Genomic DNA, 71,591 nt, shown 5'->3' on the forward strand with positions numbered 1-71,591 from the left:
CTTTCTGACCTAGGAAAAAAGAGGAAGAGGTAGCAAATCTGCATCTTACAAACATTATTTAAATATTTCATTTGAAAGGCCAAAAATAAAAATATATAATTCCTATTAGATTAGGTTCCTAATTGCATTTGAATATCTTTGTTGGGAATCTTCTGGGCTATAGCGTGGCCTTTATAGTTAATACGAAATTAATTAAAAAAATAAAATGCCTTCTTCAAGTTTTGAAGCGAAACAATGAGCAACCACTACGCCAATATTCAATTTTAACTTCAATTTATGATTCATCTTGTATTTTTATTATTTTGGATTTGTATTTTTAAAAAGAAAGAAAACATCAATTCGATGTTTTGTTGAAGTGAACTAACTATTAAATTTTGTTGTTTGATTTTCTGAGTTTGTTTTTTAAAATAACACATCAAACATATCATTCATTCGTATTCTTATCAGTAAAACAAAAACATATTTTGGAAAACGTTACCAAACAGACCTCTACTTTTCATTGCTTTTACGAGTGATTGAGATCTTTATCACGTCCAACATGTTAAGGCAAAACATAGTATGATAGAAAAGTCCATTTAAAATCTAATGCCCTTTTTTTCCTCTTTTCTTTTTGCAATTGCAAGCTAGTCAAACTTGTCTAGCCGCTCGTCTTTTTCCTCCACGACAAGCCAGCGCATACCATACCTCAATTTCGTGATTGGAAGAGAAATGGGTCAAAGGTTCATTGTAAACGAAACCAATATTATTAATAATTTGTTAATTACTACATGCACAATTCGTTAAGTGTAAAGTTCTATCATAAAAGATTTTAGTATTAGTTGGAGTATGGTTATGATATTTAAACTCTTATTTTCTCATAAATATGATCAATGTAGGATGTTTCAATAGCTACCATATTCATTTTCCCCATATTTCTGTGGATATTTTCTATTGTGTATTATTTTTTCTTTCGATCGTCTTATGTTGTGGCATTAATCTGCTAGATCACAAATTTGACTTTTATTCTAGATTTTGAATTTCTATCTTATATAGGGAAGTAGGAAAAAAAAATGTGTACGTTTATCATTCCTTCAATATCGTTGCAAGATTTCATCGTTTATCATTCCTTCAATATCGTTGGAAGATTTCATACTTTGTAAGATTGATCACCAAATTTTTTTTATCCACAGTCATGTTATATTATTAGATTACAAATAAAAAACGATACTATTAATTAAATCAAAATCATGTTATGTATGTATTTTTTTTATCAAACGATAGATTATGTTGGATTAGATTTTAGATTAACAAGCGACGGAATTTGAACTTACGCCGTTATGCAATGATTCAATACTTTTTACGACTGTTGTAAAGGATTACTTGCGTATATTTTTTTTTTCTTTCAATTTACACCAAATTTATCTAAACCACATAGAGAATTAGTTTAAATAGAGAGGTGGTGAGCTAAGAGAGAAAAGCTTTATCCACCAATTGTCATGTCATGTATGTATCAACAAGAGCAATGGATTCAATACTATTAATTATATCATATTTATTTGTTGGGTGACAACATTAGTGCACGTTGATCACACTCTAATTAATTATCCCATTTTACCTACACGCATGTATGAGAAATTTTATTTGAATCCATGTAATCCTTTTCTACACCCAATTTAAATTTAAATTGTTAATTGTCTATTTTACCCTATTGCTTAATTACTATTAAGTACAAAATGAAATTAATAATAAAACTCAAATTTAGCAATATACCTATTAAACCTTACCATCACTTCTTGTTTATCCTACGTTCATTCTAGCTAAAACCCTAATAAGTTTTGTAGAAAAAAAAAACAAGCTTTATTTATTGATGGATGGTGATTTTGAAGTTTTGAATCCTCCAACTAAGGTATGACTCAATTTATGAATATTTTGTTTGTTTGATTTCAAATTTTTTTAAGTTTAGAAGATGAGTATTTGGGTTTCAATTTTTTCATCAATCCCGAATGGTTTGTTAAACTTTCTGCAATTGGAAAATTCTAAGGAAAAACTTCTTACCAATTTTCCTAGATTATAAACTTCATTGGTTGTTGATAAATATAAGGGGATGAATTGTTTAATTTGTTGCTTATGTACATCAGTAGAAAAAAAAAAAAAAGTAGCCATAGAAATGCTAGTGGGAAGAGGGGGTGGGGAAAGAAGGCCTTTAAAAAAAAAAAAAAAAAAAAAATTCAATTACAGATGTTGACACACGCCGATCCTAAAATCAAGGCGTGCTGGCCGTCACGTGAGCGTGACGTAACCCCAAGTGCGATGCGGAAACAAAGATAAAAGAAATACGAAGGAATACAAAACCAACTACTAGCAATAATATCCAAGTAACATGCTAGAGTGAGTTGAAGTGTGAAATTCACATATTCAGAGCATAAATACTAGGTGCAGTCAAGTAGGAAAATAACTGAATTACAACACCCGAAGGTGAGTCCTACATTTATGTAGTCTGTTAGAATGCCGCGTAAATCCTCGTGAGTCACCACACCGCTAACGAGAACCTGGAGTGGCGCAAAACAAAATTGAGTGGGTCAGTAAAACAAAGCTTTTCGAAAACATTTCATTTAACAACATTTCTAGCCCCTCACTGTAAAACCTGTATACTTTCCCAGAAAATAACATAATATGCATATAATTCTTCAAATAACTCAAATCACCAATCTTTATCAAAAACCAGAAATTATGCCATGCAATAAGCGTCAATAACAGAACAAGGATGCAACATTATAACAGGTGAAATAATGAATCAACCGGAGACCCTGCAGTTGGTCCTGTACGGTTAATTCTAAAGCTCAATATCCAATCTAACCGGAGTCACCACAGTGACATGTACGACACGACTCTGCACATAAATCGGAACTACCTGAAGTAGTCTGTACGATAAGAAAGGTGTAAGAATACGCTCTAGTGCTTCTCTCATCAACAGCTGTATAATAATCTAAAATCACCTACAAGTCGAAACCACCTCTCATGGTCTGTACGACATGTCGAAACCCTCTATTGGTCTGTACGATATACACTTACTTGGATCCAAGGTGAGCGTGTGGTGCGGGGTGAATAATATAAGCACTAACACCAAGGGTGCATGTTTGAGCTTTCAATACAATTCACATCACAATAAATCACATGATTAACATAAAACTCACCTGATACTCACCTATGCGTCCACGGCACCAATTCACATATATATATGCATCAAATACTATTTCACATATTTCATGACATGCATGCATGGCATTTTAAAACACACTTTCATTTAAATTCAATTTATGGGAAAAATCAATAGTATATAGGTAAATACAAAAAATACTGCCCACTCACTGGTAAGTCGAAAGGTCGTAACCCCCGTGACGTCCTTGAATACGCTCGTCCTCGGGATAGGTATCACCTATATGCGAAACAACTATAAAAACGTTAATTAAAGCACATAACCAACAATACGTAATAACTTCTCATACAATGCTCAATTTGGGTATATGAATATACCACGGTGACCTACTCGACGTCACGGATGTCGAGGTATTTTTAAAATAATTTTTGGACTTGCCACGGTCCCCCACACGTCGGGATAGGCACGGGTCCATGCGCCCCCACGCGCGTCATCCCCTACCTCCAGTCGTCGGAAAAACTCACCGACACTGGAAACTGGGCAACCCTGCAATCGCCCTTTTCTCGCTCGATTCTCAACCATTTTCCATGAAATTTTCACCAAAACTTCACAAATTACGAGAGGAAGAAGGCTATACCTTTAAAAACTTCCAAATCCTTCGAAATCACGTCGGGAAATTTCACCCAAAATCGGCCACCTTCGAACCTTGTGATCCTGACGTCCAAAACCTTCAAACGAACGTCCCCGAGCTTCGTGAGAACCTCCTAAAGCTCACTATGAACTTGGATTGTCCTAAAAACCAGCCATTACAAAGTTCATGAACAGTACTCAAATCGGACCTCGGGTTTTCAAAGTGAAATCAAAAGATTTCTTACCTGAAATGGGTATGGGTGAGTTCGTAGGGTCCCTACGAGTACAATGGTACCCTTGAAACCTTCGATCCGTGCTTGGATGATCGTGGGTGAGTGTGTCCGTACGGTTTCGAGAGGAAGAGAGAGAGAAACTGAGAGGGAAAAGAGAGAGAGCACGAGATGAATGTTGTCCCGTGTGTGTGGTCCATCCAAACAATAACAATCCCAATTCTTAGGTCCCTAGCCACATAAATTGAATACCATTTTAACCTATTTAAATTTTCCAAGAATATAAGGAGAGTAAACATTTAACAATTGACATGTCACACGTACCTTAGCAACCGTTAAGGGCAATTCCATCATTTCATATCAACGAATATGAAATTCCAGAACGGGTTGTGACAGATGTTATTTTATAAAGGGAATGAGTGTAAAGATAACTTAACATTTTGAATTGGGTTTGAGATAATAGTTTAGGTAATAAATTTGGGTTTAAAGAGAGATTAATTCTTTAATAAAAAAAAACACTATGGGTTAAGAGAGTAAATTAGGTGTAGAAAGAGGTTACATGGTTCAAATAAAATTTCTCTGCATGTATTGTATTTGGGACAATACTTAGACATTGAGTATTCAGTACCATAAGTATACTAACTCTAACGTGGCCCACTAACAAACATACATGTATATGTTTGTAAAATATCTACTATTCTTGCAACCGAACATCTATCATCTCTCTGACTTCAACCATGGAGAAACAGAGACCCATTTTTACAGACCATTTTAAAGGCCTTCCTCCCAGAAGGCAAGTTTCGAACCTTCCTCTTTGTTGCCCTTATGCGCCATCTTCCTCTTACCAACCCCAGGGGCTTTAGATCTCTTTACTACTGATAGATTTTTCATTCATAATCAATAACACATAATTCCAGATCCGTGGGGATGGGTCCTATTTTCTCCATCTTTGGGGGTTGTTTTTCATTCACAATCAATAATACATAATTCCAGATCCATAGGGATGGGTATTCTTTTCTCCATCTTTGTGGGTTGGGAATGGGATTAACAGAGATCCGGAGGAGACTGAAGAAGGGATTACGGTTGGACGACGAAGGAAGGGGTAGGAGTGGGATCGACGGGAAGGAGATGCGATTGGGATGGACAGAGGAGAGGTTGGGGGAGGGGAGGAGGTGTGGGGATGAGATTGACGGAAAGCGGTTGGGGGTGCCGCGTCTGGGAAAGAAGGAAGAAGATGGGTGTTTGGATGTGGGTTGAAGATAAAGTTCAGGTGTTTGGTTAACAAGATAACAAGTGTTTGGGAAGAGTTTTAAATGACAGGTGTTTTAATCTTACTGGACCATGTCATTAGGTTAGTATTTTGGGTACTGAACAGTTTATACCTTAGTATTGTCCTTGTATTTGTGTGTTCCTTTGTTGTTTTTATTTTATTTTTTATTAAAATGATCAACTTGTGGCAAAGTTCACTCTTTTGGGAGCTTAGAAGACTTATATAGGCATTTCAACTTCCTTTGACCACCAAAGTGCGATTCACCAGCGCTATGAATCGAATTCAAGGCGTGCCCTACGAAATACGAACTTGAAATTCATTCCCAACTACTAAACCACTCTATGGTGGTTTAAATTCATTTGTCGTTCACTGCATTGTAATTTGCATATCTATATTATCTATTTTATATTATTAAGAGAACCCTCCTTGTCAACTTTTTTTCCCTTTTTTCCCTATTTTGCCTTCACTTTTGATACACACTATTGACAAAAAGGAGGGTAAAGTAGTAATTTTGTACCTTTTGACAAAATATTATTAAGAGAACCCTCCTTGTCAACTTTTCCCCCTGTTTTTCCTATTTTGCCCTTACTTTTGATACACACTATTGACAAAAAAGGAGGGCAACATAGTAATTTTGTACAATTTGACAAAATGACAATCATATCCCTATTTTTCCTATTTTACCCTTGTTTTTTTTTTTTTTGAGAAAATGACAATCATGTACTTATTTTTGTAATTTTACTCTCACTTTTGATACACAATATTTACATAAGGAGGAAAAAATAGGAAAAAAAGGGGAAAAAAGTTGATAATGAGGCTTCTCTTAATAACACTTTTGATACATAATATTTACATAAGGAGGACAAATAGGGAAAAAAAAAAGGAAAAAGTTGACAAGAAGACTTCTCTTAATAATAATATAGAAAAAAATATGGACTTATTAAGGGGGAAAAAAGTTGACGAGGATGCTTCTTTTAATGACACTTTTGATGCACAATATTTACATAAAGATGACAAAATAGGAAAAAAAAATAAAAAAAAGGGAAAAAAGTTGATAAGGAGGCTTCTCTTAATAATAGTATAGAAAAAAAATGCAATTATTAAGAAAAATTGTTCACACACACACAAAGTGTGTGCTCTCTGCTAGTAATAAATAATTACAGATGTAAAACCAATGGCTCAAATGAATTGGTGGATGCTCTTTTTCCAGCTATCAACTGTAAAAGCAATATTAATAAAAAGTATTTTTGGTGAGGAAAAACAACCAACGTTTTAACTTTGATATTTGTTTTTTATTGCAAAATGGGTAGAAAGTAGAAACAAAAGCAAGATCGTTGGGACAAATTACAAGATCATATTCCACAAGGCACATTCTGGATTCGGTTCTTTGTATTAGTGAATAGTACGATGGTGCCCAAAGAAAGCTAGAATGTATCTGTGAGTCTTTCCGGCAACTAAGAGAGTGGACTGACGTGGTGAAATCATATGTTGATCCCTTTTTAAAAAAAAGAAACAAAAGCAAGTCCAAATGGAAAAATGGAAAAATGTTGAATCCGCATGGTAATCTCTGGCGGGTCTTTTGAAGACTTGGGACTGCACTGCGTCCTCTCTCTCCCTCTCCCTCTCCCTCTCCCTCTCTCTCTCTCTCTCATATTACTATAAACTCACCAAGTGATGAAACAATAATAAGGCTAAAGCAACGCCTTCAAAATCCTTCTCAAATTTCTGATCAATTTATTCTCCACCCATCACTCAACACTCCCGCCGCTGAAGCTCTCCGGTAAATCTCTCTTTCGGCTTTTGGCGTTTGCCTTTCATTTTTTCCCACATTATTTTCTGTACAATTTGCAAAAACCATATAAATATGCAAATGTGTGGTGGCTTTTATTTTTTATTTTTTTATTTTTCTGGGTTCCTTTCGTTCCATTGCAATGATCTTGTTCGTAATATATGGTGCTTGTTTGCTTCTTCTGCTAGAGTTTTTGAGTATTCGAGGGTAATGAAATCGTGGGGTTTCGAGGATTCTTGGGTTGGATTCATGAATGTGACAATAAGGAAAGGATTGTCTCGTTCATGCTCTGTTTGGTTGCCAGGAAAATGCATGCAGGCGACGAGAAAAAAGCAGGAAATTTTTGGAACGTCAGTCAATGTCCAGAAAACTATCTTGTTCTAGCTGCAGGCCAAAGAAAAACTGTCATCAAATTTTTCTTTGGCCATCAGTTTTTCTTTGGCCATGAGAAATACCAGAACAATAGAAAAAATAGGCCTTTTCTGTCTCCATCTTTGCCAAATCCATTATTTTCTTGCTTACCAAACACAGATTCTGGCAGCTGAGTTTATGTTTTTCCCTTCAACCCAAGTAATGTTTCAACACAAAAGTCTCTTCAAACTTTGTTTTTAGAATAAAAATATTGGGATTTCAGCAGAAATGGAGAGCTTCAAGTCCCCATTCAGGGGTATTGCAAATGATGTCCGAGGAAGAGCAGCATGCTATAAACACGATTGGGTTGGAGGTTTTCAGGCAGGAATCGGGTAAGTAATTTCCCATTTCTTTTACTCGAAACAATTGGAATCAAATGTTTTGGATTTGTTTCACTCTCCCTTATCTTTGGTCCTTGAAATTTTAATTTGGTCTGCCTTTTGTTGTGCTAGGATTCTCGCCCCAACAACCTACATCTTCTTCGCTTCAGCTCTTCCTGTTATAGCATTTGGAGAGCAACTGAGCACAGATACAGGTTTGTTGATATTTTTCATCAATTATGGAGTATAATTCATTGGATGCTCCTATTCTTCATCAATTATTCGCGTGATGTGACGACAATGTCAACATAAATAATACAAACATATACACGTTTGTTGAGTTTGAACTCACTTGGATTTTTCGTTGTCTAGATGGAATTTTGAGCACGGTAGAAACCTTGGCCTCTACTGCTATTTGTGGTATAATACACTCGATTTTTGGTGGACAACCTCTCTTGATTTTAGGAGTCGCCGAACCCACTGTTATTATGTACAATTACATGTACGACTTTGCCAAAGGAAGGAAAGAATTGGGGCCGGAGCTGTTTTTGGCTTGGGTTGCATGGTAACGAGAATCAAACTTTTAGAGTTTCAAAACTTTATATCCTCGTTGACAATGCAAGGTAATATAAATTTTCACCTTATTCACTTGAATTTTACAGGGTTTGGGTCTGGACAGCTCTTTTCCTCATTCTTCTTGCACTATTCAATGCTTGTGATATCATCAACAGATTTACGAGGATTGCAGGCGAACTTTTTGGCATGTTGATTTCTGTTTTATTCATTCAAGAGGCTATCAAGGTAAGATTCATATAGAAAAGAAAGTTATGTTGGTAGATGATGGAAAGTAAAGTGACAAAAGGTTGGCATTTCAATGGAAGGGTATAGTGAGTGAATTCAAAATTCCCAAAGGCGAAGATCCAAAGTTGGAGACGTATCAATTTCAGTGGCTTTACACAAATGGACTGTTAGGGGTCATATTTACTTTTGGACTACTGTATACTGCTTTGAAGAGCAGAAAGGCAAGGTCCTGGTGGTATGCAACAGGTTTGTCAAGCACAATTGAGTCACTTGGTTGTCATTACTAGGATGTGTGCAACTTGAGGATATTTAGCCCCAGTTTGGGGTTGAGGTGATTTTAAAAAAAGCTCCTATGAAAAAAAGCTGGGAGTGTTTTTGGTGTTTGGTAAACTTAAAAAAAAAGGCTTATTTTGGAAGCTGCTGTGAGAATAAGCTGAAATCAAAGGAAAAAGCTGAAGCTGCAATTTGTAGCTTTGGAAAACTGGCTTTTTTTCAAAGCATACAGAACTACAGTGCTCCTTTAATGAAAAGATCCACTATCAGACTGCTTTTTTTTTCAAAAGCACTTTTACAAAAAAGTTTACCAAACACTCTGCTGATTTATTTCACAGCCGCTTATTCTCACGACACAGCCGCTTATTCTCATAGTAGTTTTTTTTCAAAGCACAGCAATACCAAACCAGCCCTTACTATGTTTGCAGGATGGTTCAGAAGTTTCATTGCAGATTATGGAGTTCCTTTAATGGTGTTGGTATGGACTGCATTATCATTTAGTGTCCCACACAATGTCCCTCCAAGAGTTCCCAGAAGGCTCTATATCCCTGTAGCTTGGGATTCTGCGTCTTTACACCATTGGACTGTCATCAAGGTAAACTAATGGTAAAGGAAATTTTGTTGTTTAAGCTCTTTGTTTAACTGAGATTCAACCTAAGATTTGATATCGTAAAATTAGATTAATGTCCTATGAAAGACGCTTATACCTTTGTGTTTTGAAAACGCTTGCAGTTTAAAAGTATTTTCTTTTTTCATTCGTTTTTTGTAGGATATGGGGAAGGTTTCTCCTGGATACGTCTTTGCTGCCATTATACCTGCTGTGATGGTGGCTGGACTTTATTTTTTTGACCATAGTGTCGCTTCACAGATGGCACAACAACATGAGTTCAATCTAAAGAAGCCGCCTGCGTATCATTATGATATCTTGTTGTTGGGATTCATGGTAATTGTAACACAGTAAGATGAAACTATTTCTGTTACACTGAAGCAATAACTAATACAGTTTTCTCTTTCACGAAAAATCGGTCTCAGACTCTGCTTTGCGGATTGCTTGGGCTTCCTCCTTCTAACGGGGTTCTGCCACAGTCACCGATGCACACTAAGAGCCTTGCTGTTCTTAAGAAGCAGGTTTGTATAGGGAATGTCTAGTCAACTATCTTGTTAGTCATTCAGCTAAATTAGATACTTAAATCATCTACTCCATATGCAGTCGATACGAAGGAAAATGGTGAAGAGTGCTAAGGAATCAATAAAACAGAAAGCTAACAACTCTGAAATCTATGGGAAAATGCAAGCTGTGTTCATAGAGATGGACAACTTGACTACAGTAAATTTCTCAATTTGAACATCTTTGCATTGAAATTCTTCAACAAGTTAGCATTTTGTTTGCAATTGATCTCCGTCTATATATGCATATATATGAATAAATATACTCTTCGTGTTTGCAGTATTTTTTATGAAAATAAAAGAGGAAAGACCTCGTGCAAGTAGTTCTTGAGTCCTAATTAAGTGTTTTCCATTGCAGCCTACTTCGGAAGTTAAAGAGCTAAATGATTTGAAGGAGGCAGTTATGAAGAGTGAAAATAAAGGGGAGGATACAACGGATGCATTTGATCCTGAGAAGCACATTGATGCATACTTGCCAGTCAGAGTTACTGAGCAAAGATTGAGCAATTTGTTGCAGTCGCTTCTTGTGGCAGCATCAGTTTTTGCCATGCCTGCCATCAAGAAGATACCGACATCAGTTTTGTGGGGATATTTTGCTTACATGGCCATTGACAGCCTTCCAGGAAACCAATTCTGGGAAAGGATGCTACTACTCTTCATCTCCCCTAGCCGACAGTACAAGTAAGTAACCTTCTTCTTAAGCAAGTAGCATGATGATCGATTAACGTTGTTTCTTAAAACTTGCGGAGTTTACATTGGAGTTGCCCACTACGCACCAGGTTGAACAAAATGAAGTGTTTTCAAATTTCCCAATCCCCTTTATAAAAGTTACTAATAGTTTGCTTGTGTCAAGGTATCGACGAGTGTTACTTTCCCAATCATAATACTAACTCGGTTGTGATCATGTTTGCAGGGTCTTGGAAGGGGGCCATGCTTCCTTTGTGGAGTCAGTGCCATTCAAATTCATAGCCATATTTACACTCTTCCAGATTGTTTACTTGCTGGTCTGTTTTGGTATTACATGGATCCCCATGGCTGGAATTTTGTTCCCCTTGCCTTTCTTCCTTCTCATATGGATAAGACAGCATCTCCTCCCCAAATTCTTCCAATCACATCACTTGCAAGAGCTGGACTCAGCTGAATGGGAGGAAGTTGTGGGCGCCCCAGTACGCTCTCTCAGCCTCAGTTCTGGGGTATGCAATATTCATTTATTCGAATTTTCACTTCCACTTGCTTTTACTACTGAATCTCAATAATGTGTTTCTCTTTATTAGAAATCGGAAACTTCCAACGAAGGTGGAGTGGAGATGTGTGATGCTGAGATATTAGACAAGCTAACAACCAGCAGAGGGGAGCTGAAGATCAGAGCGAGCTTCAGCGAAGACAAACGAACCAGCTTCAGTGAAGATAGACGCGGCCAGGTAGATTACCGATAACTATTCTCATCCTGCTTCCATTAGGTATGTATTAACATATGTGTTGCCTATTGTGTTTTGCAGGTTCACCCTCAGAATTTAGGCCAAACAGAGTGAAATATGAGGCAAAAAGGATGAGATATGAAGTTATCGTTGACATGAGATTTGATTTCAGTAGTAGTTACATGTAACAGAAGAAGGTTAGTGTAAAAGTGAATGTTATGAAGAAGAAATTCTGCATGTTAATTAGTGTTATGGTTGAGGTTTGAATTGGTAGTTATCATATTATATAAATATGAACCAGTTCCAGATGCATGATGCATTTTGATGAAAAACAGTTCAGATCAGGCACCTTAATAACACTTTTCACTATTTCTCAAGTTTAATTTTCAAAAACCATCATTCTTTTTTTTCTTTTCTTTTAACCAGTAGTTTAGAAATTTCCAGGGTTCATGTGGGTTCATTCGGGCTCGAGTTATAACTTGGTTCGAACTTACTCCAATTGGGTTCAGGTTTGCCCAACTTCATTGAGTTCAATCTCGTAATACCTTATTTCACAAGATTTTCAAATTTTGAAAATTGAACCAACAATGTCAATACTAGTTAAAATTCATTTTCACACATCACCAAACAAAAGTTAAAACAAATAATGTGGAGATCATTTTTACGTTTACAACCACGCAAAGTTAAAATTGAATTACAAGATAATATCAAAGCTTCAACCAAATGAAATGGAAAAGCAACACATTATTCATTATATATCCAAATGAAAACCTACAACAAACTTCAAGTGTGGTTATACCTAGCTTATATAATATGAAGTGGGATGGTCATATGTACGTGATTGAATTCAGGCTAGAAATCGGGTAGGATTTGGGTTGACATGGGCGGCAAGACCTTAACCCAACACAACCTAATAAATAATCTGGTTGAAATTGGGTTGGGTTTGGAAAATTTTGACTTCATTCTAATTGGCCGATCGGGTTTGAAACAAGGTTAGATATGGGTGGATTCGGGTTGACCCAACCCAAGTTGCACCCCTAGCACAAGTGACAAAAATGAACTAAAATTGGGGAATAAAACACATAAAATATTGGGGTATAAATATTTAGTGTGAAGAAGAGAGAGAATTGGCAAAGAGGAAAGTGAGAGAAAATAGACTTGAGGAATTCTGTGATCAATATTCCTATCTTGTGCCTTTATTTTTACTAGTAAGAGAGATAAATAGTTGCTCTCCAAGTAATACAAACACTAACAGGAAATATCTTTTAGATTTCATACGATTCCTACATACTTTATTTAGGATTTACACAATCACACATGTGTTATAATTCTAACTACTCTTGAGTGAGTAAATAGTCAAGTAGTCAGCGCATTAGAACTTTAGGCAAATGTAGAAGCAGTTAATGAAGTCATCTCGTCTAGTCGGCACAAGTAGCAAACGAGCACATATAGGGATTGCATGTAGGAGTAAGTCTCACCAAAACCTAGGTAGGGTAAAACCCAACGAGATAAAACTCATAGTCTAAGGAGAAAAATGTGAGTAAATGCAACAAGTCGATACTTAACATCTTTAGGATGTAAGTAGTAAGAAAACGAACACAAAGGTATGACCATCCCGATGGGGTGCCTCGTCAGGTTAGCAAAAACCTAGCAGGAAAAATGCTCATGATCTAAGGGAAAAATTGTACATTAAGGTTGAGTAAGTATACTTCAAGATACTCCTATTGAGCTCGACAAAACTCCCCTCAGAACTACAAGTGTTGCAGATAGTTACGCATACTAATTTCTTAAACAAGGTTCTAGAAGGTTGACTTCAGCAAAGACGTCGTGAAGAGGGCAGTAAGGTTGTCTTGGGATCAAATCTGTTTGAATTTGATGCTTTGCTAATGTGAGGTAGACACTAGGATAGGTTTGGTTCTATTTGGTCTGGTTCATTTTTTTTTTCAATTTTGTTCAGTTTGGGTTTATTTTGGTTTTCGATTTTTTCTGTTCGATTTCAGCTTGGTTCGATTTTTTACTAAAAATTGTTTTTGTATAAAAGCAGAGTATCCATATTCCATTTCTATACCAGAAATTTAAACAGAATAAAAATAAAAGTTAAATCCATCCATGGAAATATTCATAGAGCCAACTGCAGGAACTAAAATATATATACATACAACTAAAACCTGAAATGAAATTCAAGAATACAACTAAAACTTGTCACAACAACACTACATCAAGCTTCTGGTAATTTAAATAAAAATTGAATTTTTGAAATAAAATTAAAAAAATCTGATAGAAAAGAGAAATCGAAAGAAAAGGTTGTTTGGCCGTGTTTGGGACCAAGAGGCTCCCAGGCGGCCCACAAAAGGTGCAGAAGTAGGTTTAGATCGTGGATTTGAGCTCTCTGGTGGGTGCTAATACTGACGTGTACGCCGAATTGTAGTTCTCGGTGTTGTCGAAGTCGATCTCCCTCTTGTTTAGGAGGAAGCAGGTGCAGAAGGTAGAAGAAAAACAAAATAACATAAAACGAAGAGAGAAGGAAGAGGAAAGATAGAAAAGGAGAAAATGAAAACATAAAGAATAAGAAGGGAAGGAAGAAGAGAGAAAAGAAAATAGACAAAGAATTGGGGTTTAGTTTAGTTGTGATGGGCCATTGGGCCATTTTTCGGCTTGGATTGAGTTAACAATTGGGCTTAAAATAAATGAACATAATTGAATTTCATAACTAAATTTTTAACATAAATAAATATTTAATTCGGTTTGATCGGTTTGGTTTGGTTTTTTTTTTCTTCGATTTCAATTCGAATCTTTTTTTTCGGTTTTTGGTTTTTTGAACCCACCCCTAGTAGACACAATAAACTTGGTATTGACATTGTTAATATATTATGAAGTCTGGAACTTTGTGTTTGATGATTTATGTCTAAGACTAGGAATCACAAGATGTATAAGTTGTACAGATCCATCCACCATGAATCTAAGCAAGCTAGTGCGAGCTATAGGCATCTCGTGGGAAATTCGTCAAACAACTTGGTTTCTCATAAAGATGTAAATAAATCTTCTGTTACTAGGTTTACAAATGATTAGTAGGAGTTGATCATATTCCTAAATTTGCATGTATATATTAATTTTAGAAATGAACATGAATTCTTCTCGATAGAGTTATGACTTTATTCATTATGTAATGATAGGATGTATAATGTTCTATGTACTTGGGATAGAAATCTATAAATGATGGATTTCTAGATACAATTGGATTTCCTAATCCCTATTAATAGGCAACAGATGCTTGGAAGTTTCTCAAATGATAAACTTTAAAATAGAAGGACAATTCCAGTGAGACTAAGAAGTTGCTCTTCTTAAAGGGAATGTGTCCTTTGACTCCCAAAGAAACATGGTGTGTAAATAAAATATTTTAGGGTAAATTACACAAAACTACTTCAACTATAGATCGAACCACAATCTCATACCTCATGTTTTAAAAATTACACTATCATACCTCATCTTACAAATTTGTTGCAATGTCAGACTTCCGTCAGTTTTTCTATGAATTTCTCTATTAAATGCGGGGCCTACTTGACACACCCCGACCGAGATCAAGGCATGCTGGCCGTCACGTGAGAGTGACGTAGCCATGTGCACAGTGTGGAAGCAATAAAGATAAGAAATATACGAATAATTAAAAACCAAATTACTAGAGTGCACTACTAAACAGAAAGTGATATGAGTTAGTTACAACAGTGAACACTCCTAATCACAGCATAAAGTCTAGGTGCAATCTAGTAGGACAAGTACTAGTTATACAGTACCAGGAATGTCCTACTAATATTTAGATAAGTCAAAACTGCCGACGTCCTCAAGCCACCAACAGAAAGCTTACTTAAAACCTGGAGGGGCGCAAAACAGAAAACGTGAGTGGGCAAAAACAAATGTTTTACAAAACCATTTCATTTATCAACATACTAACCCCCTCGCTATAAAACATATAAAATTTTCCCATAATTAAGTTATACATATATATATATATATATATATTTGAAATCATAGCAATTCAATTCATGCTTCACATAATCATATTCATATGTATGTCATGCCAAAATATAACAAAGTAAACAATCCAGGTAAGAATGATTTCATAGAAATATGATATGTTAGCCGAAACCCTTGAGGTGGTCTGTACGGCTGAATTCATAGCTCAAAAGTCAATCTAGCCGGAGTCACTACAATGACCTATACGGCAATATACTGTACATAAGTCGGAACCATTAAAAAAGGTCTGTACGACAAGATTGGGTGAAATATAATTATGCTCAATTCTATTCTCTTATAATAGCCGGGCGATAAATTGCTAGTCACCTACGAGTCAGAACCATGAATAAGGTCTGTACGACAAGATTGTGCACATAAGTTGGATCCAATATAAGCATATAGTGCGGGAGGTGGCGTAAATAAACAGGCCTGTACTTTATATCTCTGGCTAAAACTCAATCACCCTAGGTGCAGTTTTATGAGCTAACATCATTTCACATATCACATCATCGATGAGTCACATAACCAAACATAATTTACCTAAACTTAGTTGTGCCTCCATAGCACCACATTTATATATATACAACCATGAAATGCATATTCAGAATATCAAAGCATTTGGCATATTATTTCAAAGCATACTTTCCTTAAAAAAATGCATTTCTAGGAAATATATCAAGTATATAAATATATACTGCAAACAAAAGCCCACTCACTGGTATGTCGAAAGGTCATAGCCTCCGAGTCGTGCGTGGATACGCTCGTCCTCGAGTCGCCCATGGATACGCTCATCCTCGGGATAAGTCTCACCTATATGCGGATTAACTATAAAAACTTTATTTTAAAGCACATAGGCAAAACTAGCTAATAACTTCTCGTACATTGCTCAAATTGGGTATATAAATATACCATAGTGATCTACACAACCTCAGGATCATCCCAAAATTTTTTTTTTGAGCTCCCACACACCGCCACGCACCGGCAAGGGCACGGCAAAACGCACCCCCACGCGCTGCCAAACCTGACGAATTCCTTAACCACCGTTAGGGAATATTCCGTTAAAATTGATTGACAGCGTCAGCACATTCCATCCAAACTCACGAAATGTGCCGTCATCTTCTCCGGCGAGTCACCGATCGCCTGAAAACTGGGTAAAACTTTAAACCCACTATTCTCACTCATTTGTCAACCATTTTTCATGAAATTGGTACCAAAATGAAGCTAATAACATGTAGAATCACGTTATACAAGTTTCAAGGTTTAAATTCTACTAGATTTTTCTTGAGAAAGGTCGATAGCTCGGCTTACCTAAAACCACGTTGATCTTAGTGCTCCGACGTCTAAATCTTTCCAACGAAGTACCCCTAGACTCATGAGGACCTCCTTAAGCTGCCTATGTCCTTAGAATTCCCTGAAACACAAGGTACATGTGCATGAACAATGCAAAAAATTGGAGTTACTATTTTCTCGGGTTTTCAAAGCATTCACGTCCAAACAAAAGTATCAATGTACTCAGGAGGTTACAATGAGCAAGAAACTTACCTTTAAAGCTTCGATCCGTGAAGTTTCAAGGGCTTTGGATGTTTGTCCATACGAGTTCGAAGGAGAAAGAGAGTGAGAGTTCGAAAGAGATGAGAGGGTACGGGAGAGAGAAGAGAGAGTGTGTGTGTGTGTGGCTTAGGATTGGTCAACCACAAAAAAAATACCATAACTTAATCCTAATTGGTTCCAAACAATTAGGATTTAAGAATATTAACCCAAAGCTACACTTAAACCACATTACACAACTAACGTCCAAGGGTATTTTCGTCAATTCACGCCGTCGATAAATATATATTTGGGACGGGCTGTGACAATCTCCCCACCTTATAAAATTTCGTCCTCGAAATTATACATAACAAATACATCCACTAATAATCATAAAACAATCGTGGATACATCTCTCTCATCCGATCCTCTGTCTCCCAAGTAGCTTATTCCACTGAATGATTTCTCCATAACACTTTTACCAAACGAACTGTCTTGTTCTTCAGTTCTTTTTCCTTCCAATCCAACAGAGTCGGTGGTTCCTCATCATAAGTCAAGTCCAAATTGATTTCCAAAGGCTGAAGAGGAATCACATGTGAAGGATCTGAAACATAATGCCAAAGCATGGAAACATGAAATACATCGTGCACCTTGGATAACTCTGGAGGCAACTCAAGTCTGTAAGCAACCTCACCGACTTGCTTGGTGATCATATATGGTCCAATGTACCTAGGACTCAACTTTCCTTTCTTTCCAAATCGTACAACACCTCTCCAAGTTAATAGCTTTAAGAATACCCAATCACCTACATCATACTTCCGATCAGTGGCATGTTTGTCTGCTAAGCTCTTTTGTCGATCTTGGGCTGCTTTCAGGTTAGACTTAATTACCTGAACATTTTGAGTAGTCACATCCACAATCTCAGGTCCCACTAAAACTCTTTCACCAACCTCTAACCAACATAGAGGCGTACGACAAGATTTCCCATAAAGTGCCTCAAATGGTGCCATACCAATGCTCGAATGATAACTGTTGTTGTAGGCGAACTCCATCAAATCTAAACAATCATGCCAACTATCTCCAAACTGCAGCACTGAAGATCTCAACATATCCTCTAATGTCTGATTGGTCCTCTCAGATTGTCCATCTGTCTGAGGATGATATGCCGTACTATAAAGTAATCTCGTACCAAGAGCTTCCTGGAATACTATCCAGAACTTGGAAGTAAATCTAGGATAATCCGAGATAATATTAACTGGCACACCATGATACTTCACAATCTGTGATATAAATAACTTAGCTAATCGGCTTAGCGAATACTTCTCCCTCACTGGAATAAAATGTGCTGACTTTATAAGCCGATCAACTACCACACAAATGCCGTCATATCCATTCTGTGTACGAGGAAGCTTGTACACAAAATCCATAGTAATATTTTCCCATTTCCACTATGGAACGGGAAGTGACTGCATCAACCCAAACGGCTTCTTTCTTTCAGTTTTAACCTGTTGGCAAATGGCACACCTACTCACATATTCGGCAATTTCTCTTTTCATACCCGGCTAATAATAAAATGGTCTAATGGTATGATACATCTTAGTGCCTCCTAGATGCTTCGCATATGTTGAAATATGTGCTTCATCCAAAATTTCTTTCTTTAACTCTGCATTATTCGACATATACATCCTGTTTTCCTGCATAAGCATGCCATCAATTTCTCGAATCTCGAAATCTTTCTTTTTGCCTTGGTTCCTTGCTTGAATTATTTCCTGGGTCTCCTCATCAATCATCTGAGCCTCAAGCACACGATCAATTAAAGCTGGCCTAACCTGAAAATTAGCAAGCAAGGCTTCTTCTCGATCTTCCATTCCTAGCTCCACTCCAATGGACCTCAAATCTGCTAGGAGAGGAACATGACAATCATAAATGGCATTAAGTCTGGCTAGAGTCTTTCTACTAAGTGCATCAGCCACTGCATTTGCACGACCAGGATGATACTCAATCGTGCAATCATAGTCACTAAGTAATTCTATCCACCTCCGTTGACAAAGATTAAGATCTCTCTGAGTAAACAGATACTGGAGACTCTTATGATCTATGAAGATCTTACATTTCTCACCATAAAGATAATGTCTCCAAATCTTCAAAGCAAAGATGATAGCTGCTATCTCCAAATCATGTGTAGGGTAATTCTTCTCATGAGGTTTCAACTATCTCGAAGCATAAGCAATTACTCTACCATGTTGCATCAATACGCAACCCAACCCATTCAAAGAAGCATCACTATAAACCTCATAATTACCGATATCATCAGGAAGTGCTAGAACAGGTGCATGAGTGAGGTAGTATTTCAGCTGTTGGAAACTTTCCCCACATTTATTATCCCACTCAAACTTAACATCCTTTCGAGTCAACCTCGTCAATGGCAGAGCAATCATTGAAAAATCCTTAACGAACGTCTATAGTAGCCTGCTAGGCCAAGAAAACTTCGTACCTCAGTGATGGTTCGAGGTTACTCTCAATTCTCCACAGCTGCCACTTTCTGAGAATCCACTTGAATGCCTTGAGCAGAAATGACATGTCCCAAAAATGCCACTTGATTCAACCAAAATTCACATTTGTTAAACTTAGCATATAGTTGGTGTTCCCTCAAATTGCTCAGCACCAACTTCAAATGTCTAGCATGCTCAGCCTTAGACTTAGAGTATACCAGAATATCGTCAATGAAGACAATAACAAACCTGTCCAAATATGGCTAGAATACTCGATTCATCAAGTCCATAAAAGTTGCTGGTGCATTAGTTAACCCAAATGGCATCACAAGAAACTCATAATGACCATATCGAGTCCTGGATGCTATTTTAGGGACATCTTCATTTTTAATCTTCAACTGATAGTATCCCGACCTCAAGTCAATCTTAGAAAATATGTAGGCACCTCTGAGTTGATCAAATAAATCATCTATACGAGGCAATGGATAACGGTTCTTAATGGTTACCCGATTCAATTGTCTGTAATCAATGCACAGCCTCAAAGTTCCATCTTTCTTTCTCACAAATAAAACTGGAGCTCCCCAAGGTGAAGTACTCGGTTGAATAAAACCTTTATCCACTAACTCTTGTAACTACACTTTCAATTCCCTTAATTCAGCAGGAGCCATTTTATAAGGAGTTAAGGATATGAGATTCGTACCTGGAAGCAGATCAATAACAAACTCCACCTCTCTATCTAGCGGCAATCCAGGCAAATCCTCAGGGAATACATCCGAAAAATATCTAACCGCACGAACATCCTCCACACTACTAGGAGCAACATCATTCAACACCACATGGGCCAAATATCCCTGACAACCTTTCGACAACAATCTATTTGCTTTCATGGCTGAAATAATACCTGCCTCACCCCACTAGGCTCTCCTACAAATGTAACTTCAGGTAATCCAGGACAATGAAATGTGACTGTCTTCCCATAACAATCTATCTTGGTACGATTATAGTGCAAACAATCAGTGCCCAAAATCACATCAAAATCCATAATATCCAACAACATACGATTAGCTGGCATAATAATATCCTCTACTATCACTGGACATCCTGGATATACCCCATCCACAAAACAATTATCCCTTCTAGGCATAGAAAATTCTAAATTATATCCTAGAAGTATAGGATAAGGTTGTCACTTGAGCAAATGTATGAGAAATAACAGAAGGTGTAGCACCATAATCAATCAACACTTTAGCAAAATGACCAAGAATATTTAACGTACCCATGATTAAATCTGGATTATTCTGGGCATCTTGCAGTGACATGTTGTGGATACGTCCCTGATTCTGTTGTCGTCCATCGCGACCTCTGTTGGCATGAATACCACGTCCCTGTCTTTGCTGACCCGACTTCCTTGAAGATCATGCACTACTAGCAGCAATCTCTCCCTGTTGGGGTTGTCCCCATTGGTACCACTGAGATCCACCGGCTGAATATGGCTGATAAGACATAGATTCTCCTTGATACTGAGGGTACCCACTCTGATACTGAGGATCCTGAGAATATTGTTGCTGTCCTGAGGTGTAGAGAGGGGCGTCGCCCTGATAGTGGTAGGCACCTCTTCGTCCAGTCTAAGTGTAACCACCAGATTTTGAAGCTTGCTGGGTCGGTGCAAGTGGTGGAAATGAAGGCTGCTGGGGTCTCTGCTGACTCTGAGGGCATTGAGCAGCCCTATGACCCATCTATCCACAAGAAAAACATCCATTGTTGCCTTTCCTACACTCCCCAAAATGCCGATTATTACACTTGCAGCATAAGGGAGCACCAGATCCACCTGGACCACCAAAATCTCTCTGTCTCTGGAACCTCGGACCTCCAGTGAATCTACCACCTCTCCTCTGCATATTAGTACTATATCCTTCGCTAGAAGAGCTGAAACTGCCACCACTCCTCTTAAAGTTCTGGGTCTTGCGGGTGAAATGTTTGCCCTTTTCCTTTGTCATCTCGTCTCTAGCCCCCATTCTTTCCTTCCTCATCTTCACTTTCACTAGGCATGTTATTTGAGGACTCAATCCTCAGTAGAATCTCATAGAACTCCTGGTAAGAGGCACAGTAAGTCGATGTCGCTATGGAACGCCATTTCTTCTTAGTACCCAAACTGAAATGGCGAAGCATCTCTACTAGATTAGCAGCAACCTCCGGATCATATCTCGACAGATCAGTAAACATCCTGTAATACTCATTAACAGACATCTTTCCTTACCTCAAATGAGTAAACTCTTGTTTCTTAAGATCGATATATGCAGGAGGAATGAACCTTTTCTAAAACCGTTCCTTAAACACTTCCCAGTCTACAATCTCTTCTAGGGTCATCTAGTAAGACTCCTGTCTCCACCAGGATGCAGGTTGTTCTCCCAAAAACTAGGTAGTCGTCTCGACCCACCTGCCAGAAGAAAGATTCCCCTGACTCTACATCACCTGAAAGGTCTTTTCCACATGATTCAGCCATTTTTCTACCCCTTCATGACCTTCATTACCCATGAAGTGAGTCAACTTCAAATTATGAATTGTCTCAAGAAGTGTCCTCTAGGGAGTACGGAATGCTATCTAAATGGCAGAAATTATAGCTTCCCCTAATTGAGCAATATCAAGTAAACTAGATTCAGCTAGTTGACGAGGCTCTTTACGAGGTGACATAGTTCTGACATAAGACATCATAAGGATTAGAACATTCAAGAATTATACAGAATTGCTAAACCTAGGCTCTGATACCAAACTAACACACCCCGACCGAGATCAAGGCATGCTAGCCGTCACGTGAGAGTGATGTAGCCATGTGCACAGTGCAGAAGCAATAAAGATAAGAAATATACGAATAATTAAAAACCAAATTACTAGAGTGCACTACTAAACAGAAAGTGATAGGAGTTAGTTACAACAGTGAACACTCCTAATCACAACATAAAGTCTAGGTGCAGTCCAGTAGGACAAGTACTAGTTATATGGTACCAGGAATGTCCTACTATTATTTAGATAAGTTAGAACTGCCGACGTCCTCAAGCCACCAACAACAAGCTTACTTAAAACCTGGAGGGGCGCAAAACAAAAAACGTAAGTGGGCAAAAACAAATGTTTTACAAAACCATTTCATTTATCAACATACTAACCCCTCGCTGTAAAACATATAAAATTTTCCCATAATTAAGATATAAGCATATACATACATATATATATATATATATATATATATCTGAAATCATAACAATTCAATTCATGCTTCACATAATCATATTCATATGTATGTCATGCCAAAATATAACAAAGTAAACAATCCAGGTAAGAATGATTTCATAGAAATACGATATGTTAGCCGGAACCCCTAAGGTGCCCTGTACGGCTGAATTCATAGCTCAAAAATCAATCTAGCTGGAGTCACTACAATGACCTATACGGCAATATATTGCATGGTCTGTACAACAAGATTGGGTGAAATATAATTATGCTCAATTCTATTCCCTCATAATAGCCGAGCGATAAATTGCTAGTCACCTATGAGTCGGAACCATGAATAAGGTCTGTACGACAAGATGGTGCACATAAGTTGGATCCAATATGAGCAAATAGTGCGGGAGGTGACGTAAATAAACAGGCTTGTACTTCATATCTCTGACTAAATCTCAATCACCCTAGGTGTAGTTTTATGAGCTAAACATCATTTCACATATCACATCATCGATGAGTCACATAACCAAACATAACTTACTTGAACTTACCTGTGCATCCACAACACCGCATTTATATATATACACAACCATGAAATGCATATTCAGAATATAAAAGCATTTGGCATATTATTTCAAAGCATAATTTCCTTAAAAAAATGCATTTATGGGAAATATATCAAGTATATAAACATATACTGAAAACAAAAGTCCACTCACTGGTATGTCGAAGGGTTGTAGCCCCCGAGTCGCCCATGGATACGCTCGTCCTCGGGATAAGTCTCACCTATATGCGAATTAACTATAAAAACGTTATTTTAAAGAACATAGGCAAAACTAGCTAATAACTTCTCATACATTTCTTAAATTGGGTATATGAATATACCACAGTGATCTACAGAACCTCAGGATCATCCCCAAATTTTTAGATAATTTTTTCGAGCTCCTATGCGCCACCACGTGCGGCCAAACCTGACAGATTCCCTAACCACCGTTAGGGAATATTCCGTTAAACCTAACAGATTCCGTTAAAATTGACTGACAGCGTCAGCATATTCCATCCAAACTCACGAAATGTGCCGTCATCTTCTCCGGCGAGTCGTCGGTCGCCGAAAAATCGGGTAAAACTTTAAAACCACTATTCTCACTCATTGTTTAACCATTTTTCATGAAATTGGTACCAAAATGAAGCTAATAACATGTAGAATCATGTTATACAAGTTTCAAGGCTTTAATTATAATAGATTTTTCTTGAGAAAGGTCGATAGCTCGGCTTACCTAAAAACACGTCGATCTCAGTCCTTTGACGTCCAAATCCTTCAAACGAAGTACCCCTAGACTCGTGAGGACCTCCTTAAGCTGCCTATGTCCTTAGAATTCCCTGAAACACAAGGTTTTACGTGTGCATGAACAATGCACAAAATTGGGGTTAGGGTTTTCTCGGGTTTTCGAAGCATTCACGTCCAAACAAGGGTATCAATGTACTCAGGAGGTTACAATGAGCAAGAACCTTACCTTTAAAGCTTCAATCCGTGAAGTTTCAAGGGCTTTGGATGTTTGTCCGTACGAGTTCGAAGGAGAGAGAGAGTGAGAGTCCGAGAGAGATAAGAATGTATGGGAGAGAGAAGAGAGAGAGTGCGTGTGTGTGTGGCCTAGGATTGGTCAACCACCAAAAAAATACCATAACTTAATCCTAATTGGTTCCAAACAATTAGGATTTAAGAATATTAACCCAAAGCTACACTTAAACCACATTACACAACTAACGTCCAAGGGTATTTTCGTCAATTCACACCGTCGATAAATATATTTGGGACGGGCTGTGACACTACTTTCTAGCCCAATTGGATTAAAAAATAATAAAATATTTTTTAATAATTAAATATTAAAAAATAAGTGTTTAAATATTTTTATATAAGATTATGGGATCCACCCTTATAAACCCTTCCCCACCGATCTCCCCAACCTTCTTCCACCACCCTTTCTTTCTCATCTCTCTCTGGGTAATGTAAAATGATAGAACAAGAAGCTAACCCATCTGGATATTTCTCCTTCTTACCACAATTTCTTCCCTCATTGGATATTTCTCCTCCTAACCACAATTTCTTCCCCCATCACCCTTTCTCTTTAAAATCCCTTCTGCCATGTCTTCCCAGAATCCTACTTTTCCATTGAGAATAACCAATACGATTACCTACCCGACTCCCTCATCCTCTTCATCTTCAACAAGATCAGCAACGTCAAGGCCCTTTCATCAATGACCCTGATTCCTTCGCCACCGACAGCAACAGCCTCGACCAATCTAAAGTCACCCACCCACCACTTGCCAGATCGAGCTTCCTAGCGGCGAACTTGGCATCGACGATGGAATTTTGCTCAGATGGAGGGTCGATTTTGGCTCCACCTTAGACAATTGTGTTATCCTCGGCGCCTCCCCGTCATTCACCAGGGACCTACCAAAGCATCACTCTTTCCAGAAACCAAGTCCGATGGGTTGTGCGCCACTAACAACGCCACCATTGTGGAGCCAAAAATAATCACAAGGCGACACGAGGATTTTTGGTAAAAGGACAAAGTTACCCCTGAGACACACCAGTTGTCCTACGCGCGAGCAGTGAACAATCATTCTTTAATCAAGCCAAGAGTGTCCAAAAAAGGTAACCAATTCCAAATTATCTCATCCATCCTCATCTTAGGCAATTACTTCATAACCTACAAATTATTCCATATAAATGGAGATTAATTGGCTAATTAATGGATTAATTCCTAATTAATCCATTAATCCATTAATCACCAATTAAGTCACCCATTTTCACACAAAAAACCTCTAAGGGCCAGTCACCTCCATTCCCTATATATATGACCCAATTTTTTCTAAAAAAGGGGTCCACACTCTTGCAAAACTCCCAAAAAACTCTTCAAATACTTTTCTCTCTAAATTCTAACTTTGGCATCGGAGGTTCTTCGGCCAAAGCCCCCTCATTCATTGTGGGCGCGTGAGGCTCTTGGCCTTGACCTAAGGTGTAAACTGTTTTGTGGGTGCAATTTTGTCTAAGAAGAAGAAGGCGGAAATTAGCATCCACAACCATGGCGGACGACGCTGCACATGAACATGGACTAGCTTGGTTCTGATAGATGCAGACGGGTAAGGTGTTGTACATGAACATGGACCAACTCGAGAAGCTGCAGGTGAAACCATTGTCGGCCTCCTTGGCATTGAAGAGGGTGATTGGCAGGTGAGGGCAGTGGAAGGGAAATGGGTTCTGGTTTTGGTGGTGAAAGAAGTTTGGGGAGACTGGTTTTGGTAGTGAAGGAAGGTTAGGGGAGATAGATTAGGGGATACAGGTGGGGAAGAAGGGTTAAATATTTTAATGATTTTATTTTTATTTTTTTGATATTTAATTATTTTTAATTCAGTTGGGGTAGGGAGTGGGCCTCACATCAAGCCACATCAGCATTTAATAGAGAAATTAATTGAAAAACTGACAGAGTTTTGACATTGTAACAAATTCGTAAGATGAGGTATGGATTGTGGTTTGAGCCATAGTTTAGGTAGTCTTGTGTAATTTGCATACGCAGTAAGGTGATTTGTGTACTTCATATTGTATGAAAACGTTAGGTTGGTACAAGACAAAATCAATGCAAGTCCAAGATCAGAACCATAGAAACTGTTAAACGAGTCCTTAAGTATTTAAGAAATGCTACACGATAGGTTCCTTAAGAATGAGGAAGATTAAGAGTAACAAATAGAAGCGTAAACGTATTAGATTATGAATCTCATTATAAATCTCATATCGTATACATCATTGGATATATCTTTATTATGACTAGAGATAATTGGATGTAAACACTAAAAGTAATGATTGTATTGTGTTCCATCATGAATGCAATATATAAAGCCATATAGAAGCTTACAACAAATTTGTTTGCATGGGAAAGTTCATTATCAACTTTCCATTTGATTCCAACCAAAAAGTGTCACTAGTGCACCCCGCTATGACACTAATGGGGCAATATCTCAAGCTAGGGAATCAAGGTCTTATCAAGATCCAAACACTATTGGGAGACCGAACCACATGATTGAGAATCATGTATAATGGTGACTTCATTAATCTTAACGTTGCTTCTATGGATAACATATGTGTGTGTGTGTATATATATATATTCGCGATCTAGGCCTATTACTCAACTATATTTGAAATGGCTTCGGAAGATGTATCATTAGTGAAACACACTGCTAGTAGGCTTTAGTGCAAGTAGGAGATTGTTGGGAATGTGCCATAAACAAGGTTCTAAAAGACACTAGGCGTTAGTTGGGAGGCGGGTTGGGGCCTAGTGCCTAAGCGGCTAGGCAGGGTCTAGGCTGGCACCTAGGCGGACTAGACGGATTTAAGTAAATCCATTATATTTCGGGAAAATAAGTGTATGTTTATACTTAATATATAAAATTTCATCATAAATTACAAAATAGAATGACATATGTATTATGAAATATTGGAACATAATGAAAACATAGGGAACAAGCATATAGTGTGTGCTCATTTAAGTATTCAACAAGTCTCTTACAATTTATTGAAAAAAATTATATGCAAATTGAAAGTTATTTATTTTGTCTAAGTGAGTTGCAACCTAGGCAGGTGCCTAGGCGGTCTAGGCGAGCGACTCAGTTGGTCTAGGTGCCCTTTCTTAATTTCAAACGCCTAGGCATCAATCGGGGATGTGGCCAACCGCCTAGCGCCTAGGCGGCGCCAGGTAGGGATTTTTAGAACAGTGGCCATAAATCCAATCATAAGATGATACTTTACGAACATTTTACATATTAAACTAATCTAGTTTAAGATAAGGGCAAAACTTATTATTTAAAGTCGTCTCGTTAAATGTTATACGCTTAAACGATAAGTCCAAAGTAATATTTAATTAGTAGAATGTGATCTAAAGAAGTTAGATTCATGATCTTTCTCTTTCAAACACATATCCTAAACATTCTTGATCATAGTGTTGCCAATTGGGTATTGACGATCCAGATAAATCAGTAAATACTATCTCTTCTCTCCAAGGAGAGTGACTGTTCTCGAGTCATTGGTGTGAATGGCACCAAGACAAGTATATGTAAGACCCCATACTTTTTATTTTTAATTTTTAATTTATTTGTAGATATTATTTTTAGGGTTAATCTCAGTTTACTACCATAAAATTTCGTGATTTTCAACATTTGGTACATGAAGTTTTTTTCATCCCAGAGTTATACCTCAAGTCTTAATTTTGGGACAGTTTCATACATCCGTTAAGTTGGTTGTTAAGTCAACCATTAAATAATTACATGGCACTCGCGTGGATAATGATTGGGTGCCATGTGTCAATATAAGCCCACGTGGATATTAAAAAAAATTAAAAACTTAAAAAAAAATTAAAATTTAAAATTAAAAAAAAACCTAAAAAAACTGAACCTAAATCTAAACCTTTCCCCATCGCCCAAACCCATTCTTCCTCCTTTGTGCTCGCCGACTCGGTCTCCCTCCTCCGTCCCTCTCCCCATTCGTACTCTTCATTCTCCCAACCCGACCCATCCCTCCCCTAGTCCCTCCATACCTAACCCGACACATCCTTCCCTTAATCCTTCCATACCCAACTTGACTCGGTCTCCTTATGTTTGAAATCGAGAAGGCCCTGACCTCGCTGAGGAAGATCACGCAGACCAGAGACAATGCCCGAGCCCGACTCTGCACCTTCCAGTGTGTGGTCCTTGGATTTGGTCTGCTATTCCAATGGCAGAGAGCTTCATTGGTGCGATGTGTTGTTGTGATGTGCTGGGCTAAAGGTGATGCTCAACAGAGAACATGAGGGAGGACTTTGAGATCCCTTTTTTATAGTTGCAGATCTCCTTTTTTTGTAGTTGCAAATCTCTAGAGGCCTACTCTAGTTTGGAATCTCTGCGATGAATGCCCCGTTGTTATTGTCGACGAAGAAGAAAGAGAGAGAACCCAGGGCGTGGTGGTGTTAATTTTTAGATCAGCTTTGGTGGCTATCGAAGAGAAGAAGAAAAAAGGTTGGTGTGGGTGGAGGAAAGGGAAGGTCTGCATCCCTAGGTCATTTTTCATTTGTTTAGTTTTATAATTTTGAATTTTTTAAAATTTAAAATTTTTTTTGAAATCTTTTGGTTTTTTTTCTTCTGAAATTTTGGTTTTTTTTTTTTTAATTTTTAATTTTCACGTGGACCCTGTAATGACACGTGGTGCCCAGCCGTTGTTCACATAAGTGCCACATCATCAGTTAACGGGAGACTTAACAGGTAGATTAATGGATGTATGAGACTATCCCAAAATTAACAATTTAAGTATGACTCTAGGACGAAAAAAACTTCATATATTAAATGTTAAAAACCACAAAACTTGAGGGTAGTAAATTGAGATTTACCCTTATTTTTAATTAGGGTGAACCTTAGATACTTACCTAGCTGGTACCGTGCCCTATATTACTATGCAGTTGACACCTCATTACAAAAAAGAAGAACCGGTCCTATTAAATTTTATCCATCTATATTATATTTAATGCATTTATGTAGTTACTAAGTCTTGGAACCGACTTATATTTGCAGCTCGTGTGTGTGTGTGTATATGTGTCTCTATATTTTGACATGATAAATATGTACGCATACCTGTATACGTACTTACATGTATCTATATATTTATATATGATATATATGTATGTGTGTGTGTGTGTAGTGAGATTAGAGAATAAAAGAGTGGAAGAAATACATGGTATTTGGAGTGGTCAAAAAGCTTCTTCAAGTATATGGAGCTTAGCTATTCCGGTAATGATGTGGATCTTCGTTTTAGTTTTGGAATCGAGGTAGGAGAAATAAGGCAGACCTTTACGGAAATTGATTTATTAAATTTTGTGAAGTGTTATAATATTCTTGATCTTTTTGGTTGATTAATGTGGTTTGATAATAATTGGTTAACTGTTTCAGTTAAGTGTTTACTTGTTATTGGTTATGGAATTATTGCTAGGATACTATTCGTTGAGAATATACTGTGATATATGTGAAAGAGGAAATGACATTATTTGTGCATCACTCATGTTGTGAGATGTGGTTGGAACTTCAGTGTTGAGATTGGAATTCGGGAAATGTGGGTAGTTGGAAAATGATCCTTTGTGCAGTTGAATCTATTTATTGTGAAACCAGTTCTAGGCGAGCCCGATATGCACATTAGAATAGGATATCAGTGGAATCAATTGTTGATGCGGGTGATTTGGGCTGAAGATCAATGAATTAGATAAGATGACTAGTAAAAAGGGGTTTATGAACTTGAGATATCGTATGGGGATTAATTTCTATAATAGAACATTCGAACCACCACTGCAATGGTAAAATGAATGGTATGGGACATGCAAGTTTGTGCGTTTTATTATATAAATTAACAAGGGTAGCCGAAGAGGTTACACTGCATTCCTGCATTGTTATCAATAATGATTTGATATTGTTGACACACCCCGATCCGGAATGTCCACTAGGACCCCGAATCGAGCTGTGCTGGCCGCCACCTGGAAGGTGATGAAGCCATAAAGTGGTGATAAGGAAAAATGCGAATAATTTTAAACCTAAAGGTGCCTAATAACAGAGTGCACTGTGCGTGGGTATGAACCCAAATCACACGTGATGTCAGAGCATAGTCAAGTACAGTAATATAGGTAGAAATCGTACCCACAAAAGTAGCCACTTTAACAGGGACATGCCACGAATCTTCGTCGATAAGGAACTTTGCTACTAGAACCTGGAGGGGCGCAAAACAGAAAACGTGAGTGGGCAAAAATAAAGCTTTTCAAAACATCTCATTTATTCAACATTTATAACCCCTCTCTGAAAAACTTGTATACTTTCCCAGAAAATAATATATAATCGTATATAAACATATATATATCATCAAAAGCTCAAATCACAATCCTTCAACGCTTTTCAGAAAGAATTTGCCATGCCATGCCATATGCCAAAATATAATATGAATGCATCAATATAAATCAAGTGAAATAATAAATCAACCGGAGACCCTGTAATGGTCCTGTACGGCTGATTCTATAGCTCAATATCCCATCCAGCTGGAGTCACCAACTGTGACTTGTACGGCCCTGCCGGAGTCACCAAATGTGACCTGTACGGCACTACACTGCACATAAGTCGAAACTACCTATAGTAGTCTGTACGACTAAGATGGTGAAATAATAAGCTCTAGTGCTTCTCTCATCAATCATCTGTGCACACAATCTAAAGTCACCTACCAGTCGGAACCCCTCTAATGGTCTGTACGATTGGCATGTCAGAACCACCTCTAGTGGTCTGTACGACTAGCATTTACTTGGATCCAAGGTGAGCGTGTGATGCAGGGTGAATAACATAAGCACTAACACCGAGGGTGCAGGTTATGAGCTCTCAACACAATTCACATCATCAATAAATCACTTGAACAACATAAACCTCACCTGAGACTCACCTGTGCGTCCACAACACCATTTCACATATATGCATCATATACCAAATCATATCATTCATATAATTTCTATGCATGGCATTTCAAAACTCATTTCATAACGCATTTCATTTAACTCGATTTCTGGGAAAATCAATAGTATATAGATATATATAGAAAACAAATGCCCACTCACCTGGGGTCCGCGCTACAACTCCCTAACATCAAAACCAAGGCATCCCGAACGCTCGGCTCCTAAAACAGTTATCAAACCACGTCTCAGAACTCTTATCCATAGAATATGAAATTCACATAACACATAGCCAAAAGGGCATTCAAGAATAATGCGAGACCCTTTGATCAAAGGTCAACCGTCGACTAAGTTCGACGGTAGGGTCATAACCCCACATAACTCAATCCGAAAGATCCACAACTCAGATTTCCAATCCGTCACTCCCCAACATACACATTAAGCCTCTAGAACAATATACTAAAATTTCGTTACAATCCGACGGTTAGATATCCGCCAATTTCCAAGACTAAGTGGCGGTTAACCTTTTATTTTATGAACTTACAAATCCAATTCGGGAAGATCCGTCCATCGAATTCCCGATCCGTAAGTTCCCACATTCTTCAAATATTATGTACTACTACATATCAAAGTTTGGTGAAGATCCGATGGTTGGATCTTCGATTCACCTTTTGGCCTAACCATGAATCGTATCGATTTTAAGTCCAAATGATCAACCAACGACAAACCACTATCAAAACTGAATTCAGGATATCAAACATAGCCTAAAAATAACATTAACGGTCCACTGGCCATGCGCCGCCGTGGGTGGCGGTCGGTCGCCCTGGCTCGCCGGAAAATTCAACTATTTTCAAAAATTACCAAAATTTATAGAAATGAAGATCTCAATGAGTAGAGCAACTTTCATACCTGTGGCCAAGGCCAATTCGGTCGGCAAGGCCTCCAATTTCAACAAAACCCGTCAGAAACCCTAGGTTTTTGGGTGTGCTCAATCCGTCCTCAAATCAACCCCGTCGTCCCAACCATTGCTTGGGCTTTGTTCTAGGCCTCAAGAGGATTCCATGGGTGGTGGCAATTGAAAGAAATCATTTCAAAATTGAGAGAATCGAAGGCTAGGGTTCATCGCACCCACCGGTGTGATTTTACTAATTTGGAGGCCAATTATCACCAAATTTGGGGTGGGAAGGATAGAGGATAGGTCCTAGAGTGTTTCCCGAGTGGTTAGGCGGTTCAATTCGACGGAAAAATAGGTGGAAACGCACCGGAAACAGCAAGAGATCCCGACTGGGTCGGGTTGCACACCCACGGGTCAGGGATCCCCCGCACCTCCTTTCCCTCATTTCTCTGAATTCTGATTGGTCCTTCCTTTCTCTCACTATTCCAATTGGTCCATCTCCTCCTTCCTTGGTTAGGCAGCCAATCCTCCTTCTTCTTTCTTTTGTTTCTGATTGGGCAGTCCATATTTCCCTTCTCTAACTGGGCAGCGCCCAAACCTTTAATTTCCCTCTCCAAAACTGAAATTCTACCACAATTAATAAAATTACCAAAATGTCCCAAACTTTAAACGTTAATATCCTCTTCGATATAACTCCAAATCACGAACCGCTTGCGCACACGCGTCCGTAGCGACGAGTACTACAAGAATATGCCAAGAAATCAAGTCTTACGTGTCATTACAAGCGATTAACACAAATCAAGACATATGTCTCAAAGGGCCTTTTCGAAATTCCACGTAATACAATTATAAAAATCATAATTTTTCGGGACGCGCTGTCACAATCTTCCCCCCTTAAAAAATTTCGTCCCCGAAATTTAAAATAATTTGCTAAAGGTAAAATGCTCGAAAGTAAGAAGAGTACCTCTATAAAAATACTTACACAAGGAATAAATTAAGTTAGAGTGGTTGCATAAAAGAGTGCCATTCCGTCGTGATCGGATTGCGATTATTCCTCTTCCATGCCTCCAACTCATACCTTTTTCCTTCCTCGTCAGTATAATAATATAGCATCCGCAAAATCCGTAAAGTAAGAATGCCACTTACCACGTAATGGCTTAGGAAAAGTTTACGGATATATAAAACAACTATCAATATAGAAACTTTCAGTTCAAACACTTGCTCCAAACTTAAAACCAAGAGTAGAAATAACTTACTCAACAATTGCAAAATCAGAAATACTCAATAAATAAAATAGCCTCATAAAAATGATGGCACGAAAAATCAAAATTCAAAGTGAAAATGGTCCTTGCCAAACATTGTCATGACACGAACTTCGAGAATAAGTCCGAATTATATCTAACTAGCAACTACTACTAAAGATGAGCCGTCTTGCCTACTAGCTTAGAGTGCCCAATAAATAAGCCAACGATATTACTGTTTGTAGCCTGTAATGTCGATAGTTCGTCGTCGTCTCAATAAGTTAGTAAGAATCATCTTGCTCCTCGAATGCAATTATGTCCAAATCATCCAATTCGTGCCTTGATCACAACACCATAAAATCTTCAAGCGCATCAATCTAACTGTTAGGAGTGCTTGATATCCATGTGCTCCCCAAATTATCAAGTCCTAGAATGACGTCCTGAAAAGATGCGTGTAGAAGAACATATATCATCAAATATTTTCTTCGCGATTATTCACTAACATCACTCACCAAATCAAGAATATAACCTCTGAAATCCAATATTTGAGAATCCCAATCTTTATCGACAACATTCAAGCGACAATTGTAATCTCAATCTTACATGGAGAGTGTCGTCAATATTACTAGGCTTCACACCTTCACCAATACTCAGCTGAAATCCATTTGATTCTCAATACCACATGAATTTTCTTTTTGGGTAAGTCCAATAAACTCATGAGGAGATTGTACTTCAATGTTTCTTGTACACATCGATATAAAACTGGCGTACGCCTCCGCCGAGTCAATGTATCATGAATTACTCATTGATTGGGCGAGAACCTATGTCAATGAGACTAGAGCACACTTGAGAATCCGAGAACCAAAACAAGGTCATCAACTTCAAAGTTCAAGATATCCAACTGATTGGTTATCATTACCCAACCAAAAACAACTTCCAGAATACTCAATCACCAACGGTAATGATCTAATCTACAGAGTAATCGACAAGTGATTGAGGAATTAACGATTCCAACTAGATTTCAATATCCAAGCAATTCTTCCCGAAAGACTATCTGTCCTTGAAAATAGTGTGAACTGCAATAGGGTAGGCATGTACCAAAGTTGACCAAATACATTCTTAGCACAAGGAATGAATATGAAGTCATGACCAGAAATGATGTTGACCAAAATGTCAACTAACCGATAAATTCAAGAATAGGTAATTTATAACAAGTGGTCCAATTGTAGCTCCCTCAGGATTAATGAAAGAATGGATTGATTACCAAGTCAATCCACAAACATCAAGATATCAATACAACTCCATATGTACCAAGATACCTCTTCATTCATTCCTTGACGAATCAAAGTAACGTCAATTATACCCAAATAGGCCAACTATACAAGGATGAGGGAGACTAAGATATTCAGGGTAAAAACCATCTATACAACAATGCTCAATAATTATGATTATACAATCGGGATAATACATGATAATGCAATCATAGGCGTTGATTTAATTCCTCCAATGCTGCTGCCAGCAACTTACCCTGTTTAAAAGTAAGTGTAATTAAAAAGCTCCAAAGTTAATGAAGATTTTGGACACACTTCTCCACAAATAAGTACCAAACCATTTTCAAATGAAAAATGACCATTGTTACCTCCAAACACACATAAAATAATTCATCTTTATTGGTTCCACTGCTAGGAAGCATAAGTGTTACCCCATCTCGATGCATTTACTTAACCAACATCCGAGAAAATACGTCACCTTAAATTCCAAAATTTCTCACTGCTACCAAAGGATGTAAAAATCATATGAAGAAAAGGGCAACACTTAAACTGTCATAACTCTTTATTCACAACTCACATCACACACTAAACCAACTTCTTCGATCAAAAGTGATGCAGAACACTATAGCTGTAAGTTCGTTCATCAATAGTCAATAACCTCAACAAGACCAGGAATATCTTAAATCTCACAATACTTTACGAGGATTTCGACCTTCATCCTCAAACTCTTTTTGGAATGAGAGAAGAATACCGTCTGTGAAGATCACACCTTGCAAGATAAGTACCAATCCAAATAAAACTGTGTCTGAGGAAGATAGCTCCAACCGTCACTTAAGAAATGACTAAATCTAGGTAAAATCCCAAAGTTCGAAGTTCCCTAAATAGGAGACTTGGCTGAATAAATTCCTTAGTCAATAAACGTTAGAACGTAACGTCTGAACAAAGCCTTGCTCGTGCTCACGTACTACCTTTCCAAACATCATGTCAATAATCATAAAATTTCTATGACACAATCTTGATCATCCAAATACCTGATTACAATGCTCCTCCACAATTCACGTACTATCCAGTACTCATAACCTCAGGAAAGACTTTCCAATTCTTGAAGTAAAACATGTAATACGACGATTTACAATTATATCCAAATAATAATCTAGTTCGTTTTCTAATTGCCCGAACTAGTATAAGAGTCCAAAGTAGCTCTCTCATAATGCCATCATCCTTTGGAAACAACAGTAAGAAACTGTGGTTGCCCAGGAAGTTGAACTGTATATCCTCAAACACTCTTCTGCTCTAACCAAAGGCAGGCTCGCCTAAACTGAGAATTTCCTTCAATCACATTAGGTGGAGCCTCGACTTTTAATTCCTTTTATATCTCCACACCTGATTGGATCGTGAACACAGATTTTTATATCACAAGGTGAGAGAAAATCAATAACAACTCACCTTTCTATCTCAGTTGATCCACCGATGCTGGTCGTCGAAATTCTAGCGCCCTGTTAAAGGAAAGAAAACATCGCCAATAGTTTAAGCTTTAGGGCTAGAAGAATACAGCTTCCCACTTAAGTAAAGCTACCATCCACTAAAACACCACATAAGCATAGCATAGGTCCAACACCATGACTATTGATTCTCACATCATTTACACATACAAGATACTTCGTACTAAGAGTGTACAATATCACTTTCCAAGTCCAATCATACACCCAAGGTGATATTTCCAAAGTGTTTTTCCATTAAATGCTATTACATTAGCACCATCATCACACAAGACTATCTTTGAGTCTTAACAAGGTAGACTTCACAAGAATTCCAATAGGTACTGTTAAGGAATCAAACTATTTCGGAGTTCCAATCTCAACAGTTTAATGCTGATGGCTAGAGGATAAGTATCAAATTAATTGGCAAAGCATCTGATAACACCCAATGATGCGCTAACCCTAATTTAGGCCATCCTCTTTCCTCTGATTCGCTCCTTGATAGAGAATTTCTTCACTTTAATTATGAGAACATTCGCCGGAGTGCTCTTCTAAAACATCAAGAAGTCGACCCAACTACCAAAACTTAGAGAAGCTACTGCATTTTCTCGTAATCGACGAGGTGGCAAGATCCAAATAGTAGACATGAAAACCAAGAATGCTCACATCACGCGTGTGATGAACGCAATACTGCCCAACTTATGCTCTGATACCAAACTGACACACCCCGATCCAGAATGTCCACTAGGACCCCGAATCGAGCTGTGCTGGCCGCCACCTGGAAGGTGACGAAGCCATAAAGTGATGATAAGGAAAAATGCGAATAATTTTAAACCTAAAGGTGCCTAATAACAGAGTGCACTGTGCGTGGGTATGAACCCAAATCACACGTGATGTCAGAGCATAGTCAAGTACAACAATATATGTAGAAATCGTACCCACAAAAGTAGCCACTTTAACAGGGACATGCCACGAATCCTCGTCGATAAGGAACTTTGCTACTAGAACCTGGAGGGGTGCAAAACAGAAAACGTGAGTGGGCAAAAATAAAGCTTTTCAAAACATCTCATTTATTCAACATTTATAACCCCTCTCTGAAAAACCTGTATACTTTCCCAGAAAATAATATATAATCGTATATAAACTTATATATATCATCAAAAGCTCAAATCACAATCCTTCAACGCTTTTCAGAAAGAATTTGCCATGCCATGCCATATGCCAAAATATAATATGAATGCATCAATATAAATCAGGTGAAAGAATAAATCAACCGGAGACCCTGTAGTGGTCCTGTACGGCTGATTCTATAGCTCAATATCCCATCCAGCCGGAGTCACCAACTGTGACCTGTACGGCCCTGCCGGAGTCACCAAATGTGACCTGTACGGTACTACACTGCACATAAGTCGAAACTACCTATAGTAGTCTGTACGAATAAGATGGTGAAATAATACGCTCTAGTGCTTCTCTCATCAATCATCTGTGCACATAATCTAAAGTCACCTACCAGTCGGAACCCCTCTAATGGTCTGTACGACTGGCATGTCGGAACCACCTCTAGTGGTCTGTACGACTAGCATTTACTTGGATCCATGGTGAGCGTGTGATGCAGGGTGAATAACATAAGCACTAACACCGAGGGTGCAGGTTATGAGCTCTCAACACAATTCACATCATCAATAAATCACTTGAACAACATAAACCTCACCTGAGACTCACCTGTGCGTCCACAGCACCATTTCACATATATGCATCATATACCAAATCATATCATTCATATAATTTCTATGCATGGCATTTCAAAACTCATTTCATAACGCATTTCATTTAACTCGATTTCTGGGAAAATCAATAGTATATAGATATATATAGAAAACAAATGCCCACTCACCTGGGGTCCGCTACGACTCCCTAACATCAAAACCAAGGCATCCCGAACGCTCGGCTCCTAAAACAGTTATCAAACCACGTCTCAGAACTCTTATCCATAGAATATGAAATTCACATAACACATAGCCACAAGGGCATTCAAGAATAATGCGAGACCCTTTGATCAAAGGTCAACCGTCGACTAAGTTCGACAGTAGGGTCATAAACCCACATAACTCAATCCGAAAGATCCACAACTCAGATTTCCGATCCGTCACTCCCCAACATACACATTAAGCCTCTAGAACAATATACTAAAATTTTGTTACAATCTGACGGTTGGATATCCGCCAATTTCCAAGACTAAGTGGCGGTTAACCTTTTATTTTATGAACTTACAAATCCAATTCGGGAAGATCCGTCCATCGAATTCCCGATCCGTAAGTTCCCACATTCTTCAAATATTATGTACTACTACATATCAAAGTTTGGTGAAGATCCGACGGTTGGATCTTCGATTCACCTTTTGGCCTAACCATGAATCGTATCGAATTTAAGTCCAAATGATCAACCAACGACAAAACACTATCAAAACTGAATTTAGGATATCAAACATAGCCTAAAAATAACATTGACGGTCCACTGGCCATGCGCCGCCGCACGCGCCGCCGTGGGTGGCGGTCGGCCGCCCCGGCTCGCCGGAAAATTCAACTATTTTAAAAAATTACCAAAATTTATAGAAATGAAGATCTCAATTAGTAGAGAAACTTTCATACCTGTGGCCAAGGCCAATTCGGTCGTCAAGGCCTCCAATTTCAACAAAATCCGTCAGAAACCCTAGGTTTTTAGGTGTGCTCAATCCGTCCTCAAATCAACCCCGTCGTCCCAACCATTGCTTGGGCTTTGTTCTAGGCCTCAATATGATGCCATGGGTGGTGGCAATTGAAAGAAATCATTTCAGAATTGAGAGAATCGAAGGCTAGGGTTCATCGCACCCACCGGTGTGATTTTGCTAATTTGGAGGCCAATTATCACCAAATTTGGGGTGGGAAGGATAAAGGATAGGTCCTAGAGTGTTTCCCGAGTGGTTAGGCGGTTCAATTCGACTGAAAAATGGGTGGAAACGCACCAGAAACAGCAAGAGATCCCGACCGGGTCGGGTTGCACACCCACGGGTCAGGGATCCCCCGCACCTCCTTTCCCTCCTTTCTCTGAATTCTGATTGGTCCTTCCCTTTTCTCACTGTTCCGATTGGTCCATTTCCTCCCTCCTTGGTTGGGCAGACAATCCTCCTTCTTTCTTTTGTTTCTGATTAGGCAGTCCATATTTCCCTTCTCTAACTGGGCAGCGCCCAAACCTTTAATTTCCCTCTCCAAAACTGAAATTATACCACAATTAATTAAATTACCAAAATGTCCCAAACTTTCAACGTTAATATCCTCTTCGATATAACTCCAAATCACGAACCGCTTGCGTACACGCGTCCGTAACGACGAGTACTACAAGAATATGCCAAGAAATCAAGTCTTACGTGTCATGACAAGCGATTAACACAAATCAAGACATATGTCTCAAAGGGCCTTTTCGAAATTCCACGTAATACAATTATAAAAATCATAATTTTTCGGGACAGGCCGTCACAATTGTGCTATATGATTCATGGCACTTAATTTAGTATTGTCAATTTACTGTGGTAAAGTTTTGTCCATACAGAGCTGTTGAAGCTCATTCCTCTATTGTTATGCAGGTTTACGAACTAGACATTCAAGAGGGTAGGCAAGATGAGATCAAATTAGATTGTAGTAGAGAAAGTGTATTCATCTATTTATTGTAGGTTGTAAAGAATTCTTGATTTGTTTAAGAATCATGAATTATTTTTATAAGAGGAACTTATTTTCCGACCTGTTTCAATTTCCTTTTAATTATTTAGTTTTTAACTCACGTTTCGAATTCGGGTTTGAGTTTTTATTACCGACTCCGGGTTCGGGGCGTGACAATATAAGTACTCAATAGAGTGCGAGTACACTGAATGTGATCAACAATGAGTTCTCATACTCATGTCACATGAGAACTCATGGTTGACAAAGAGGATTATATAGACGCATTGGTCACACTAACTTCCATGATCAGTGGCTTCTTAAAAGTCCCTTCTAGATTCTTGATCATTAATATGTTGTTTAGATATTAAGAAGAAAAACTCAGTAGGAAAGAAAAAAAAAAGGCTAAAATGAACAGAAATATAATTTTGATTAAAATTAAATATTGATGACATAAGGATCATATCTCCACGTCATACTAAAAAATTGATCATTTCAGCTATTAAAATTTGTAAAATTATTATTTTGGCCAATTTTCTTAGGCATCTAAAGCAAGTTGCGTTGATATGTTTTGTTCGTAGCAATAATATCGACATATTATTGATGACATACCAACAACTTATCGTTTGATAATAACATACATTAGTTCCATAGCTGAATTAGAAACATATAAAGCAACCCAAACCAATACTCTCTTGATTATATTAAGATAAATGCCAAGGAGGTCGCTCAAAAATGAGACTTTTAATGACCTCTGGCACCTCATAATTTAATATTAAATCTCGTGCAAATTTTATAAAATATTGTGCAAAAGAAATGAGGTACCAGATATTACAGTTTTACTTTGAGTGAGAATCCCATTAGCTGTAAGTACAAAAATTGATGCGCATAGGTAAATTTTGATCATATTATTATGATCAATTCGGTGTGAGACTTGATACTCTCTAGCATTCTTTAATGTAAATAATATCGTTTGCTAAAAAGGAAAAAAAAACAATCACATGAATAGTTCATTAATTTCATCGACCCACGACCCTTGAAAGAGAAAATAATGAAACAATTAAGCCGGGCGAACGACAATAAAATAAAGGAAACGACACCAATTTTGTTTTACCCGGGAATTGCGTTTCCAACAAAGGTACTATACTTATCCTCGCCATACCCTCTCTCCCTCCCCCTCCCCCTCCCCCTCCCCCTCTAGCTGGTTCCTCCATCTGTGTCTCCCACCTCTTAATGCCACAGTAAAAGGGGTAAGTAAAGTCTCTATCTTTCAAAGGTATTTCTATTTAAATTTCAATTCTTTGCTTAATTTTCAGTCCTAAAATAGTTAAATTCATCACCACAGACACCATGTTCAATTCTGATATCTGGGTTTTTGTGTAAATTGTTTGTGGGTTTGGTGCTTCAAGGGGTTTATCTAAATTTAGTCCATGTGGGTTTGGCAAGGAATGTTCTACGACGTTTAATGCTCTATAGAAAAACTTATCACCATTCAGTTCATACACTTTGAAGTTAATTTATCTGGTTACTGCCAAGCGAATGTTGCCTGCTAGCTAAGAATTTGTCTGCGTGGTGTTGATTATATCACTTAGATTTGCAGCAATTTACTGCAAATTGTATAGCATTGCTTTCAAATTTCGATGATGACTGCGTTGAACCCAAAAGTTTACAGGTAGTGAAATTCCTTTGTTAATTTGAATTCAGGGATTAGGCGAAGCCAACAGATTGTTGTTTGGGGTTGTCAAGTAAAATCGAATTAGGGGATAAGGTAAGGGTCGTTCATTAACTAATTCCATTGGGTGCTTGGGTGGTTTTTATCGAAGCGCTGAGGAAGATATAAAGCTCAGTGCTTTGTCATCCCATTTATTGAAAACAAATTTTGAAGGGTCAGTTAGTCCTATCTACTATTCTGTATTAAGCTGTGCTTCAAAATACTTGATTTCTGACACCTCAGATACTTGAGGCCCATTTGTTTTCAGATTGGTTTTATTTTGGCCAGAGATATAAGGGAAATGTGTGGGAGTAACGATGGTTGAATAAGGGTGGTGGTAGGAATGAAGGAGAATATATGAAACAAAAACTTGAAAAAGGAAACTACTTTGTATGAAAACTAAAAACCAAAAACAAAACTGTTATCAAATGGGCCCTTCATTACCCAAAAAGAAAACATTACTATTGTATTTAGTTTTATTTCCATGTTTTGTTTTCAGTGCTAGAACGGAGATTGAGCCATGGCATCCCAGATGATTAGAGAATGGGCTGGAATAAATAGCTTCGCACCCGCCACTCAGACTAAGTTGCTTGAATTGCTGGGAAAACTCAAGCAAGAGGTTCAATTTCTTTGCTATTTTAGTTTAGTACTCAAATTCATCTTCTTTCTATTTGTGTAATTAAATTTTAACTTTCTTTTACTTTTGTGTGGTGCATGTATAGAATGTGAACAGTTTGACTGTTCTAGTGATGGGGAAAGGCGGGGTTGGAAAATCATCCACTGTCAATTCGCTCCTTGGTGAAAGGGCTGTTCCCATCAGTCCTTTTCAGGTTTTTTTTGTCTTGCTTTTGTTTTAGTCTGGATTCAGTGGATTCTTTTGTTTGCCTTTGTAAATACTCTTTGGATTTTTGTTTGTTGTTTCTATCTAGTCTGAAGGAACGAGACCTTTGATGTTTTCACGTTCGAGGGCAGGGTTTACATTAAACGTCATTGACACCCCTGGGCTCATAGAAGGAGGATATGTTAGTGGCATGGCTCTTAATAATATTAAAAGGTTAGCTCATGCTTTATGTTTTTTAAAATTTTTTCAGTCTCTTGCGGAAATGCGCTGCGGGCTCTTGTTCAAGAATTTTGTTGATAATACTAATCGACTATAAGTTCTATTGGTGGTATTCTTGAGCAGCTTCCTTTTGAATAAGACCATAGATGTTCTACTCTATGTGGATCAATTGGATGCTTATAGGGTGGACAACCTGGATAAGGAGGTTGTCAAAGCCATAACATATAGTTTCGGTAAGGGAATATGGAATAGGGCTTTGGTTGTTCTAACACATGCTCAGCTCTCACCACCAGATGGTTATGCTTATGAGGGCTTTGTCTCCAAAAGATCTGAGGCTCTTCTAAAAATTGTCCGGCTTGGTGCTGGATTGAAAAAACAGGATGCACAGGTGAGCAATCTCTTCCTCCCTAGTTTAGGCAGTCTTTTAAGTTCCATATCTTCCTCCTTTTTTTTTTTTTTTTTCTGGATGTAATTGGCATTATGGTTATTTCGTTGAAGGCATAAGGCAGGAACTTTTAATGTCCTGTTAGACTATTAATCTGGAAGTACGTGAACTGTGTGAAGGGTAGATTTTTCTTTTTGGTAATGAATGAGCTTCAAATAGGGAAGAGAAATACTCAACATTCTGGTTTATGTGACAAGGACGCTTAAACCTTTGATTTGTATTTCAAACTAAGCCCTAGGATACCTTCTTGCTATGCCCTCGCTAACTGAAAAAGAATCAAGCATCCATGGTTAAGACCTGGAAATTAGATGAATATGATAGATTTTGTGTCTGACCGTGTTGAATGATATGCATGACTATTTCATAGGAGGTTCTAGCTCACCCCAAAATCTTCAAAATAATTGTTCTGAATTATGTACATGGTCATGTTTGACATAGGTTTTTTTACGTCGGAGCTTGATGCCTAGACAGAAGGGTAATTTTATGGGATTAAATTGGGACACGAAATATTGTAATAGTGTCTTGTGAATTATGTATATGTTCATATTTGTCCTTTATAAAAAAAAATAAAAAATGTAGTCTTGCTTACCTTTACTGGGTTCCATGAGTTTCTTGTGCTTTTGATGAATTTGATGTATGACTTAAGTTTTCAATCCATCCTTTGTTTTATACTTCTGAAGTGATAATTATTTTGTTTGTTATGGTATGTACCAACAATACATCAATGTGAAGTTGAGGGGATGGGGGCGATACATATGTAAATTAGAGTATTCTACCAGGTGGAGGATTGGTTGCTGAGTTGCTGCATAGCTCTTGCAATTAAGTGGTGGCATGATGGGACCCCAATGTGTAACTATTGAGTTCATTAATGCTTCTTATTTTATACTAAACCTTCAAATAAATACATGTCAAATTTGACTTTGTATGTGAATACACTAATAGCTATGAGGTTTATATTATCATGCTAGGAGTCTGGACTTCAAATTTCACTTGATGTTCAGAAGTGAATTGAAGTCTAAGCAGTGATAATTATAATTTCTAATAATTTAGAAGGAACAAGAAGATTTATGAAGTAGAATATCATAACAGGAGTTTTGTTTGGGTGTCATACTTTTTCTATGGGGTAACATATTTATATACGCTTTGCTCAATCTCGTGTTTCTCTTTTCCTTTACATTTAAAATAGAAGATAAAGGTTTCAAGTTATGTTAATCCATCTTACAAGTAATGGTGAATGGCGGAAACAAATTCGTTCTTTCATTTTGAATTACTTTTCCAGGAAGGCCTTGTGTGCTTGCAAAGCCTTTCATATTTCTGAAAGTGTTACTGTATTCTCTCTAGGCTTCGACTATTCCTGTTGTTTTGGTTGAGAACAGTGGGAGATGTAACAAGAATGAAAATGATGAAAAGGTTAGTTATTTTCCTAACATCATGACTCATGCTTACAGTCATTCTTCCTGAAATACAGTTGTGTATCATTCCATCTTTTTGGCTGTTGTTGGGTAACAGGTTCTTCCAAATGGAACTGCTTGGATATCTCATTTAGTCCAAACAATGACGGAAGTTATCTTGAACAGAAGCAAGTCTATTCATGTCGACAAGAAATTGATCGAGGGACCTAACCCCAATGATAAGGGGAAGTTGTTAATCCCTCTCCTTCTAGCGATCCAGGTGAGCTTCGTTTTAATACCTGGAGTGCTCATCTTTTCTCCATTGATGCAGGGACTAATATCTATATTCATTTGTCTTTTAATGTGAATAGTATTTCTGTGTCATTAAGCCGATAGAACGAGCAATCACGAGTGATATTGCAAAAGAGAGTAGACCATCATGGGAGATGCGGGATTCTGGTGCGGCCGGTCGCAAATTCTGATTTGGTTTTGATCGGTTCATCTCTTCTCTTGAAAGTTTTACTGGTGTCTTGTGCTTCTCAATGCAGTCATCCCTGTTTTTCGCTTCGTTCTCTTTTTTCCGGTGGCAGTTAAAATAGTCAGTATTTATATGTCGAGGCTTTTCGATCTTGTCTTTGAGGAAACAGATTTTGTACTGTAATTAGCGCATCCTTTAATATTATTTGTATTACCTTTTCTATTTAGTGTTGCCTGTGTTTTTAAAAAAGCTACCGTTTCTGCTTATTATTTCCTGTTTACGTCACCGGGATAATAGAATTTGTGTTTACTTGAAAGTAGTATGGTTCGACTCTCGGACTGAATGAATGAAGTGCTGCGGCTGCCCATAAATTAATTGATTTAATTTTGAAGAGCCTGTTCTAAATTAATTGATTTAGTTGTGGGGCTCACGCTGTATCGAACTTCAACGATCTAAACCATCTATTTTTTAAGTTGGATCTCATAGATCATCCTTACAAAATATCAGTCTAATCGAAATATTTGAGACATGTAATTGAGTTCAAAGAAATTGACCAACACTATGCTCTATAAGAAACAATGAAATTTCATTGTGATAATTAAATAGATAAACGTTTTTGCATATATCGAATTTTTGCAAGAATGATCTATTAATTGAGACTTACAAAATAAACATTTCAGATAATTGCATTGAAATTCAACATAGAATGGACCCTACAACTAGTCCCCATTTTTACCCAAAAATGGGGATCACTTTGGATAAAAGGCCTATATTTATCTATTCTATTAAGAGAAAAGGGTTTGTCAACTTTTTAACCTATTTTTTTCCAATTTTGCCCTCACTTTTGAATACACAATGTTGACATGAGAATGGAAAAATAGTAATTTTGTACCTTTTGACAAAATGACAATCATATCTCTATTTTTTCTATTTTACCTGTTTTTTTTTTTTTTTTTGAGAAAATGACAATCATATACTTATTTTTTCAATTTTACCCTCACTTTTGATACACAATATTTACACAAGAAGGACAAAATAGTAATTATGTAATATTAAGAGAAGTTGTTCATACACACAAAGCATGCTCTCTGTGAGTATATATAACACTCGCTGCATCTTAAACTATTATGAAGAAAACCTTCCTTGTAACCTCATATAATTTATGTTTAATCCCAAAGAATAAATAAGCATTAGGTTGAAAATACATGGTATGAGAAAACAAACTAGTGTTCTACCTACGACTACAGATATGATCCCCTCACAAAACTAAATCAAAATTGCTGCGGTCCACAATGCGCATCAAGGAAGAATATAATCGAACTGACGGGGCCAGTTCTGTATCGATGGAACAAAGAACCACAAAAGAAACTACCTCCGGGGCCAGTTCTGTATCGATGAAACAAAGGACCACAAAAGAAACTACCTCCGGCTTGCAGCCTTGCCCTTGCTTAGACTCGCAAGTTCTTCGACGAGCTTCTTCTCATCGGTGCTCAATCTCTTTGGGATTTCAACCTGCACGCGAACGAGCTGGTCACCTCTCATGTTGCTTTTGTTTAAGAGGGGAACGCCTTTCTTAGCCATCACAAGGGTCGTGTTCGGTTGGGTGCCAGCTGGAATCTTCAAATCAACCATCCCGTCCACTGTTGGAACCTTAATTGTAGTTCCCAAAATTGCATCTATATAGGATACCTTGCAGCTGTACAATATGTTGGTATCATCACGTTTGAGGACTGGGTCTGAGATGACATCTATAATAACAAATAGGTCACCAGGAGACCCGCCCCCCCTTCCAGCATTACCTTCATTTCGGACTCTTAAACGGCTCCCAGAGTCCACACCAGCTGGAACTTTCAGACTGATCCGCTTTGTCCTCCTCACCCGACCATCCCCAGAGCAAGTGTTACAAGGGATGGATGTTTCCCCAGTCCCACCGCATGATGAGCACGTCATGACCTGTTGGAAGACACCTAACGGAGTCCTTGCTGATTGAACAACCTGACCTTGCCCACCACATGTGCTGCATCTGGATGCCTTGGTGCCTGGTTTAGCACCAGAACCATTGCAAGTCCCACAGCTCTCCAACCGGCTAATTTCAATCTCCTTTTCAACCCCAAAAACTGCTTCCTTGAAGTTCAAGACAAGATTATAATATTCATCCTGGCCATCAACCGCTCGACTCCTAGAACCCCTGCCCCCCATTCCGCCCATCCCACCCATACCGCCCATGCCCTCAAATAGGGACTCGAACAGATCAAACGGATTGCTGAAATCCTGCAACATCACAGTTCATCGTCCCACTATAAGAAAGTAGAGATGCAAATGAAGAGATAATATTCCCCATCATCAGTTTGAAAGGTACTTACCCCAGTACCCATACCAGCACCTTTAATTCCAGCCTCTCCATACTTGTCATATAGCGATCGTTTTTCGTCATCAGACAAGACCTGCGAAGATTAAATAATTAATATAACTACTATAATAGTGGCCACCAGGTCAATGATACCTTTCAAAGCCATGCTTTTACCTCATATGCATTACTAATTTCCTTGAATTTTGTTTCTGCCCCTGGTTCTCTGCAACAAAGAACATACAGTTCCCACAAAATGAAAACAGACAACACATACCACATAGATTGATAAACTAAATTGAACAGTTTTTGCCTTGCAAAACAGATATACAAAGGTAACATATCAAACCTCATATATCCAGACATGATTACATGTCTTGACATAGAGATGAGGTGGGTCAACACATCAACTTTCAAAAATCCAGACATGATTATATCTCCATAATTTCTATGACAGAGTGTTTGCAAAAAGATTCACATGTACTGCCTAATTAGATTAGGCTTTTTAGCCAAAATAATCCCTAAGACATAACTTTGGTCTCTGAGATTTAAAATCAATAGAAGTGGTCCCTAAGATTGTACACCATTCATTATTTTGGTCATTCCATTAAAAAATTCCGTTAAGTGGTCCTTGAGCTTTTTAATGGAATGACCAAAATGATGGATGGTGGACAATCTCAGGGCCCAAAGTTATGTGTTATGCAAATCTCAGGGACCAAAATTATGTGTTATGCAAATCTCAGGGACCAAAGTTATGTGTTATACCCTCAACTTAACGGAGTTTTTTAACGGAAGGACCAAAATAATGGCTGATGGACAATCTCAGGGACCAAAGTTATGTGTTATGCAAATCTTAGGGACCATTTTGACTAAAAAGCCATTAGATTATTTGTCCTGAATCCTGAGGTAGATCTATAAATGTGGACATTTTGCTCAGATGGAATAGCTTCCACCATTTTAGAAAAAAAACTAAAATAAAATAAAAATTTAAAGCTGTGCATCCGAGCTAAAGATGTAAAACTCAGCCCAACCTCAATTGCTTAAATCATGTTTTGTGTCCTTAAATTTAAGGTTCCTCTTTACCGAACCCCCTTTCAGGAATAAATAAAATATTACATAACAACCCAAGAAAACTCACTAAACTAAACTAAACTCTCTCCCAGTCATTCAGCATGGGTGGTGAGATGAGGAGCAGAGGAATTTTGGCCAGATTCTGGTCCACCAATTTTAAAACAGCCACATAGCCCCAAGAAAATAAACAGCAAGTGATTTCTCGCAAGCTGCCCTTTTCACATCCACACTTGTTTTCCCACTTTACAAATATTCATTCGAACTTTAATTTGCTCTACCGAACCCCTAATGCATTTTCTTCGCAAGCCTAAGACTTAAATCACAAGTTGTTAAATCCCATAAACATATGGCATCTCTAGCAGCTTTAGCTTTACCACATCAGCACAGATCCCAAATTCTAAAGATGAAACAAACAAGTATTAGAATGTGCCTCTCATCATTTCTAGCCCATCATCATCATCACAAACCTTTCAACTGACTTGAATAGGGAAAAAGGAAAAAAAGAACACTTAAAAGATCTCTACTATTGACAAAGGATATAAATATAGCCAAGGTATTGGGAGAATATTCTTCTGCATAGAATAAAGTAACCATGAACCTTCAAGCATTCTGTCCTAAAATTCTACGGGCTAACTACTAAGTGTGTACATACTATCCAGCCCTATAATACACGTCCAAAACTCTAATGGAAACTGAGCATGTTGAGATCTGTCTTATGTTCTTAACATTCCATTGCAACATAATGAACTGAGATAACCCTCTTTTTATAGGACCAAATACAGAGAATAATGGGTAGAAAGTAACATTAAGGGAGAGGAGAAAAAACAAAGGGTAAGCACTACTAGTAAAAAATTAGCTGGCACAACTCACTCACTTGTTTACATCTGGATGATAACTTCTTGCAAGCTTCCGATAAGCTGAAAAGTGAGAAGTATGCAGAAGAAAAATTAGATGATGATAATCCAGAAGAAGAAACAAAAAACAACACAAGAAAACCCCAAAAACCACAAACCATGATTTATTCAATGCTTGAAGCCATTAATTATAAGTTATTCGATCTTTCAAGCACACAAACATCACACCAGAAGCTTAATTTTATTTTCTGACTTGTACAAATACCAAAGCATTTTACATATTAGGTTCCAATATGAAGGCTTACTTTGTAATGTATGTTAATTACAGCCATCCATTCGTAAAGATAATATGAAATCCCCAAAAAACTTTATAACACATGGAATATCTAGAAGATGTCATTGTAATTTTAAAAACCTCATCTCAAGAGGGAGAATGTCACATATCATAAAAAATAAAGCTTACAAAGTTACATTGGGTCAAAGATTCCTATGAATGAGAAAACTCAATCTCCAACTGCCTCAAATAGCTGCCTATTCCTTATTTCTTCACCCCCAAAAGGAACAAATCATGCATTTCTTCTTGGTTGAAGAAGAATGACACGCAGATCATCACAATACAAAACAGTCCTCATACAGTAGAGGTGTTCCTATTATATTTCCCAGCTCTTCAAATCCAGGATTTGGGGGGTCCTCCATCCATACTAAGAACAAAGAGTATTATTCATTCAACTAGTTAGACTGCACACATGTAATATATTCCTTTGTGTATTTTTACCCATACATACATGTGGGGGAAGAATGAGATAAACATGCCAGGGTAAGGGAGAAGTAAGAACTGGATATCATATTATGCAAGCAATTAGCTCTAAATATAGATATAGAGTTTAGGTTTTTTGAATCTCAAATCCATAAAAATGATGAGAAAAGCATATAAAACAAACAGAAACAATATATAGACAATAGTTTACAAGGAAAAAAAAAAGAAAGAAAATAGAAGTGTAGATACCGCTTTTAATTTCTGATTTACTCGCATTTCTTGACACCCCGAGAACAGAATAAAAGTCCTGGATGTAAGAATACGTGAAACAGTTAATGAGAATTCATTCATTAAGCCTCTTAATTCATGGAAGAAAAAGTCCGACCAATGTTTGTTATACTCACAGAATCTGCTCTAACTATAAATCTTGTTCCCCTGCTGTGATGTGAAGTTTGAGATGGGCCTGCACAGAATAGAGCATTCAAGGAATCCCGAGAGAACAAGCTTGAATTCAGTGCCCCCAAATAGCCTATTTTGCTTGAAACACTGCATTCAAAATGATACTTCAAATAATACAGTAAAAACAATCTAAAAGATGCTGGTAGCTTGTAGCTTGTTAAGCAGATGTACTTTAATTTAGAAGTAGAAACCAAAACAAAATGAGAGGAACAGATATAGCATGCATAGAAGAAATGGCAACAGGGTATAGTTTTTCATTCAAAATAATAGTCAAAATTGATAGAAATATAATCAGAACTTATAAATGGGGTCAATGGCATTCCTAAGGCTCTTAAATAAAATAAAAATTAAAAAAAGAACTTACCAACATTGAGATGTGAGGACCTTGTTTATGGCATAGGGCCTTAGCATGGTCTGGGGACGAATACCCCATTGAGCAACCCATGTACTTCCACAAGGAATAATTGCCATTCAGTGAACTTTCTGTGAGCATTGAGCAGAAGCAAACACACAATATCAGAAATTTTTGAATTTCAACCAAAACATACTTGGAGCCAACTCGTATTGAATGAAATAGTTCAGTAATTGACTATTCATAGAAGGTGTGAAAAACAATAAAGGAGAAAATGGCCACAACACAAATGGAGAGAGAAGAGCCGAAGGAGGACTAGTCAATCTAGCAAAGGCCCAGACGTACAGAGCCTCCTCTTTCTCTCAACATTCTTCCCCTCTTATCTCATCTTTTTAGTTTATTACAAGTATTAAAGCGTCATTAGTTATTATTATACTACTATTTTAATAAAAAAGAAAAATTGTAAACCTCCTTCTAATTTAAACTTTCCATTTTATTAATAGCGCATTTTTTCCCCACCTTGCATAATGATTGGCATTTATTAGGTTGCCAGCTCCTTTCTGTCTCCCATTCTCTCAGTATCCATTTTAACTTTTTTTCACTATGTGATAAAATTCTTAAACTTAAAAATTTGGAGTAGCACTATTGAGATCCTCCAATCCTATTTCACCACCCACCCCCATACTCAGCCTCGTTCAAATATTAAAAGATTCTAACCAACTCATCTCACCACATGATATTCCTCAAATTTTCCCTTCTTATTCTTCCCCCCTGGCCATAATCCCAATGTTTACTCAGAATGACGGCGGCAATGGATGCGATCCCATCAGGGGAAGGGCGCACTTTCTCTCTCTCCCACCATTAGCTAATCTTTCTTCTCTAATGGATTCTAATAACTGTGGGCACATGTTCTTGGCGCTACCATTAGCTAATCTCTCTCCCACCATTAGTAATCATCACATGCACATAAGCTTGTGATGTGATTTCTTTTATTTTAAGCAGCAATAATAAGTACCAAATCCAATAATTAGAATTATAGTTAATGTTGCAATGTGGCAAAACTCTTCTGGCATAAAGGCAACAATTTAAAGTAACAGGCATGGCCACGGTGGATATGCGTTAAGCAATTCCATATCGATGTAAAAAGGTAATTAATTCTTCTTTTTTTAAGTAGGGCCGCGAAAAATGGTTTGAATGGCAATAACGCCACTCCAAAGATTACTATTGAAAGAATTGCCATTTCCTTGCCATAAACCCCAAACTTTTGTACATGCAATCTTCAATCAGCCAAATTCAGTGACTCCATCAATCCCTCTACAACTGTGCATTTACCTTCTTAGTGAGTCTCTAAACTTTCTCTCTCCATCACATAAGCACAAAGCTCCGTGTCATCATTGGGTTTCATTAACTTACAAAAATGAACTATGCACCCCTTTTATCTTAAGAAGATGTTTTTAGTTTTTGTTTTCTTAATTTTCGTGGCAAAGGTTATACTAATGGATCAAATGCATTGACTTCAAAGGTTCCAAAGGTTATACTAATGGAAACGCGAATAGTTCGAAACAAATAATTCAGAAGTAAAACATATAGATATGTATAGTCTGTTCGAATAGCAGAAGCTAAGAAAAGCTTGAAAATTGAAGAAAATGGCACCAAACTCAAGTATCTCAATTGGTAGGTAAGAAAAAAAGATTTACAATTCCAATGACAAATTAACACAGAGCAGAGCATCGAACTCGAGGGGGACGAAAAGGAGAAAAATTGCAATTACCTGATATGCGATGCGAACCGCTAACCCAGTGCTCAAAGAACCCTAACAATGGAGCACACAAAGCTAACAAAATATCAGAAAATAAGTAAAATTAAGTAAATTTGGGAAATGAAATTGTTGAAACCCTAACGACGGAGAGAGAGAGAGAGAGAGAGAGAGAGAGAGATTACGGAGAGAATTGTGCGGAGCAGTGGTGGACGGCGGCGGTGTGAGGCGCACAAGAGAAGCAGAGAGAGAGAGAGAGAGAGAGAGAGAGAGAGGGTATGGATGGCGCGCAAGTGAGGGCTCCAAAGTGAGCGAAGCGTTGGACTGGGAGTGGATGAGAATATGAGATTGCCTGGCTACAACGACCGAACTGAACTCAACAATTGCCAAACGCTGCGTTTTAGGGCCAAACAAATTCACTTCACTTGGGTCCAAACAAATCAAAACGTCATCTCTGGATTATTCCTAAATAATCTAGTTTTCTAATCCTAATTCACAATGTTTAACTTTATGATTTACGCTACTTAATACTATAATTTAATAATATTCTTCCTCATTTGCAAGTAAATAATGCTTAAATATGACAAGATAATGTTTGCATAATTCTTGTCACCATAAACCATTTAAATAGAAATAGTTTGTCAGACCAACAAAAAAAAGAAGAAAAAAAGAATCAAATTTGTTTGTGCTAAAGGCATTTGCATACCTAGCGATATAGGTGGCCACACTAGACACCATCTGCGCATGCATGAAAAGAGATCTTGCTTCATAAATTGTTCTGTTGGAAAACATACCATACATCTTTGTCAAGTGAAGCATCAGAGTTCATGGGAACAAAATAAAGATGGCTCGAGCTATATTGTACCGAATTTACAAGTTAAACATACATATATCTACTAAAAATGGCTCAAGCCACTTTGTACGAAAATTTACATGAAGTTACTTTAGGTCGACTGAATGTTACATGTGATAACTATATTTAGAACAACTTCAACTATGAACTCAGACCCAAATATTTGTTTTGTTTTTTATTGTGCGATTGCTTTCCCTCCAAAATGCAAAGTACTCTTGCATTTAATGCCCCCGACATTCAAGACACAATTTGTGGGTTTGGTATCCTTAACTAAAAGTGCCTAAATAGAAGAGTGCACTGTGAGCTGAAATGAACCCATTTCACACATGATGTCAAAGCATAAGTACACTACAGTAAGATGGGGTGAGAATTATACCATCGAAGGTAATCGTCTACACCAAGATTTGCCAAGAATCCTCGTCGATATGAAAGCTTAGCTACTAAAACCTGGAGGAGCGAAAAACAAGGATGAGTGGGCCTAAAAATAAAGCTTTATAAAAACATTTTTGAAAACGTTATAACCCCTCGTTGTAAAATCAATATAGTTTTCAGAATATACATACTACGTATAGTAAGAAAATACTCACTGTAGCCTGCAAAATCTCAAGAATTCATTACGGCACAATATCTCGTAAATAAGGGGATGACATCCATAATCACAAAATCTCACATAAGCAACATATCATATTGGGTGCTCATCGACACATGCTGACACACGAGTTCATGTAGAGGTATTCTGACATGAACAAGACTGGGTGTAATAATAATGTACACTCTAGCACTACAATCACGTGAAGACTGCCGCTATGCGCATCACATACAAGTCGAAGTTGCCTATAGCAACCTGTACGACAGGACTGGCACCTACAATGGATCCAAAGTGAGTGTACGGTGCGATGTGCACATACACTTGAAAGACTGGCCCTGACCCAGGCGAGTACCAACACCAGTGTAGCAAATGATAAGCAGATAACATCAATATAGTCATGACACAGCCATTTGATGCGTAAAATAACTAAACACACAAATTAAACCCTCTTTTTATCAATTGTAGTAAAGTATGTAAGTAGGGATCGTTCTAGGCCGGGGATTAGGAGGGATTGCTAAATCACTTGGAAACTGACTTGAAAACGTGAAAACAAAGTTTAAAACACTAACTAGACTCAAAGAATGCAAAACTATACTTTAAAACACTAAAACAAACCAAAAGACTCAAAACAGCCCCTAAACACTCAAAACTACCTTAAAAACACAATCTGGGCAATTTTGGGACTCTCACACAAACTTGGACAAATTTTGGTTTTCTAATGAACTAAAACACTTAAAAACATAATCTAAGACAAGTTCTAATTAATATGACTCAAAGAAATAAGATGGGGTTGATTTTCGACGAAAATAATTAAATTAAGACAAGAACAAAGTAAACAAATTCTTAGACAAATTTGGGTGAATCAAAACACTCTAACACACAACCAAAACAGAAATTAAACACTTTGAAACAATAAAGTAAAAGGGGGATTTTGGTTTTAATGAATTTGAAAACAAAACAGATTGTAAGTGAATTTGAATGAAACTTATGGATGGAAGATTAGCTAGGAGGTTCTTCTCCACATATGTCACACTTGCATACAAAACGATTTCCAGTTGCTTTTCGATAAGCTATGAATACTCAACGCCCCAAATTAACCGTGAATTGCACTAATTAACCCTCAGTTTTTTCCACAAGTTATTAGGTTGGATGATTGCATACGACAACCCAAAACATTCCCTACAAGTTCCCTACATGAATTGCATAATAGAGATACAAGCAAGAATCATTAAGTTCTATGAAAAACATAAGCATTGACGAGGCACTCGTTACTATGATTTGCATGAAACTTATGCCAAGAGTTTACTTAACGTGATTGTGACTAGCAACCTTCACTACTTGTGAATATAAGTTTATAACGATTAGGTGAAACTCCCTTATATTCTAGCGTCAAATTCATGCATGAAAATTAAGCGTGCACTCTTAACCAACATACACAAATTAGTTTTTATATGAACGGATAAGTAAATTGAATTCACAACTTATGAATCACAACTGGATGTAATCAAATCATATTGCAAGTATGAACATAGTTTCGAATCACCCCCTAACTAAGAGGGGTTTAGTTCCTCATACTCACAAAGCAAAGATACATAAAATTAGACATTAAAATCAAAGGAAAGAAAACACCTAAAATGCTCCAACTTGGTAGCAAGTGCATCCAAGATTCCTCCTTTCCCTTGCTTGCGGCAGATTGGGTTATGGACAGATTTTGGGTAGTTTTATGATATAGAATGGATGGGGAATGGTATGGAAGGGTTTAGGGTGAGTGTGGAGGAGTGTTTGATGGTTGGAGGGTGGTGGAGAACTAGGCAAAGAGGGTGGAAGAAGGTGGAGTGGCTGTTATGTTTTCTAGGCACTAGAATGGTGTTTTTGGGGTGTTTTGCTTCCTAGTGTGTGTATGGACGAATTTTTGTGATAAAATGATGAATATGGGGGATTGTCCTTTGGCCAAGGGGTGTAAACATGTATTTATAGGCCCCAAAAACCTTAGAAAATCAGGTTAGGTTAAGGATGAAATGCATGGCAATTTATGTGTGTGGTGTGCAATGGTCCAAGGGTGAAAATGAAGTAATGATGCAAAGTGTGAAGGGTAAAATGGAGTGGTGTTGTAGCTAGGGAGCATGAATGATTATGTACATTGCATAGAGATGGAAAGGGAGGTGAAATGTGTCAACAAATGGGTCAAAGGTGCAACAACATGTGTTGCACATGGCATTGGATTCCAAATGTGAATGATGGAGCATCAATTGGTGCATGTAATGGATGTAAATGTTGTCTAAAATCTAATGAGTGAAGGGAACAAGAGGTATCAAGCAATTGAGTGTAATAATTAAATGAATTGAAGCATGAAATTAGAAATTATGTAGGGGACAAGAGTGATCAAGCATGGCATGGAATCCAAAGGGAATTCTATGTGGTTTGCATGGCAAGGAATGCAAGTTGGGGTGACAGATTTTTGGGCTGTTTTCTTCATCTTTTGGACCATAATTCTTCATATTCTTGGCCTCTTTAGTTCTCAAATTCGTCCATCCACTTGGCCCATGCATTTGCTATCCATTCCAAGCCCGAAACATGCTCCAAAGGCCTCCAAAATGCATCTTCTTGCATACTTTGTACTTAGAGTCTGAAAACACACAAAAATAACTTTAAACACTAAAATAACTAAGGAAATACAACGTAAATGCACAAGAACAAGCTAACTAAGTCGCATAAATATGCTCCTATCACCATTCAACAATTCTAATCAATATTGTACTATTCATGACCATAAATATAATCAAGGCATCTCCTTTTAGTAAGCTTACCTGTGCATCCTGGAGGATTATTTCATCATTTCCCAACAATAAGGTATTTATTATAAACATTAATTTAATCATGGCAGTCGCATAAAGAATTTATTAATGCTTGTATATATGGAAACTAACCAATATATATATATATATAAAGAAAAGACCCACTCACAGATCATGTCGTTGAGTCGAACCTGCCTCGTAGCATCGAGAGTCCTTGCGATGCGTTTTGCCTAGAAACGAAATCATTTATGTAAATACGTAATGTACTAACGTAAAAACGCATTTTCGTACAAAGTGCGGCTAATAAAGAAAATATTTTAAAATGGTAGAATTTTGGAAAATGGAGGGCGGATTCAGGTCTAGCACGTCGAGAAACGTAAGGAGAGACCCCGTTAAATTTTACAAAAGTCAAGTCTCTATCAAAGGTGAGGTCCACAACCCTACACAAGTCAATCTAGAACATCCGCCCATGGATTTCTGATCTATAAGTTCCCAAAGTCCACACTATGCTTCTAGAACAACATACTAAAACTTCTTTACGATCCAACGGTTGGATCTCTGCCAATCGCAAATTCAAGTGGTTGTCAACGTTGGATTTTACATACTTTAGAAATTCAATTCGGGAAGATCCGTACATTGGATTCCTGATTCATAAGTTCCTAATGTCCATATATATTATGTACTATCACGTATTAAAGTTTGGTGTCGATCCAACGGTCGGATCATCCATTCATATAATAACCAAGTGGTGGCTAACTAGGCGGTCCACTACGAAACTATATTAAAACATCAGGATTTCACTAAATGGATGTCAATTATGAAATCGGGGCATCAAATTAGCCTAGGATGGTCAAGTGGGGTCTCTACCCACCCACCGCCGCACGCGGCGGTCGGCTGCCCTGACTTGCTAGAAAAATCAACTATTTTCAAAAATTACCAAATTTCACAGAAATGAAGATCTCAATGAATAGAGCAAGTTTTATACCTGTCGCTAAGTCCAATTTGGCCTAGAAAAGCTCCAATTTCCCTCGAACTCACCGGAAACCCTAGAATGGGTGAGCTTCGATTCTTTTTCCTCGGTGCTCTGATTGTTTGAGATATGATCTGAAAGTCAATCTTTGGAAGAAACCTTTCAAGACAATGTCTGCATGTGTAGATAACTCTAATACAGCAAAAATGCAACGTCAATCATTAGGACTTGATAGGAGCATATTTATTCGACTTAGTTAGCTTGTTCTTATGTATTTATATTGTTATTTCTTAGTTAATTTAGTATTTCAAGCCATTTTTGTGTGTTTGTAGGTCCAAAGGGTTAAAGAGGCAAAGAAGTGCATTTTGGAGCATTTTGGAGCATTTTTGGGCTTGGAATGGATATCATATGAATGGAGGAAGGTGGATGAACGAAATTGAAGACCAAAAGAGGCTAGAAATCAAGAGAAGTCAGAATGGAAGCTTGGAAGACAAGGAAAGACACAATTTAACCTATTCCTACAAAGGTGGCGCCTTGTTTCCCCTTTGTCCCTTCCTTGTCCCTCCTTGTGTAGCATTTCCCCTTGCCATGTTTCCCTATTCCTAAACCATGTAGAACCTTTCCTTTCTTCCCTAGGATACTTTGGGACACCTAAATCCCAGCCCTAGTGAATGCCGCACCAAATATCCCTTTCCCTTGCACGGCAAGGGATTCCACCTTTCCTATTTTCCTTGCCGCACTCTACATTCCCTTTTCCCTTTGGATTTTGAATTTAATTACCCTTTTTCCTTGAGGATTTGGTGTACAAATCCTTCTCCAAATTTAATTAGGTCGTGCCTTTCTCATCCCTATAAATATAAGCCCTTGCCGTAACCTTCCATCATCAAGAAACACATCCATTCACTACTTTCCATACTTTCAACCATTCTTTCATACAAACCACCACTTAAATCTTCACCCAACCCTTGTGCCGCAACAAAGAGAAGAAGGAGGACCCTTGGAGTGCTTGCTATTCAAGTTTGGATTGCTGGATCATTCTTAGGTGTAATCTATCTTTTGGTTTCAATGTTTCAATTTGTTTATCTTTGTTTTGTGAACATGAGGAGCTAAACCCCTTGTAGCTAGGGGGAATTTCGAAACTATGAATATATTTGCATTATGAATTGACCAATTTCAGTTGTGATTTCATAAAGTGTGAATGCAATTTGCTTAACTGTTTTATTCAAAACTTATTCTTGTATGTTGATTAAGGAGGCCTACTTAGTTTGCATGCTTGAATTTGATGGTAGGATATAAGGGAGTTTCACATAACTTATATTCACAAGTAGCGAAGGTTGCTAGTCACGATCGTGTTAAGTTAAATTCCTAACATGAGTATCATGATGTCATAGTTACAAATGTTTTGTCAATACTTATGATTTTCATAGAACTTAATGATCTTTGATTATATCTCTATTATGATGTGCATGTAGGGGACTATTGGAGAATAATTTGGGTTGATGATGCGTATTCCATCCAATTCAATGATCAAAGGAAAATCTAAGGGTTAATTAGTGATGGCACGGTTAATCTAGGGCATTGTCATTCATTCTTTTCTCTCATTTCTCTTCCTTTCGATTGGCCTCCCACTTCCTCCTTTATTTCTGATTGGGCAGCCCCAATCCCTCTTTTTTTTTCTTTCAATCCCAGCCATCCATCTCTTTCTTTTCTCCATCACAACCATCCGTGTGGTGCTTCTAGATTTTCTGGAGCATTCTAGATTATGGTCAAATGACCAATTCACCCATAACTTCGTTCGTTAATTACTCATTCGTTAAAGCTCCAAATTACGTTCCGCTTGCATCTACGTGTTCGTATCATCAAGTACTTCGAGAATACGGTAAAATAGTAGTTTGTACACGTCACGAAGAAGCGGTCAATAAAAGTCAACAATCTCACCTCTAGGCATTTTCGTCAATCCACTCATTTAAAATTAATAAAATCATAAAGTTAAGGATGGGTTGTCACAAGTTGGGCCGAAGATGATTATGAACTGATCATTAATTTTGTTTGTAAAAACAAAATATATATATATATATATATATAAAGGTTTCTTCTAAAGATGGCTCGAGCCACTTTGTATGAAGCAATATTAGTTTTGTATTTTCTATGCCTTCTATGCTATTTTCTAGGGTCTCACGACACTCACTATAATGGTTCTTTTAAAAAAAGTAATAAGTTGATTGACATAGAAAAATCCTCCTGCGAGGGATCGCAAAAAATTAAAGTCTAAAATAAACTTGTGATGATATTTGATATGACTAAACCAAGTGTGCGGTAAAGGATAATTTTCTGTAGTTATATTAGAAAAGCCAATTTGTGTGTTAAGTGAAGCTGTATCAAATGAAAGAGTTCCTTCCATTTGAATACGATAGACTTTTGGAACTTTTGTATGATATCTATTTGGAATGAGCTGTGTATCTATATGACTTCTAATTGCTCCTGTGTCTACAAAAGCTTGTAAGTGTATATATGATTTATCTGGGAAATAAAGTGTACAAGGTATGATAATACATGTTGGTCTTTTAAGTGAAATATTAGCTGTAGATAAAACTGGTTCTTCGGATTCTATAATACTAATTTCATGATATGTTGATGATATGTTTTAAACCTTCCTAATGCTAAAACATATTGAGTATAATAGCATAAGTAAGGGTGTCGAATCCACAGGGACTAATTGGACCTATATAATCACTTGTTTTGCAAGAACCATATTAAATGACTAAACTAGGCAACTTTAGACAGATTTGTTATTGTAACTTAAAAACTCACAAGAATGATGACAACACAAGTAATGAATCAACAAGTAATAAAATGGAATAAAACCAATGGAGATGGAACTAGGGATTCGGTTTCACCATAGCTAAATTAATCCCATGTTTGTTAAATCAGTTTATGCTCATTCATTCACCTATTTCTTGAGTTTGTTTCACTTAGATATGATCAACCATATGATGTGTGGATTTGATCAAATCATCCTAGTCAAGAACCAAATTGTGATGTGCAACTTTGGTTCTCAACCAAGGATGTTTTATACATATGAAACTTTCACAAAACCAAAGGGGACACACGGCATGATGTTTGCCAAACATCCCCTTCATTCACTCCCAAATCTGCCAAAATTATGCATGATGTGTGCTTCTAATTTTGGCTACACAACCTGTGGTTAATTCAAGTGGTGATCAAGCATTAAAATCAACACACAAAGTCACAATAAAATCAGAGAATGAAACAAGAAATAGAAGGATCAAATGAGCATTATGAGTTAACTACATGGTTTTCTTGCTAGGCTACATCGAATCCCTAAGAGGAGATTAGTTACATTTCATGTTTACAAACGTTTTAACATAGAAATACATAACATGAATGAACATAGAATTGAGAAGAAGGAACCCTTGAAGCAAAACTGATGTTGAAATCCTTTAAGTGTAGCCTTCGGTCTTGATTCTCCAAATGTGATGCAACATGAAAGATGAGCAGCTTGTGGATGGGTGGTTTGTTTTAAATGGGAGAGAGGGTGGTCAGAAATTTGGATGGCTAAGTGAGTGAATGGTGGTGTTGCGGATGGGATAGAGAATGGACACAAAATGGAGTTTCTTGGTGTGTGAATGAGAGTGTGACCGCCAGAGCTTGAAGTGAGATTCCATGGACTTTAAATTGAAGTCCTAATGAGAACATGCAGCTGGAATTAGAGTAATGCATCTGCCAATCTGAAATGATGATGAATTTAAGTGATTTCTGAGGTGGTAAGGCACGGCATGTTGAAACACAAGCATGTGTAGGACTTATTTAATTCAAGAGGCATGTGCAATGGCTGCAATGTGCAGTGGACAACCAGAAATTGTTTTCCACATGCTGGAAAGGGAAAGAAAGGCACGGCATGGCTTGGTTTGGATGTGCAAAGGTGGCTGAATGACTTAGATTAATGAAGACACATGCATTGCTGCAAAAGGGAGTTGGAAAAGGTAAGGCAATGCACGGCAAGGTGTGAACACATGCATGTGATTGCATGTTTTGATGTTTAGAGGAAATGGAAGGCACGGCACAAATTGTGAACATGCATGTGATTGCATGTTTTGGAACCACCTAAGTTAATTCCAATGTTTTTGCCTTGTCTTGTCTCACCCAATATGGCCGAATGCCACCTTACACCTCCAAATGTGATCCTGAAATTCCATGCAGCCAAGTAACTTCTAAAATCCTCATTTGAAACTTCAAATTGACTCCACAAGAACCTTCTCCACGTTTGGGATAATGCTCAGCTACCAAAAAGGGGTGATTTTACTTCATTTGCAATCCAATTGATCCTAAAACACACTTGGCTGCACACTAGCACAAAATAATGTAAAAACACAACTAGTTTGATTCAAAAACATCACAAAAATGCCAATTAAAGATGATATAAATGTACACAAAGTGTGTACATCAAATACCCCCAAACCTGGTTTTTGCTAGTCCACGAGCAAACTTAAAACTAAAACACACACAACACACAAAACATTCATGTATGTTGGTTAAAACATGCTTTACACCAAATAATAAGAACCAAAGAAAACTTTGTCATACATCCAAACTCAAAAGTTTTCTACTCCAAAGAATTATATCAATTGTGATGTATAAAGATATTTCTACATGCCTTACAACTTCAAGGCCACCATACCCAAATGCTTAAGAAAGAAATCGCCTCAACTCTACTCCTCACAGCTTCCACTCAATTTCTCACTCAGATCCTAAGGTTCAGTCTCTTCACAACATATATGAGTGAAATTATGTAAAGGCAATCAAAATTCTCACATATGAAATCCGAAATGGGAGCACAATTTCTGAGTAGATCTCATGAAATGAATCAAATGCTAAGAATAAAAATAACATACACTTACCATCACCCATGAATACATCCTCAATGATCAGCTAGGTCTTTCTCAAGATTGTAATGCAAGGCTTAGGTTAAAGGTTAAGAAAGAAGGGATATGAAATACTAGAGCTTGGGGAATACCAAAGTGTCCTTGAGGATCATGCTCTTCACTTGCATTTGCCTTCTTTCTTCTTTTGGCGTCCAGGCCCTAAACCTTATAAAGAGGAGATTTGGAACTTGTATCCACTTTGATTCTTTTTTTTTTATAACTTTTATGCTTAGAAACAACTTTCACATAGGTGCCCTCGGTACACGCCACAATCTTGATCTCTCACTCAATTTACCTTAAGCTTTCATCAAATTGGTATTCCCCAAACTATAAGGTATGGCTTATATTGAGCTAGAATGGGTAGAGTATGGTGCGGGTGATGAAAGAATTAGGCTAAAGTGTTTGGCTGCAACAATGGTGAATGGAGCACACAAAGGGATAGGATTTAAGCCTTTTAGTAGTTAAAACATGCATAGCCTAACATCATTTCATTGAGTTCATTCATGAATGATACCAAACACATGGTATCTGCAAAATAGAGTAATTCTTAGCATCCAAACAAAATAGAAGTAAAGAGATCATTTAAAGTGAAATTGAAAGAAAAAGATAGGAGTTGAAACACTTTAAACCCTCTAAAAGAAACAATTAAGCTCAAAATAACTCACTAGGGTAGTCTCCACTATTCTTCTTCCAGAATTTGAGTATGGTACCTCTATCATCATATCTCCAAGAATTACATCTTTATACAAGACACAAGATACAAAAAATTTTTTTATAGCAACCCAAAAGTTTGTTTGTAAACATAGTCCTCATAAGCATTCGAATTAGTAAGCAAAAGCACACTTAACCAAAACAAACACAAAAAACAAACCTTCCATCCCAAAATACCCCCAAACCTATGGTAAGCATTGTCCTCGATGCTTAAAATTGTATGCAATTCAAGTAGGTAAATAATATGGAATGGTAACAACATAAACACAACATGAAGATAGAATACAAACCACACTAGGTTGCCTCCTAGCAAGCGCTTTATTTAATGTCTAGGCAAGACATGGAACTTGTTCATGGTGTTGTAAACTCAAGAAAATCGACAATTTGATACACTTGCCCTTCCTCCTCTTGTTGCAAATATGGTTTCAATCTCTGTCCATTGACTTTGAAAGAGGTGCCATTCTTCATGTTCTCTATCTCCACAGCTCCGTGGGGAAATGTTTGCAACACTTTGAATGGTCCTACCCATCTAGACTTCAATTTACCTGGAAAAAGTCTCAAACGTGAGTCATACAAAAGTACTTTCATACCTTGGTGAAACTCCTTCCTTAGGATGGCTTTGTCATGATAGAGCTTAGTCCTTTCCTTGTAAATTTTGGCATTTTCATATGCCTCATTTCTGAGCTCTTCCAACTCATTAAGTTGGAGCTTCCTTGCTATTCCAGCATCCTTGTAATCAAAGTTGAACTTCTTAATGGCCCAATATGCTCGGTGTTCAAGCTCCATTGGCAAATGACAAGCTTTCCCAAACACAAGACGATAAGGACTCATGCCAATGGGGGTCTTGTACGCTGTTCTATACGCCCAAAGTGCATCATTCAACCTCAACGACCAATCCTTCCTTGTGGGGCTCACAGTCTTCATCAAAATGTTTTTGATCTCCCTATTGCTAATCTCCACTTGTCCTGAGGTTTGAGGATGGTACGGGGTTGCCACTTTGTGGTTGATGTTGTACTTCCTCATCAATGATTCAAAGGGTTTGTTGCAGAAATGGCTGCCACCATCACTAATAATAGCTCTTGGCGTTCCAAACCTACAAAAAATCACATCTTTAATAAAGTGCAAAACAACCTTATGATCATTAGTTCTTGTAGCAATGGCTTCAACCCATTTGGATACATAATCAACTGCCACTAATATGTATAAGTAGCCAAAAGATGATGGAAATGGTCCCATGAAGTCGATTCCCCAAACATCAAAAAGCTCTACCACCAAAATGTTGTTCAATGGCATCTCATTTCTTCGGCTAATGTTCCCCATCTTTTGGCACCTATCACAATTAGAACAAAAATCAAAAGCATCTTTGAATAAAGTAGGCCAAAAGAAACCAGATTGTAAAACTTTAAGAGATGTCTTTTTGGCACCAAAATGTCCGCCACATGCCAATGTATGACTGAACGTTAGAATGCTTTGTTGTTCACTCTCTGGGACACATCTCCTAATGAGTTGATCAGGGCAATATTTAAACAAATATGGTTCGTCCCAAACGTAGTGCTTGACCATGGCAAGGAACTTTTTTCTTTCCTGAAAAGAAATGTCATTTCTCATTACACCACAAGCAAGATAATTAACGAAATCAGCATACCACGGTTCTTTTTCTTGAACAACAAGGAGTTGTTCATCTGGAAATGATTCATTTAGAGGCAAAGGTTGTGCAACTCCATGGTTCTCATTAAGTCTTGACAAGTGGTCAGCCACAACATTATCACTTCCCTTTTTATCTCGAACCTCCAAGTCAAACTCTTGTAGTAAAAGTATCCATCTAATTAAGCGTGGTTTAGCATCCTTCTTTGTCATCAAATACCTAAGGGCTGCATGATCAGAAAACACAATAACTTTAGATCCCACAAGGTATGACCGAAACTTCTCTAAAGCAAAAACAATAGCAAGCAACTCCTTTTCAGTTGTGGAATAGTTAAGTTGAGCATCATTTAGAGTCCGACTTGCATAGTAGATCACGTGTGGAAGTTTGTTCACCCTTTGCCCTAAAACTGCACCAATAGCATAGTCAGAGGCATCACACATTAATTCAAAAGGTAAAGACCAATCTGGTGCCATAATAATTGGGGCCGAGGTTAATTCCTGTTTCAAAGTTTTGAATGCATCCATACAAGCTGTATCAAAATGAAATGCAACATCTTTAGCTAATAGATTGCATAATGGACGAGTGATCATTGAAAAGTTCTTAATGAAACGTCGATAAAAACCCGCATGTCCCAAAAAACTTCTCACTCCCTTCACGGTTGTGGGAGGTGCCATCTTGGTGATTATGTCAATTTTGGCTTTGTCCACCTCCATTCCTTTGCTAGAGATTACATGTCCCAACACAATTCCTTGTTTCACCATGAATTGGCATTTTTCCCAATTGAGAACCAAATTTGTTTCCTGACATCTTTGAAGTACTAAAGAGAGATGGTTAAGACATTCATCAAAAGAAGAACCAAACACTGAAAAGTCATCCATAAATACCTCAATGAATCTTTCTACCATGTCAGAAAAGATGGCCAACATACATCTTTGGAAAGTTGCTGGAGCATTGCAAAGTCCAAATGGCATTCTCCTATATGCAAATGTGCCAAAGGGGCAAGTAAAGGTAGTTTTCTCTTGATCCTCTGGAGCAATTGCAATTTGATTGTAACCTGAGTAACCATCCAGAAAACAATAATGTGAGTAACCTGCCAATCTCTCAAGCATTTGATCTATGAAAGGCATAGGAAAGTAATCTTTTCTAGTGCTAGAATTCAACTTCCTGTAATCAGTGCAAACACGCCAACTGGCTGTGGGCTTTGTGGGCACAAGCTCTTTGTTTTCATTTGTCATCACTGTGATTCCCACCTTCTTGGGTACCACCTGAATAGCACTCACCCATTTGCTATCAGAAATGGGATATATGATTCCCACATCTAACAACTTCAACACTTCACTCCTCACCACTTCCTTCATGTGTGGATTGAGTCTTCTTTGTGGTTCACGGGTTGTCTTTGATCCATCCTCCAAAAGAATCCTATGCATGCACATGGTAGGGCTTATTCCCTTGATATCTGCAATAGACCATCCAATAGCTGATTTAGACTCTTTTAACACTCTCATTAGCTTATCTTCTTCATTTGGATTTAGGTCAGAAGCTATGATAACTGGAAGAGTTTCAAATTCAGCTAGATATGCATATTTAAGATGTGGTGGAAGTGGTTTAAGTTCAAGTTTTGGTGCCTTAACAATGGAAGGAATTAAATGTGACCTAGATGGTTCTAAATGCTCTACAAGAGGTGAAACATTTAAAGGATACGGTGCCAATGCTTCCAAGGCAGCTACTACTTTCATGAGTGCATCTTCTTCATCAAACTCATCTTGAGATTGAGTCAAAACAGTTTGTAATGGTTCACTAGATTGTGCCTGCAAGAACTTAGAGAAAACAAGTGAATCAAGCACATCAATGGCATAGCACTCAAGAGATGAAGAAGGATGAGAAAGAGACTCAAACACTTTAAATTGCACGGTCTCTCCTAGCACTGTCATAGTGAGGAGTCCGTTTTGCACATCAATGATAGTCTTGGCCGTGGCCATGAATGGTCTTCCAAGCAAAATAGGCAACTCTCTATCATGTATAGGAGCTTCTTCCATGTCCAACACTACAAAATCCGCAGGCAAGATTAGTTTATCAATTTGAACTAGAATATCCTCTACTATACCTCTTGGATACTTCACGGATCTGTCTGCAAGTTGTAATGAAATGGTGGTGGCTTTCAATTCCCCCAAACCTAGTTGAAGGTACACAGAATAAGGCATTAAATTGATGCTAGCACCCAAATCAAGCATTGCTTTTTCAACTTTATTTTCTCCTATAGTAATGTTGATAGAGAAACTCCCTGGATCTTTGAGCTTTGGTGGAAGTTTTCTTTGCAACACTGCACTTACATTCTCAGACACCACTACCTTCTCATGTGGTCCATACTTCCTTTTGTAGTTGTTTAACTCTTTGAAGAATTTCCCATAAGCTGGCATGTTCCTAATGACATCAAGCAAAGGTAAGTTAACATTCACTTTACTTAGAATATCAAAAATGTCCTTAAATGACTTATCCTGCTTGCTTTTGGCAAGTCTTCCAGGGAATGGTATTGGTGGAGTATAAGGCTTCTCGGCCTTGTGAAGATTTGGTGCTTCAAATGAGGAATTGGCAGGGCTTGGTTCCTCATTTGGTTTCTCATTTTCTCCTTGAGTAACCCCTGCATTCACATGATCAAATTCATTAGTAACTTCATTACCAACTCTATTATTGATAACCTTACCACTTCTAAGTGTAGTGATTGCTTTGGCTTGCTCTTGGTTCCTTTGAAGCATCACGGGTTGGCTTGGAAACTTTCCAATTTCTCTTTGGTTCAAGGCATCCGCAATCTGTCCCAATTGTGTCTCCATTTTGGTTAGGGCAGCCGAATGTTGTTGGAAAGTGCTATTGGTAGCTTGTTGGAATTGCAAGGTGTTTTGAGCTAACAACTTAACCGTATCCTCAAGTGTAGTGGCCGGTTTTGGTTGGAAGTTTTGGAATTGATTTTGATTTTGATTGTTGTTCCTCCATGAAAGATTGGGATGATCTCTCCAACTTGGGTTATATGTGTTTGAATACACATCATTCCTTGGCCTTTGATTGTAAGAATTCATGAGGTTCACTTGTTCTTGGACAAATTCGGGGTAGGCTTCTTTAGATGGACATTGATGAGTAAGGTGGTTTGGTATGTTGCAAATGGCACACACCTCATTTGCTTTTGGCACCATGTTGAGCACGGCTTCAAGCTTCTTCTCTAGGTTAGCTACCTGCAAGGAAAGTTCATGATTAGAATTTGTTTCATACACTCCAACTTTCTTACCCCTTAGATCTTTGTGTTGAGCATTAGACCCCAACATCTCATAAATGTTATATGACTCTTGAGCATTCTTTTTCTTCAAAGCTCCACCTGCTGCATTATCAACAGTTGATTGACATGTTTGGGTTAGTCCATCATAGAAAATTTGCATTTGTAAATGAAAAGGTAACCCATGGTGTGGACATTGCAACAAAAGGCCTTTAAAACGCTCCCAACACTCATTGAAAGGTTCTCCATCATCTTGTTTGAAATTGAAGATTTGTCCCCTTAATGTGGCTGTCTTTTGAGTGGAGAAGAACTTCTCCAAGAACTTCTTAGCCACGGCATCCCAAGTGATGAGGGAACCCGGTGCTAGAGTCATCAACCAACTCTTGGCCCTATCTTTCAATGTGTAAGGGAATACTCTCATCCTCAAATTTGCTTCACTTACTCCCTGCAAAGGTAAACCACTCACAACATTATAGAATTCTTTCACATGAGCTAAAGGATCTTCATTAGGTAAGCCATAAAACGAGGGAAGCATATGAAAATGTGAAGATTTAAGATCATAGTTTCTAGCTTCGGTGGGCAGCAAGATGCATGAAGGAGAATTTGGTATGATTGGTTGAGCAAAGTCCTCCAAAGCTCGAAGTTCATCTTGGTTGTCCGCCATCTCTTCTTCTCTTTCCCAATTAATGTGCTTAGATCCTTCACTTGTTGAACTAGGCGAATTCCCTTCCTCTTCTTCACGGAAATTGGGTGAATTTGTTGGCACAAAGTTGTCAAAAGTATTGCTCTTTAACCGTTCAATTCTTTGGCCTAACTCAACAAGTCTATTTGACATAAACTTCCTGAAAACAAAACAAACAAGTTTGAATATAAATTAGCACTCTACTTAAAATAAACATAACAAGGGTTCATAACTAAACAAGCAATTACAAGGGACTGAAATCAGTCCCCGGCAACGGCGCCATTTTTGTTGATGATATGTTTTAAACCTTCCTAATGCTAAAACATATTGAGTATAATAGCATAAGTAAGGGTGTCGAATCCACAGGGACTAATTGGACCTATATAATCACTTGTTTTGCAAGAACCATATTAAATGACTAAACTAGGCAACTTTAGACAGATTTGTTATTGTAACTTAAAAACTCACAAGAATGATGACAACACAAGTAATGAATCAACAAGTAATAAAATGGAATAAAACCAATGGAGATGGAACTAGGGATTCGGTTTCACCATAGCTAAATTAATCCCATGTTTGTTAAATCAGTTTATGCTCATTCATTCACCTATTTCTTGAGTTTGTTTCACTTAGATATGATCAACCATATGATGTGTGGATTTGATCAAATCATCCTAGTCAAGAACCAAATTGTGATGTGCAACTTTGGTTCTCAACCAAGGATGTTTTATACATATGAAACTTTCACAAAACCAAAGGGGACACACGGCATGATGTTTGCCAAACATCCCCTTCATTCACTCCCAAATCTGCCAAAATTATGCATGATGTGTGCTTCTAATTTTGGCTACACAACCTGTGGTTAATTCAAGTGGTGATCAAGCATTAAAATCAACACACAAAGTCACAATAAAATCAGAGAATGAAACAAGAAATAGAAGGATCAAATGAGCATTATGAGTTAACTACATGGTTTTCTTGCTAGGCTACATCGAATCCCTAAGAGGAGATTAGTTACATTTCATGTTTACAAACGTTTTAACATAGAAATACATAACATGAATGAACATAGAATTGAGAAGAAGGAACCCTTGAAGCAAAACTGATGTTGAAATCCTTTAAGTGTAGCCTTCGGTCTTGATTCTCCAAATGTGATGCAACATGAAAGATGAGCAGCTTGTGGATGGGTGGTTTGTTTTAAATGGGAGAGAGGGTGGTCAGAAATTTGGATGGCTAAGTGAGTGAATGGTGGTGTTGCGGATGGGATAGAGAATGGACACAAAATGGAGTTTCTTGGTGTGTGAATGAGAGTGTGACCGCCAGAGCTTGAAGTGAGATTCCATGGACTTTAAATTGAAGTCCTAATGAGAACATGCAGCTGGAATTAGAGTAATGCATCTGCCAATCTGAAATGATGATGAATTTAAGTGATTTCTGAGGTGGTAAGGCACGGCATGTTGAAACACAAGCATGTGTAGGACTTATTTAATTCAAGAGGCATGTGCAATGGCTGCAATGTGCAGTGGACAACCAGAAATTGTTTTCCACATGCTGGAAAGGGAAAGAAAGGCACGGCATGGCTTGGTTTGGATGTGCAAAGGTGGCTGAATGACTTAGATTAATGAAGACACATGCATTGCTGCAAAAGGGAGTTGGAAAAGGTAAGGCAATGCACGGCAAGGTGTGAACACATGCATGTGATTGCATGTTTTGATGTTTAGAGGAAATGGAAGGCACGGCACAAATTGTGAACATGCATGTGATTGCATGTTTTGGAACCACCTAAGTTAATTCCAATGTTTTTGCCTTGTCTTGTCTCACCCAATATGGCCGAATGCCACCTTACACCTCCAAATGTGATCCTGAAATTCCATGCAGCCAAGTAACTTCTAAAATCCTCATTTGAAACTTCAAATTGACTCCACAAGAACCTTCTCCACGTTTGGGATAATGCTCAGCTACCAAAAAGGGGTGATTTTACTTCATTTGCAATCCAATTGATCCTAAAACACACTTGGCTGCACACTAGCACAAAATAATGTAAAAACACAACTAGTTTGATTCAAAAACATCACAAAAATGCCAATTAAAGATGATATAAATGTACACAAAGTGTGTACATCATGATATTCTAGCAAGGGTAGGTCATTCACTTTTTTACTATCTGATTCCATTGTGCCTTCTAACATTCTTTTCCCCAAAACTCGAGGTAATAATAATTTTGGAGATATCCTTGATTCATCATGCTTTATCTGATTGGTTAGTTCTCTGATTTCTCTTTTATATTATTTTAGTTGCACATTATATATCTTCCTTTCATTTTTTATCTGATATTCTAATTCTTGAATTTGAAATTCTAAGTTTCGATTTTTAAGCTTTTCTTCTCGTAAATCAAGTTCAAAATGTTTTTGTGATAAACTAGAAGAATATTTTTCTTTTTCTAGGAATTTTTCTTGAGATCATTCTTGAATGAAATATTTGTGAAAAACAAGTTCATTTGAGCAACATCTATAACATGCAATTAACAATTAAAGGCGGAATTATGCTTGTATGCACTCAAAAATAAAACTTTACCCATGAAATTCAAGGCCTAGTGAGTGTGGTGAACCAAGACTCAACTCAAAACCAAAGTGAGTTGAGAAATCTTATACCTTTGTTGATTCATCTTTGCATAAGTAAAGGCTAATCACCCAAGAGATA

At 37.7% G+C, this 71,591-nt stretch overlaps 4 protein-coding genes, 2 long non-coding RNA genes and 1 other non-coding gene across 14 annotated transcripts; 3 read left to right on the forward strand and 4 right to left on the reverse strand.

Moving 5' to 3' along the window:
- Window positions 1–6,792: 6,792 nt before the first annotated feature.
- Window positions 6,793–11,822, forward strand: LOC103410915 (boron transporter 4-like). Of its 3 annotated transcripts, none has more exons than XM_008349576.4 (14): window positions 6,793–7,046; window positions 7,693–7,798; window positions 7,919–8,001; window positions 8,159–8,351; window positions 8,449–8,587; window positions 8,668–8,833; window positions 9,289–9,455; window positions 9,630–9,803; window positions 9,893–9,988; window positions 10,071–10,187; window positions 10,386–10,708; window positions 10,941–11,220; window positions 11,302–11,448; window positions 11,527–11,822. In XM_008349576.4, exons 2-14 carry the CDS (start codon window positions 7,695–7,697, stop codon window positions 11,557–11,559), a joined length of 2,022 nt encoding a protein of 673 aa, XP_008347798.1. In that variant the 5' UTR covers window positions 6,793–7,046; window positions 7,693–7,694; the 3' UTR covers window positions 11,560–11,822. The 3 variants fall into 3 exon arrangements, with proteins under 3 accessions (XP_008347798.1, XP_008347793.1, XP_008347804.1); XM_008349571.4 differs by having other exon boundaries at window positions 6,836–7,046; window positions 7,690–7,798; XM_008349582.4 differs by having other exon boundaries at window positions 6,922–7,046; window positions 7,668–7,798.
- A 6,723-nt stretch (window positions 11,823–18,545) lies between these two features.
- Window positions 18,546–19,421, reverse strand: LOC139187838 (uncharacterized). The gene is made up of 2 exons (XM_070804443.1): window positions 19,239–19,421; window positions 18,546–19,046 (listed from the first exon to the last, which is right to left on the reverse strand). The coding sequence occupies exons 1-2, from the start codon at window positions 19,419–19,421 to the stop codon at window positions 18,546–18,548; spliced, it is 684 nt and encodes a 227-aa protein (XP_070660544.1).
- A 3,508-nt stretch (window positions 19,422–22,929) lies between these two features.
- Window positions 22,930–32,885, reverse strand: LOC139188280 (uncharacterized). The gene is made up of 4 exons (XR_011571627.1): window positions 32,096–32,885; window positions 31,352–31,410; window positions 30,396–30,465; window positions 22,930–23,477 (listed from the first exon to the last, which is right to left on the reverse strand). It is a non-coding gene; the product is annotated as an uncharacterized lncRNA (long non-coding RNA).
- Window positions 32,886–33,392: 507 nt separating this feature from the next.
- On the reverse strand, window positions 33,393–39,321 carry LOC139188128 (uncharacterized). Its single transcript, XR_011571334.1, has 4 exons — window positions 38,720–39,321; window positions 37,966–38,022; window positions 37,010–37,079; window positions 33,393–36,849 (listed from the first exon to the last, which is right to left on the reverse strand). It is a non-coding gene; the product is annotated as an uncharacterized lncRNA (long non-coding RNA).
- A 1,507-nt stretch (window positions 39,322–40,828) lies between these two features.
- On the forward strand, window positions 40,829–45,071 carry LOC103410866 (translocase of chloroplast 34). Of its 3 annotated transcripts, XM_017325928.3 has the most exons (9): window positions 40,877–41,010; window positions 41,465–41,528; window positions 41,971–42,090; window positions 42,194–42,301; window positions 42,401–42,525; window positions 42,655–42,919; window positions 44,318–44,386; window positions 44,486–44,647; window positions 44,739–45,071. In XM_017325928.3, the coding sequence occupies exons 3-9, from the start codon at window positions 41,992–41,994 to the stop codon at window positions 44,847–44,849; spliced, it is 939 nt and encodes a 312-aa protein (XP_017181417.1). In that variant the 5' UTR covers window positions 40,877–41,010; window positions 41,465–41,528; window positions 41,971–41,991; the 3' UTR covers window positions 44,850–45,071. The 3 variants fall into 3 exon arrangements, with proteins under 3 accessions (XP_008347738.1, XP_017181417.1, XP_070660953.1); XM_008349516.4 differs by lacking the exon at window positions 41,465–41,528 and having other exon boundaries at window positions 40,829–41,010; XM_070804852.1 differs by lacking the exon at window positions 41,465–41,528 and having other exon boundaries at window positions 40,901–41,036.
- Window positions 45,072–45,874: 803 nt separating this feature from the next.
- Window positions 45,875–52,836, reverse strand: LOC103410881 (chaperone protein dnaJ A6, chloroplastic-like). 4 transcript variants are annotated; one of them, XM_070804629.1, is made up of 9 exons: window positions 52,627–52,836; window positions 52,457–52,498; window positions 50,698–50,816; window positions 50,279–50,420; window positions 50,124–50,181; window positions 49,138–49,180; window positions 47,370–47,418; window positions 47,209–47,289; window positions 45,875–47,116 (listed from the first exon to the last, which is right to left on the reverse strand). In XM_070804629.1, the coding sequence occupies exons 3-9, from the start codon at window positions 50,802–50,804 to the stop codon at window positions 46,265–46,267; spliced, it is 1,332 nt and encodes a 443-aa protein (XP_070660730.1). In that variant the 5' UTR covers window positions 50,805–50,816; window positions 52,457–52,498; window positions 52,627–52,836; the 3' UTR covers window positions 45,875–46,264. The 4 variants fall into 4 exon arrangements, with proteins under 4 accessions (XP_070660730.1, XP_008347754.1, XP_008347776.1 ...); XM_008349532.4 differs by having other exon boundaries at window positions 50,698–50,825; window positions 52,627–52,795; XM_008349554.4 differs by having other exon boundaries at window positions 52,457–52,519; window positions 52,627–52,769.
- Window positions 52,837–68,388: 15,552 nt separating this feature from the next.
- Window positions 68,389–68,499, forward strand: LOC114823374 (small nucleolar RNA R71). Its single transcript, XR_003771455.1, has one exon. It is a non-coding gene; the product is annotated as a small nucleolar RNA R71 (small nucleolar RNA).
- Window positions 68,500–71,591: the final 3,092 nt, after the last annotated feature.

Source organism: Malus domestica, chromosome 09 (assembly GCF_042453785.1).
Source record: "Malus domestica chromosome 09, GDT2T_hap1".
NCBI lineage: Eukaryota > Viridiplantae > Streptophyta > Magnoliopsida > Rosales > Rosaceae > Malus > Malus domestica.

Bases quoted from the DNA above. Each gene is read 5' to 3' on its own strand.
- LOC103410881 (XM_070804629.1), bottom strand. From the start codon at position 50,804: ATGGCAATTATTCCTTGTGGAAGTACATGGGTTGCTCAATGGGGTATT. The intron at 50,421-50,697 runs GTAAGTTCTTTT...TTTTGAATGCAG, and splicing joins GTCCTCACATCTCAATGTTG to TGTTTCAAGCAAAATAGGCT. The intron at 50,182-50,278 runs GTGAGTATAACA...TCTTACATCCAG, and splicing joins TTATAGTTAGAGCAGATTCT to GACTTTTATTCTGTTCTCGG.
- LOC103410915 (XM_008349576.4), top strand. From the start codon at position 7,695: ATGGAGAGCTTCAAGTCCCCATTCAGGGGTATTGCAAATGATGTCCGA. The intron at 10,709-10,940 runs GTAAGTAACCTT...TCATGTTTGCAG, and splicing joins TCCCCTAGCCGACAGTACAA to GGTCTTGGAAGGGGGCCATG. The intron at 11,449-11,526 runs GTAGATTACCGA...TGTGTTTTGCAG, and splicing joins GTGAAGATAGACGCGGCCAG to GTTCACCCTCAGAATTTAGG.
- LOC103410866 (XM_008349516.4), top strand. From the start codon at position 41,992: ATGGCATCCCAGATGATTAGAGAATGGGCTGGAATAAATAGCTTCGCA. The intron at 42,091-42,193 runs GTTCAATTTCTT...GTGCATGTATAG, and splicing joins TGGGAAAACTCAAGCAAGAG to AATGTGAACAGTTTGACTGT. The intron at 44,648-44,738 runs GTGAGCTTCGTT...TAATGTGAATAG, and splicing joins CTCTCCTTCTAGCGATCCAG to TATTTCTGTGTCATTAAGCC.
- LOC139187838 (XM_070804443.1), bottom strand. From the start codon at position 19,421: ATGATTGCTCTGCCATTGACGAGGTTGACTCGAAAGGATGTTAAGTTT. The intron at 19,047-19,238 runs GTATTGATGCAA...CTGTTTACTCAG, and splicing joins CTTTGAATGGGTTGGGTTGC to AGAGATCTTAATCTTTGTCA.